The sequence below is a fragment of the Gallinula chloropus genome (genome assembly GCF_964237585.1).
Source record: "Gallinula chloropus genome assembly, chromosome: 6".
NCBI classification, from domain to species: Eukaryota; Metazoa; Chordata; class Aves; order Gruiformes; family Rallidae; genus Gallinula; species Gallinula chloropus.
Genome location: NC_140091.1, coordinates 10,772,631 through 10,833,578, shown reverse-complemented (window position 1 = coordinate 10,833,578; position 60,948 = coordinate 10,772,631). Strand labels below are relative to the sequence as shown.

Below are 60,948 nucleotides of genomic sequence, written 5' to 3'. Positions count from 1 at the left end.
CCCCCGTCACCCTGCGGCGGGCGCTTTAAGGGCAGAGCGGGGCCGCCCGGGGGCGGGGCTCCGGCGGTGACGTCAGCGCGCCCATTGATAAAGCCGGCGGGATTCCCGGGGCGGCAGCGCGCGGCGGCGGGGCCACGTGTGTGTCGGGGCCCGGTGGCGGAGCAGCATCATCAGCCCCGCGGAGCCTCCTCTTCCTCTCGCATCAGCCATGGAGCCCGCCGGCCTCTTCCCCCCCTTCCCCGCCGCCTGCCTCCCCGCACAGCCCGCGCCCGCCCCGGCGCCCCCGCCCCGCGCGGCCGAGACCACCCGCATCATCACCGACCCCGTCTCCGGCCGCTCCTACTGCAAGGGGCGTCTGCTGGGAAAGGTACCGGGGGACGGGGAGGGGAGAGGCCACCCGCCGCGGGGGGTACCGGCCGGGGCGTCACGGGTGGAGGGAGGTTGGGAGCCGCCGCGCGATGAGGAGGGATGGGGTGGGGGGGGGCTCTGGGCCTCCTCGGCTTCCCTCCGCCCGGTTCAGCCGGGTTTGAGCGCGCCCCCTCGGCTGTCGCACGCCACCCCCACTCCCCCGCCCCGCCTCTCCCGGCGGGTCCGCAGCAGCGCTGGAAGCAGTGAATCACCCGGGCTGGCTGCGTGCCTCGCCGGTTATCGGGAGTCGCATCGGTTTCGGGGCGCCCCGCGGGGTGTGCGTGGGCCGGCGGGTGCCCCGGTTCCCAGGGGTGCCAGCCCGCGCCGCTCTGTCACACGCAACTTCTCCCGCTGCCAGCGGTGTGTGTGGGAGGCGGTGCCGGTTCCCAGCCCGGCCCGGGCGGGCTCGGCAGCTGAGTGTGCAGATTGGAGGCTGACATCACGGCAGGAAAAACCTGTCTCCGTGGGGCTGCTTTTTGGTGGCCTTGCCGGTCCTTGGCCTCAGTGCCCTGTGCAGGACTTTCCAGGCTGATCTGTCATGTGGAAAGCTGCAGAGTCCGGCCCGTGGTGGGAGGAAAAATGCCCTGGAGGTTTTACAGGAACTGGGTGAAGAAAATCCCTGGTTGAGAGCATCATAGTTCAGATCTTAGTGGGCGACGCAGCAGGAGGGAGCGTGTGACGCTTTGCCGGGCTGTGCTGCAAGGGAACGGAGGAGGAGGAGGAGGAGGCGGTGGCTTGTAAGCAGGCATGGGAGAAGAGCTGTCTCTCACCCATCCATAACCATCTCTTCTCTTGCAGGGTGGGTTTGCACGATGCTATGAAATGACAGACCTCTCCAGCAACAAAACCTATGCCGTGAAGGTCATTCCTCACAGCCGGGTGGCTAAGCCCCACCAGAGGGAGAAGGTGGGTGCCATGGGGCTGGTGGGTGCTGGGCTGGTAGGGTGCAGTAGGGACCTTGTGCTTACCTGGGACCGCTTTGCCCTGTTAGATCACCAACGAGATCGAGCTGCACCGGGACTTGCACCATAAACATATCGTTAAGTTCTCCCACTACTTTGAGGATACAGAGAGTATCTACATCTTCCTGGAGCACTGCAGTAGGAAGGTGAGTGCTGGTGTGTGGCCTCCTTGTCGAAAGATCTCCTAAACAGAGCTGTGGCTGGATGGAGCAGGCCTTATCTGAGGTGCTTTGTTAGCATTCTCCTTTCCTGGGCTGCCCTGCTGCCTGGTCTGTCACACCCTCTGAGCTCAGATGTAACCTGCATGGTTTTGTACAGCACTGGAGATACCACCAGTTGCTTGTCCCACTTGGGTTGCCTGCTCATGTTGGCAGCCTGTAGCTCCTGATGGGACCACCATAAATCCAGTGGCTCCTCTGGCTGTGCTGAGCAACCTCAACCTCATGTGGGGAGTGTGCTGAGGTAATAGCTGTGGAAGATGTATTTGTGGATGTGTAACTTCTGGAAGAACTGGCTTTGACCCTGTCTGCCCCTTGCCTAGTCAGCAGGGCTGCTTGTTCTCCCTGACTGCCATCACCAAGCTGCCTTGTCTTCCTCTGCAGTCCCTTGCCCACATATGGAAGGCCCGCCATACTCTGCTGGAACCCGAAGTGCGCTATTACCTCAAACAGATCATCTCAGGCTTGAAATACCTTCACCTCAAGGGCATCCTGCACAGAGACCTCAAGCTTGGTGAGTGCTGTGGTCAGGGCAGGGTGTTATGTGGGGAACAAGCTGCCCCAGAGGGACTTGTGGTGACGCATCGTCCTTGACTTGCAGGCAACTTCTTCATCAATGAAAACATGGAGCTGAAAGTGGGGGACTTTGGGCTAGCTGCTTGCCACGATATCTCTGACCAAAAGAAAAAGTAAGTTTGAGGCTTCCCTGTTCCAGAGCCGTCTGAGGTTTCACTCTTCCTCCTCCAACTTCCTTGGAGGGTGGAGGGGTGAGTGGTCCCTCTTGGCCTAGGGAGGAGAAAGAAGCCTTAGGGCCCTTTCCTGGGGTGAGGGAGCAATTCCTGCCCCAGCTGCCGGCGAGGCGAGGGGGCTGGGGGCTTTGTGGCTCCTTCAGGAGCGAGCTTGAAGCACATCAGGGAGAACAATGTGCTGACTATCGGTATTGTGCCTGTCTGGCTGCCCCGCCGGCTGCACCGGCTGGGACACAAAGGCTCTGTTCCTCCCCAGCTCTAGGACAAACCCTTCCCAACAGCTCCCTGGGAGCAGCTGCTCCTGACCCCTGGGAGCTGAAGACAGGGAGTCTGTATGGAGCTCCTTATAGATGTGGGTGAGGGGGGACGGGAGGTTTTGGACCACAAAGAGAAAAATGGAGGCAGGGAGTGGGGGGGGGGAAGGCAGCCTGCAAGCTAAATCCCGGGGCTTGGAGGGGTGGAGGCTGTCTGCAGGGGCATGCAGAGTGTGTGCTGACCTGGCGCTTTGCCGGCAGGACGATATGTGGCACCCCCAACTACCTGGCCCCAGAAGTGCTGCTGAGGCAGGGCCATGGGCCCGAGTCAGATGTGTGGTCCCTGGGCTGTGTCATGTAAGTCAGCGCTGCTGGGTGGGGAGGGGGTGTCTGGGCAGCCCTTCCTGCGCCGGTTCGGGGGGAGCTGGGCTGTGGAGCACCCCGATGAGGAAGTCCCCTTGCGCTTTGCCTCGTGGCTCTGCAGTGGCTGCTGAAAGGCAGACGGGGGGGAGGGGAGCAAGCAGCTGGATCCTGCCCGGCTCTGCTTTGGAGTGGGTGCCTGCAGCCATGCCAGGATGCTGCTCAGGGGCTGGGCAAGCGGGAGCTGCAAAGGGCCAGGCACTCTCGTGCCGTGTTTGGCTCCGGCTCAGAGCAGACCTCCCCGCCCCCGGAACCCCGCTGATAAACAACGGAAAGTCTCGGTGGCTGCGGCAGTCGCCGCTGAGCTTGTATGGGGAGCGATCGCCGTGCGGCTTCTGCACATCCAGCCTGGCCGCTGCCCGCAAGCTTCCTGCCCTGCTCCTCACCCTGTCAGCTGCGCAGGGGGTGGGAGCAGCAGGGCTGCCTTCTGCCAGCCCTTTCCTCTTCCTTAGGGCTCCTTGTGTGTTGTCCAAAACAGTTGCTAGGAGGAAGCGCGGCCGGATGTGAGCACAGCCGCCTGGGCTGGAAGCAGTGCTCCCAGCCAGGTGTGGCCGGCCAAATGCCAATAACATCCTTGCACTAAGTGCTGCTGAGTCATGAGCCTGGCGGGGATGTGACGGTGGCATGTGTATCCCCCTCCCAGGTACACCCTGCTCTGTGGGAACCCTCCCTTTGAGACCTCCGACCTCAAGGAGACCTACAGGTGTATCAAGCAGGTGGAGTACACTCTCCCTGTTTTCCTCTCCCTGCCTGCCAAGCACCTCATTGCCGGCATTCTCAGGCGCAACCCCCAAGACCGCCTCACCCTCGAAGAGATCTTGGATCATGAGTTCTTCAAGGTGAGCGGGTGGGATTCTGGTCTTTGCTCCCCTTCTGGGAGGGTTGAGGCTTTCTGTGCTGTGTCCGTAGAGCTCAAGTCTCGGTCCTTCAGACCACTGCCCTGCCCAAATGCCTGTCAGGGGACTGAGGGATCTGGTGTGCTACTGCTGCCTTGTTCCTGTAGCACGGGCCGTGCTCCGTACTGGTGCTAGTTGGGGGGCCAAGGCTTGATGGAAATGCAAGCTGGCTGTCAGGAGGGTTGCAAGTGACTGCGGTCAGACCAGGGCAGCTGCTCTGCCTGGAGCACGTGGGCTGTGGAAACCAAACCTCTGCCTTGACCTCTCTGCAGGGCTACACGCCTGAGAAGCTCCCTCCCAGCAGCTGTGTGATGGCTCCAGAGCTGAGTCCTCCCAACCCAGCAAAGAGTCTGTTTGCTAAAGTCACTAAGACGCTCTTTGGGAAGAAGAGGCCCAAGGGTGAGTCCGTGTGCTTGCACAGGAGTCTGTGGGTGACCCTTCCTCTAGGGACAAAGTGGGTTCAGTCTCCCCAAGAGACCTCCTGACGGGTCTCTGTGGATCCCCTGCCCTCCTAGTGCTGGTGGCCTGGCATGGGTGTGCACCTGGAGAGCGGATGCTATGCTGCAACCCATGGGGGCAGTTCTTCCTGGAAAGGCCTGTGTTGCATGAGAACTGGGAAGTGAAAGTGGAAGGCAGCTTCCTGATGCCATCTTCACCACCACTGTGGGCATGGGAGTAGATGAAGGAGAGCTGAGCTACTGGGAGGGGTGGCCCAGATGTCCCCATTTCCTGTGCTCAGCGGTGTGCTCATTGCTTGCTCTCTCCTCAGCCAAGAAAGGCTCTTTAGAGGACAAGGATGACATCTCCAAGCTGGTCACTGGGCTAATGAAGACCTCGATCTGCCGGCAGATAAGCTACAAAACTGTGGAAGGGAACGAGGTGAGAACACCCCCAAGACACTGCGCACCCCTCTTCAGGGGGAGTGGGCGGGACAGTGGTAAAGCCAGTTCTCTCCACAGGCCACCCCTGTGTCGTGCCGCAGTGCCAGCTCTAGCCCTGTGGAGACAGTGGTAGAGGAGACATCCCGCAAGTCCGTGTCCCCCTCCATCCGGGCGATGACAGCCAGCAGCTGTGAGGGTGAGCAATACTTGCCCAGGCCACTCCAGCCTGCTCCAAGCTTCCTGTCCTGCCCTGGCCGATAGTGGGGCCGTCTGACTCAGCCTGTCATCTTCTCTCTGCAGCCTTTGAAGACTGCATCACTGCCGCTGCCATCATTGAGTCAGCTGTCCGGCTCCTGCGGACCTGCCTCTCCTCCATGCCCCCAGGTAAACCGGTTGGATTGCTCTGGACCCAGCAGGGTGCTGTGCATCCTCTTCCCCATGAGCTGCTATGTGGCTTACCTTAAATGCTGCCAGAGCCTGCTGGGGGGAGGGGTCTGCTCCCTCCTGGGGAGGTGATATGGGTGCAGGCTGTGTGCTCTGCTCACCCTCTTTCTTCTCCACCAGCGGAGAAAAACCCAGCTTCCCTGGCCCGCCATGAGCACTTTGTCTGGGTGAGCAAGTGGGTAGATTACTCCAACAAGTATGGCTTTGGCTACCAGCTCTCCAACCGCAGCATCGGGGTCCTCTTCAACAATGGCACGCACATGATGCTTTCCCCCAACCACAGGTAAGCAGTGGGGAAGGGGTTGGTCTCTGGAGACGCCCCTCGGGTGGGAAGGGGCATGGGGAGACTCTGCCAAAAGTGGGTTTGGTGCTGGGTGGCCCTGAAGCTCATGGTCTGCTCCCTCCCAGGACTGTGCATTACAATCCAACCAACAGCAAACACCTTGTGTTCTCTGTGACCGCCATCCCCGAGCAGCTGCAGGGACAGATGAGTGTCTTGCGCTACTTTGCGTCCTACATGGAGCAGCATCTCATGAAGGTGGGTGCTGGGGCCCTGGGCTGGGCTGACATCATGGGTGGGCAGGTTGAGTCATGGCTTGACCATGCTGCTTGGGGGTTGTGTGGGACACCTTGCTCACAGGCTGTGGCCAGGTGGACACCCAGGGAGCTGTGTCCTGGTGTGGGGACTCTGCTGGGGGTGTGCCGAGCTTTGGGAATGTGTATGGTGGTGACAGTGTTCCTGTGTGTGGGACCAGTGGCTTACACAGACCTCTCTCTCCAAGGGAGGTGACTTGCCCAGCATAGATGACCTCGGGCAGCCAGCCCTGCTCCTTCTGCAGTGGGTGAAGACTGACCAAGCCTTGCTCATGCTCTTCAGCAATGGCACCCTCCAGGTATGTGTAGGGTGTAGTGGAGATGATTGGGGGGATTAAGAGGTGGCCACCTTGGGACTCCTGGCCTCTGTTAGGTCTTGTCTGCCCCAGTCCATATGCAAGGCCCAGCTATGACAACAGCTGTGGGTTCAGGATTCTGCCACAGTGCCCAGAGTTGCTGGTTGCAGCTTGCCCAGCTTATGGGGTACACACAATGCTTCAGCTAGCTGCCCCAGTCTGCCCTAGTGCTGGGGCTGGTGTGTTTCTACCATGGAACATTGAGCAGCTGTGCTCCTGGGCAGGTTGGGGAGGAGGAACGGGTTGAGGCAGGAAGTGTCCCTGGCTCCCGACATACCGAGAGATGTGTGGGTTAAACCAAGCTCAACCTGTCTCCCAGGTGAACTTCTACAATGACCACACCAAGGTGATCATTAGCAAGCCTGACCACTCCTGCCTTGTTACCTACATCAACCGGGAGCGCAACTCCTACACCTACAAGCTGTGCAGCATCCAGGAGCTGGGCTGCTCTCCTGAGCTTCACCACCGCCTCAGATACATCCTTAAGCTCCTCCAAGAACGGGCTGAGGCCTAGCTTGGGACCTTGGGGGGATCCTCTCTGGACATAGGGGTCTCCCCCTGCCCCTCCCATGGAATGGGAGGTATGTTGTGGTGCTGGCTGCCCACCTGGGCACCTTGTATCTTGGTGCTCAGCTGGACTTTGGACTAAGACATGTGGATGTGGTTACAGCAGCAGATCTGGACACTGACATTTTTTGCTGCTCCCTGGCTCTTGGGCAATCATCCTCCCACTGGCAGCTCCTGCTCTGGTTGTGCTGGTCATGGTGGAGTAGACTAGAGTGACACAGGGAGGTGGTGGGCGAGTGTCCAGCAGCTGGGTTTGGGGCTGGCTGTGCCTCATTTGTGGCCTGGTGCTCCAGCCTGCCCTGGCTGGCAGCTGTCTGCAGTGGGGACTCGGGCTGTCCTGCCCAAGGTGGTGCACTAGTTGTACAGACCCTCTCCATGGCTTGGAGAGGACTACCACAGCCTTGACCTCAAGGCTTGGCTGCTGGGGGGTTAAAGTTCCTTTCCAGGGGCTGACAGGGATGAAGAAGGATGCTGTCTGCCCTGCCAGGGGCTGTGTGGGCTGGTGTGTGCCACTCCACCACTGCTACACTAAGGAGGGGACTGTGCTGGGCCCCACCCTGTCCTGTCTGCTGCCAAATTGTGAATTGTCTGGTACAACTTGAGGTTTGATAAAGGTTTGGGGGGGTGGGATCTGAGGACTTGCCTGGGAAAGCTCTTGTCTTGCTTGTACCCAGGGAGGTTTCTTGTTTCAAGGCAGTCTTTGCCATGTGGGACTATTTATGTACCTTATTTATATGGAATTATTTATTTTCTTGTTGGCCTGTCCATGTGCAGCCCCCCTGTCCTTGACTCACCTCAATAAAAACTCATTTGTGTAAAGGCAAACAGTCTGCTTTGCTTGGAGCTGGGGTCGCAGAAGGGGCTTCTGCTCCCCCTTTGTCCTTGCTCTAGGGCTGCCTAACACTGCTGCTTGCTGGGGCCCAAGGGCAGGAAAGCAGGATGGGGGTGAGGACCCCCATGTGATACCTCCACTGCCTTTCCTGTGGAGCCCTGGAGCTGCTCCAGCTGCTCCTCACTGCTGCTGAACTCATTCCCAAGTGTCTCTGCCCTTGGACCAAACTCAGCTGCTCTCATGCTGATGCTGAGCTGCAGAAGGCAGGGGCTGTGGCCCCAGGGTGGTGGGTTGTTGGGGTCCTTGTACTGTGACACCAGGAATCAGGGGCTAGGACTTAAGCCAGGAAAGAGGAGGGACTTAGCTTGCTTTGAAGGTGATCTGTCACCTGCTGCACCAGTGCTGCTGTAATCAATCTGCCTGTGAGCAGGTTGCGCTGGGGGAAGCAACCTGGGTCAGGGTGCTGCTGCCTTTTGAGGTGTGTTTGCTGCAGCTTGGGTTGTCTTCCCAACTGAGGCATAAGAGCTACAGCCTGGGTGTGAGTGTGGGCGAGGGGCTGTAGCGAGCATCTCTGCTACCTTGCTGCTCTGGCCAAGGACTGCAGGTATGAGCCACAGCTGGAGAAAGCCTCTTTATTTTCAGCTGCTCTCCCCCTGCAGCTCTGCAAAGCTGGGGAGGGCAGGGAGAGGCAGGTGCTACTCAAAGTACACCCCATGCACTGTGGCCACAGCGAAGAGGGAGGTGTTGGAGAAGGTGGCGGAGGCGAAGCTGTCAGTCTCAGGGTCCCACAGTGCCCGGCTGGCCACCAGCAGGCTCTGCTGGCCCTGCTGCCCCAGCAGCACCTGGCAGACCAGCTTGTAGCGAGGTGGTGCCATCTCTTTCACCTGGCTCTGCAGCAGCTCGGCCAGGCTCTGGATGAGCTGGGCACTGCCCTGGGGACTGTAGACCATGGCCCCCAGGGCCCTGGACAGGGCCCCCTCCAGCACCCGCTGCACCTGCCCTGCATCAAACTTGCAGCCTTCATCTGGCTGCATCTTGTAAGTGTTTTCGAGGCGGGTCTTGAGGATGGGCTGGAAAAGAGGGAGCCCAGAGAAGCTCACCCGGCTGTGGAGCATCCAGGGGCCGATGGAAGGGCGCCTGCTCCCTGGGGCCAACCCCAGTGAGCTGCGGCGACTGGCCAGGGGTGCTGGGAGGGTGCTGAGGATGGAGCTGCGGCGGGAGGGTAAGAGAGGGGGTTTGCTTTCCTCAGGGCCCCGTGCCAGGGCTGGGGGCTGGGAGCCACGGCGGGTGGCCCGGAGTGGAGGGGCTTCAGTGTTGTCTGCAGCTGTCACCTGGGCTGGCAGGGCCATCTCTGGGGGCAGCTGTTCAGCCATATGGGTGGCCTGGAAAGAAGACATGGCTCTGAGTGTTAGGGGGAGGTGAGTTGTACCCCAGCCTATCTATCCTACTGCCTCTCTGCTTTGGTTCTCCCTGTGCCCTGCAAATCCCACACCTCCTGGCATATGAGTCCCTGTGGGATCCAGAGGGGCCAGGGAGGCTGTGGCAGCCACCCTTGCTCCCAGTGCCTCTGTACCCAGCAGCCTTAGCCATCTGAGGCTGGTCCATCTCAGTCACACACAGTCCCTCCAGCCCCTTGCTCCCCGATCTCTGTCCCCCCCAGCATGGGTGAGCAGCTTCTGCCCCTCCAGTCTCCTCAACCCTCTTGCCTGCATTTTGTCCCACACTTACCCCTAGCACCACTCCTGCCCTGCTGGGGTAACCCCAGGGGATGCTGTGCCGGTTGACGTGCCCACTGGCTGCCCAAGACCAGCCTTGGTCCCGCAGGTCACGGTGAGTGTGGGAAGAGACTGTTGTGCTCCTGGAGCATGGAGTGTTGCTACGTGACACTGCAGCTCTCCAGGGCCACTCTGGGGCACGGCTCCTGTAACTCCTTGTTTCCTGGTCCCTGAAGAGCCTCACCCCCTTTCACCTCTGCTCTCTTCATATTTCCAGCTGTGGTTGGGACTGCAGCCAGCGTGGAGACATGGCACCGTGCATGTGCCCTCCAATCTCAGCCACTCCTTCTTGGCAACCCCAAAAAAGCACTCAGGGGTATCAAATGCGCAAAGGAAGAACAAGGGGTAGAGAAAAGTCACTGCGATCTCCCCTTTGCACCCCAACTCTGGGCTGTACCACGACTTGGACCCTCAAGGGCTTCATTTCTACCCTTGGGGTGCTCACCCCCCCCCATCACCTCTTCCCAGTGCAAAGGGAGACGGGGGCAGGTGGGTGGGCACTCATCACTGAGCCCTGCCATGTCCCGAGGATGCCCTGACCAGGTTTGCTGGGGGCTCCTAGCCTGGAACAGGGTTTCTCTCTGCAGTTGGAGCCCAGCCCAGCTGGTACGCGGTGGCTGCCCTGTCAATGTGCCTTTGTCTGGCCCTGCTGCTGCTGAGCTATTTGAGGAAAGTGGAGACGGCTTTTGTGTTTCTATCTCCCATCAGAGGTATTTATAGCCTGCCACTGACTAGTGCTGCCAAGCACGCTGGCAGCTGGACCCCGCTCCCTCGGGTGCTGCCGCGGATGCAGGCCCTCCTCCTCCTCCTCCTCTCTCTCTCTCTCCCATCACCTCTGGCAACCAAAGGTGGTCCCTCTGTGGGCACCCTCCCGCATCCCCACCCTGGACTGCTTGGGAACAGCCAGGCTCCAGAGAAAGGGGACAGGCCATCCCTAGGCACAGCATTTGATTTGGGCTTGGGTGAGGCTGGTTATGCTTTTTACCTCTTGCATTCGCTTGTGTCCTAAGCAGACACAAGAGCTGCAGGGCTTCAGCCCAGAGCATCAGCAGGAGAGATGGCTTCTGCCATTTCAGAGGGTGAATCTCTCTGCAGGACTCGAGTCTTCTCTGCTGCTGGTGTCAGGGACTCAGCCACGTCCAGCAGCTTTCTGGGGTTGTGCATGTGGGGGGGGGCGGGGGGGGGGGGATGTGGGGCGCGATCTTTGCACGTTTAACCTGTGCACGTGTCGCCTGCCTCCCTCCCTCCCTCCACCCCCACGATTCCCATCTGCTGGCTTCTCTGCAGCAAAGCTGTCAGCCGGGAGCAGGTCCCAGCGCCGGCGCCATGCCGTGAGCTGCGGCAGAGGAATGCCGCTCCGACTGAGGCACAGGCCTGCTTTCCGGCTCCAATCCCACCCGGCAAACATCCAGAGGGAGCCACCTCGGCAGCAAGGGTGGGCTTCCCCGCTCGCCTTCACTCACTCTCCTCCTGGCCCCGGCCCTGGCCCTGCCTGCCAGGTTTCTCTAGCAATGAGCCATGTCGAACGTCGCAGCGGCCTCCTCCCCATGGCCTCCCCAGGCTGGCCTGCCTCCCGCCTGCCTCCCGCCCGCCCGCGCCGCCTTCCTCCGCCGCCCTCCCCGAGGCAGCCCATGGCCGAACCCTGCTCGGCGCGGCTGCAGGGTGAAGCGGCTGCCTTCACCACCGCCCTCCGCACCCTGGTCAACAACCCCCAGTTCAGGTGAGGGGCTGGGGGGCTGCCACCCCCCCCCAGCCATGCTGACCCCCCCGGCACCCACTCTGCGCTACTTTCCCATGGCCTCATGTCCTGCTGGGGTGTTTCTGGCCCCCAGGCAGTGCAGGGACCCCCGGGCAGCTGGTGGGAAAGGCATGGCTTCTGCACACCCCAGGGCATCCCGCACGGCTTTTGCAGTGCTCCCCCCTCGGAGCCCAAGACTGCCTGAATGCAACCTGCCCTGGGACAGCCACCACCTCTCTGGAGGAGAGAAGGTCCCTGGGTGTTCCCAGACCCCCCTCTGACCCTGGGCATGGTGCCAACAGGGCAAAGCAGCATCCCTGCCTAAACCCCATGCTGGAGGTCCTGCCCGTGCTGGGAGTGAGGGTTCTGCACCCACCCCACGAAGCAGTCACCTGCGCTCAGCTCCATTCCCAGTTCCCACCTCGACTTTACGGGTGCTTTCCTTTGACATCTCCACTTCCCTGCACCTCAGAGGGCACGGCAGCGCCTCACAGTGCCTGGCATCCCTGCTGTCTCCTACTGGAGCATGATGCAGAGATGGGGAGTCACTGCCTCTGCTGCCTGCCACCTACACTGCCTCTTGCCTGGCAGCTGGCGAGCTGTGTGGTCTTCTTTGCCCAGTTCGTGCTAAGGCCTGGCACGAATGCCGATGCTATCTGAGGAAATCCCCATCCCTACTGAAATTTTGGCCACCCAGAAGAGAAATTCCAGTGAAAAATCCCCAACCACATCGGGCACTGGGGAAGCAGCTGATAGTGCCTGGCCATCCCCAGCCCACGTTGTGCTGCTCATGTCTTGCATCCCGCACCTGGCATCCTGCATTCTTCATTCTATGTCCTACAACTCTGCATCCACCAACCTTCATCCTGCATCCTTCCTCCTGCAGCCTGCATGATACAGCCTTCATTGTGTATCTGGCACCCCACATCCTGTATCCTTTGTTCTGCATCCTACACCCCTCAATCTTCATCCTTCACCCATCCTGTGTCCTGCACCCCAGACCTTGCATCCCATAATAGCAGCCTGCACCTCACATCTCACCGCCCATCCTGCAGCCTACACCTTGCTTGCCCCACTTGCCCTCTGGACCATAGTCATGGAACAGTTTGTTTTGGTCTCCCTTGCAGTACACAGAGGAGCCACTGGGCTCTGCTCACACCACCCAGCTCACCCCAGCTGTGTACATCCCCATACACATGCGGGATGACCCAGGTGTCCTCCTCTCTGGTGGGCACATCATCTCCAGGAGACCACGAGGGTTGGGTGGTGTGTTTGTGCACAGCTTTGTGGTGGGTAGAGTTTGGGTGGCATGTCTTCTTCTTACTGCTGTGCTTTGACAGGGGGACGGGTGGATGGACCATGGCCACGTGTTGCACACAGACTGGAGACTCCCTGCCTTTTTGCCTGCTCCCTTTCTCCCAATCTTGCCTCCACAGAGCTGGCAAACCGTACTGGGGGTCTATGGGGGACCAGTGCAGTGGAATCCCACACCCCAGTGTGTAGTGTGGGCTGCCCTGTCCTGCAGACACAGGGAGGGACAAGGCCAGCTTCCCCAAGCAATGATACTGGAAGCTCTGCGTCCCTGAGCGCATGAGTCAGTGCCCATGAGTCAGGGACATCAAGCCCAGTGGCAGCTGCACTTTCCCCAGCTTTGCTGTGCTGAAAGAGAAAGCCACTTTCTCCTGCTGTCCTGGGCCTTTCTTTGTCCTGGCTGTCCCATCACCCATGGCTGGCTGTGCCTTCCAGGGGACCCATCTTGCTCACCCCACCTGTATCATTCACACAGCTGCAGGGAGCCACCAGCAAGGACCACTGTCTGCCCTGGATTAAAACTAAAGGGTGCTGCTCTACTGGGAGAGGCACCCAGCTGGTACCCCTGCCCTTCCCCAGCGCATCCTGTGCTACAGTTTCCCAAGACACCCCATCCCTCATGGACCCCTCTCCCCCACAGTGACGTGACATTCGTGGTGGGCCGGGAGCAGCAGAAGGTGTTCGCACACCGCTGTGTGCTGGCCTGCCGCTGCCAGGCTTTCCAGGGGATGCTCAGCCAGGAGCCGGTGGGCAGTGAGGGCTCCCCCAGCAGCATCCCACCCCAGGGTCCCTTCATCCTGGGCAACGTGCAGCCTGAGGTCTTCTTGGCCGTCATCGAGTTCCTCTACACCAACAGTGTCACCCTCAACAGCCACATCGTGAGTATGGGCCATGGACGTGGGAGGGACAAGGTGGGGATGAAGGGGTAGAGGGTGCTTTGCAGCTCCTGGGGTGCCAAAGGTGGAGGGAGATGCTCTGCATGCTTTCTGGCTGGCTAACAGTGCAATGGGTGTGTGTGGACTCAGTCAAGCACAGCGGGGTGTCCAGCACACCCTGTTCCACAAGTGTCTGTCCCAGCCTTGGGACAGCTTGGGTGTGCACACCTTTTGGTGCTGGGAATGGGTAACACCAGGGCAGAGCACATTCATATGCCCTCATGTGAATACCTTGTGAGCACCAGCATGCAGGGCCACAGATGGGCATGGCAACCATGTGGCCAAGGGCATGTGTCCTTCCCCTCCACTCCCCCCCACCCCACTGGGGGCAGAAGGACACATGCCCTTGGCCCCATGGTTGCCGTGCCCATCCGTGGCCCTGCACGCTGGTGCTCACCAGGTCTCTCTTGCCCGCAGGCGCTGGAGGTGCTGACCTCATCGGTGGAGTACGGTCTGCAGGACCTGTGCAAGGTACGGCTCTGATTATATTGGGGTGGTGGTCCCCGAGTGCCCCCATGCTGAGAGCTCCCCATGATGCGTGGCTGGTGGCTGAAGGTGGCTCTGAGGACGGCACTGTGGTGCCTCACCCAGGTCCATCGCAGGCTCAGCCCCCTCTTTCTCAACTCTGGAAGGTCTGTCCGGTGCTTTCCCCTTTGGGGGGGTGCAGTTCTGTCCCGAAGCTCTGCAGGGGCTGGGGAATCCCAAGGAAGGACATGGGGTCTCGTGTCTCCAGCGCGGGAAAGGGCAGCAGGAAAGCCCCAGTGCCATGGCCCAGGGGTACCCTCTGGTCATGTGGCAGGATGCTACCGTAGGGAAAGCCCCGGCCCCGGGGAGCACTTGGCACCCCGGCCGTGGTGCAGCCAAGGGGTTGCTGTTTTGGGCAGAAAGGTTTTGGGAAAGCGGCAGCAGTAAAAGGAGGGGTGGGAGCCAGAGGAGGAGGAGGGGGCGGGGAGCTGGAGCAGCTCGGCACTGGGGAAGGCGGCCGGGCCACGTCATCAGAGCGATTCCTGAACTACAGCCAGGCGGATCGCGTGACCCACCATGTCACGCCCGGACTTCCCCTCCCTTCCCACCGCGCCGGGGAAGGACCGAGCCGAGGAGCTGAGGAGGAGCCACGGGCTGCTGTGCGCCCGGGTGGCGGGGCAGGACCTTCCCCATCACCCAGTGGGGACAAGCTCAGCCCGACCCCAGATATAGCACAGGGCTGTCAAGCTGGGCACGGAAGGGACATTAAGGGTTGTTGTAAGAAAGAGGGACCCAGTGCTCCAGCCACACAAGCCTCACCCCACCATCCAGCAAATGCATCCTTGGGGGATGAATGCAGTGGGGAGACCCACGGAGCAGGGCGTGGGGCTGACCAAGGACAGCAGGGGAAGCCCATAGCTGTGTCCCCAGCTGCAGGGTGACCTCATGTCCATCCCACCAGTGACTCAGAGTCCTTCTGCTCCAGCTGACAGCTCCTCCCTGCATGTCATATCCCCTTGGATTTCGCAGGGGCTTTGAACCCTTTGCGTGGGAGGCAGCTGAGATGGGTGGCAGGGTGGTCTTGCTCCCTGATACATGTGGCTGGCTGGCTGCATCCCGCCTGCATCGCCCACGTGTGGGCTGCAGCCGGAGATGCGGGTCCCGCAACAGTCACAGGCAGAGAGCAGCTGGCAGGCAGGGCTGGGCAAATCTGGGGTCACCCAGTACACTGCAATCAGCACTAGGGCCATCCCCTGTGACAGGACACAGCTAGTGACCATGGCCAGGGTTAGGTGACACACCCGGGGCTGTGAGATCAGCTGGGGTTTGGTCACATCAAGCTTGGTCCCTGGCTGAACCAGTCCCCAGACTGGATACCCACAGTGAAGCCCTGTGGGGCTGGAGGTGCCTGTGTCCCATGTCCTGGGGGCTCAGGGAGTGCTGAGAGTCATGGGGGGGGAGGGGTTGGCAACGCTGGGACCCAACTCTGCCCATCCTCTCTCCATCTGCCTTCCAGCTCTGCGTCAAGTTCATCAAGGACACACTGAGCGTGGAGCAGGTCTGTGAGGCTCTGCAGGTAAGCATGACCCCAGTAGTGCAGGATTTCCTGCCCACCCTGGCTCAGTAGTTGCCCTGACAGCTCCTGGGCACATAGTACCAGGGATGCTAGGGACACCAGGGACACCACAGCCTGGAGAGGTATGTCCCCAAGGTCACACAGCTCTGAGCAGGGGTAGTTAGAGCTTCCCAGTGCCAGAACCTCACCATCATTTGCATGAGACTGGGAAGCACTGGTTTTCTGGGAGCTCTCCTGGTTTTGAGGCCAGTCCCAAAACCTCTTATGAAATCGGGGGCACCTAAAAATAGCCTGGGGGGGTGGGGAGTGGGGGGTCCTGATGACTGTGCCATGCTGCATGTGTGCATGTGTGCTCACCAAAGAAGGGGGATTTGTTTTCTCCCCATGGGCTGAAGTGATACTCTCAGGGTGAGATGCTGGCCCCAGAGCACAAAAGCTCCTGCCAGATGTGGTGCCAGACCACTGCGGCGTAAACAGAGCTAAAACTGGCCCGGAGGAAACAAACAGAAAACCCCAAAACCCCAGAACAAAACAAACCTGAAAAAAACATCCCGCCTTCCCTCCCTGCTTGCGTCACCACTCGTCCCCTGCTGTGCTGGAGGGGGAGGCGATGCTCACCCTGCCTGTGCTGGTCCCCTGCTGTGCTGGAGGGGGAGGCGATGCTCACCCTGCCTGTGCTGGTCCTGAGTAATCTACATGCAGGGGCTGTCACCGTGGGGGCACAGCGACGTGTCCTCTTGGTACCCAGATGGGCAGTGCCAGCCCTGGGATGAGCATGGCTTGGTAGGGCTGGAGGAGGAGGACAGCACCCCAAATTCCTGCTATAGTGGGGGGGTGGAAGCCATAGGACGGGTTGGTGCTGGCATCAGGGTATGGGGCACATGTGGGGGGGCTCTAAGCTGACCCTGTGCCCATGCAAGAAGCACTGAAGCGGGGGGGTGGGGGTGGCCCCATGTCCCCGCAGTGTGGCTTGTGAGACTCTCTCCTCGCCCACCCGGGGCTGGGTGACGTCCCCAAGCAGTGATGGAAAAACACGTGCTTCCTGCTGACGGCAGGGGCTGACGGGGGGCTGGGTGAGGTACTGGGTGGCAGAACTACCAAACCCTTTGCTGTGGGGCACGTCAGGGAAGGGGGAGACCTTTGTACCCCTTCCCCACAACACCCACACTGTGACACCCACACACAGGCGCCATCACCTTAGCCGGGTCCCTGAGAGTGCCTGTGTCTCTGTAGGGCTTCAGTGGGAAGGTTGGGGTCTTTCCTGACCTGGACCCCCCCCCCTCACAGTTGTGCATGTTGTCCCACAGGCTGCAGTGACCTACGGGCAGGCTGACCTCCAGCAGCACTGCCTGGCCTTCATTGAGGGCTGCACCATGGTAAGGCTGCAGGTTGGGGGGGGCATGGCACAGGGTGCCCCAGGGCATGGAGAGCACTGTGGGTGCATGGCATGGGGAACACAGCATGAGGCAGGGGACTGGGGCCCCTAAGAATTGGGTAGATGGAGGCTGGGCAGGGGAGGAGAGGAAGCAAATGATGTCTGAGATGAAGATGCTGGGTGTTGGGTGAGGCTGGTTGGGGGACTGGGGTGCAAGGGCTGGGAGATATAGGTGAGGGGAGGGTGCTGGGGTGTCAGGCAGGGATGGTGCCAGGATGGGTCCTGGTACCAATGCCTCAGTACTGTGGTGTGCTGGCAGGCAGTGGTGCGGACTCAGGGCTTCCAGGAGCTCTCTGACGTGGTGCTGGCACGGGTGCTGCGCAGTGACCGCCTGGCCATGGACGAGCTGGACCTGGTGCAGGCTGTGCGGGAGTGGGCGCACGTCAGCTCAGTGAGTGGAACACAGCAGTGCATGGGGAGGGGGGGTGGGTGGGGAGGGTGATGGGGGGGTGGGGGTGTCCTGGCAGGCCTCCAACAGGCAGAGCCACCCAGGGGTGCCTGGACCCAGGTGCCCTGTCCCTGGATGTGGGGCTGTGTGATGGGCACAGAGGCTGGTTCAACCCACCTCCAAACACCCCCCTCCCCCCGGTGCCCAGGGCACCGCCAGCCCCACCGATCGCACCCCCCGCCACAGGCCGTCCTGGAACGCCCGGTGCCCGAGGTGGCCGCCCTGCCCGTGCGGGAGCTGCGCCTGCCCTTGCTGTCACCCAGCGAGCTGGTGACGCTGGAGAGCCAGAACCAGCAGGATCTGCTCATCCCGGTGAGCTGCCGCCTCCTCTCGGGGTGCCCTGCCCCACCTCGGGGGCCGGAGGGTGCTGCAGGGACGGGTTTGGGAGGGAGTGGGGTGGGAGGTGTGCCATGCTGATGCCCCATCCCCACAGGTGGAGAGCATCGCGGCAGCCTGGCGGTCCCACGCACTGAGGAGGGGCAGTGGGGTGCCCTCCCGCCTCTGCCGGCCCCGCAGCGGGACGCGGCCCCGCGACCACCACCGTCACCTGGACCCTCACACCAAGTAGGGGTCGGGCTCAGAGCGCCCCCCGCCCCCTCCACCCCCCCAGCCTGACCCAGGGGCTCGGGCAGCAGCAGTGCCCCCCAGGATGCCCTGCAGTGGGGCCGGCTGTGGGGCTGGGCACTGCCAGCGGTGCTGCCGTGGCCAAGAGCATCAATAAACCATCTTGCCCCACGGCTTTGGGGTCAGGGCAGGATGCCCGGGTCGCCCCAAGAAGTAGTATGTGTGTGTGGGGGGGGTGATGATGCGGGGGGGGGGGGGGTGTGTTGGTGCTGCCCACGGGGGTGGGTGCAGGTGTCCCCAAGTGTGGCGGGGCTGCAAGGGTCCCTTTGTGGCATGGGGACACAACGTGAGCCACCCGTTCCCAGCCCCACTGCTGCCCCCACCCGCCTCCCAGCCGGGCCCTGTGCCGGCCCCTTCCCCAGGGCCGTGCTGCCCTCCTCCGGCAGCGGGGCCGAGCTGCAGCAGGCACCGGGCGCTGGCAGGGACGCGACGCGACTCTCCGCGGGGTGGGGACCCTGGGGCTTAAGGAGAGGTAAGTGGCGGGGGCGTCTCTGCACCCACCCAGCACAATTGCATCAGTACCACCTCCCGACCCCCACCCCAAGCCCTGCCAGCAGTCCCCAGCCCTTCATAGTCCTGGGGTACACACCCCTCTTTGCAGTGTGCACACACCCCCCACCCCACCCCCCCCACACTTTGCACACCCCACTGTGTGTGCACACAGCTGGGTCTGTGTCAAGCCCCCACCCCCCCACACTCGCCCCAAGTTCAGCTCCCAGGAGAAAAGGCCAGACACGGCAGGTAATTTATATATAATATATATATTTACTCTTTAAAAATAAACCTTCAGTCCCCACTACCGCCTGTACAAACTACAAAAATAAACCTTTGCTCTCTTTGATATAAATAACTTAGATGGCGTGTTGGGGGGGGAGGGGAGGGGGGGAGCTGCCCAACGTGCCCACGCCTGGCACGGGGATGGGGGTCCCCAGGGCCACCCCAGCTCAGCGGCAGTGACAGGGGGCTGGGCAGGCCACTGGGGCCACGGGCACAGCAAACACCCCTGGAGTTAAAGTGCTGGGTAATGGCACAGACGGTGCCCAGGATGGGGATGGGGATGGGGATGGGGACAGGGCTGGCCTCTGGGCCTTGGCAAGACAGATGCTTTCCCAGGGACGTTTGCCCGGTGGCACCACGTGCGCCCACATGCATGTGCACTCCCCTGTGTCTGCACCATCGTGTGCTGTCACTAGGGCAAAGCACATGTGTGGCATGAGGGGCCATGACCATGGGATAGCTCAGGGCCTCGACACAGCCTGGACCACCCCAAGGACCCAACCCCCCCACAAAAAAAACCCAACCCAAACCACCCCTGCCCATGCAGTGGGAGCAACAGGCTCCCTGGATCTGCCACGGCATGTCCCCGATCTCCAGCCCTTCTGTGCTTGGCGGTGTGGAAATGGGCACCAAGCAGCGTGTCAGAGGGGTGAGCTGCCCGTGGCCACCCAGCACCCTATGGAACTGGGAGGGGGGGCATGAACCAGGTCCGTATCCCCCCTTCTCGGGCTTCTGCTGCCTGTGGTGGGCAGCCCTGCACTGGCAAAGGGTCCACCCCCTCCCTGCCTGCACCCTGGGCAGCTGGGCCAGGCCATAGGCTGAGAAATAAATCTTTTAAAATAAGCTTAAAAATATATATCTCTCTATAGATAGTTTCCCTTTGCAATAAATAAAGGTGGGGGTGCCTGCCCCAGGCCTTGCCCATGGCACCCCAGGGCACAGCTGGCTCTGGGGCTGTCCCCGTATTGGGATGGGGGGCATCAGGGTACCCCATTGGGGCACCCCAGCTCATGGCCCGGGTAGGGGGAGGTCCCAGGAGGAGGTGGCAGGGAGCAGGCAGTGACCCCACGGGGAGGGGAGCTGGCAGGGCACCAAGCCTGCCTTGCCAGCAGCTCCAGAAACAGAGGGGAGGGGTTAGTGCTTCCATTTCTGGGGGGGGGGGGGAATCAAGCCCAGGGCAGCCGGAACCCTGGATGAGGGGACACGGCACCATAGGCACAGCCCCGGGTGGGGGACACGCGGGCATGGCGTGGCCTGCACACAGCTTGCATAGAAGTGCCAGCCTGCCCTGCTGAGCCCCTTTGTGTGGGGGGTGCAGGGGAGCCGGTCCTCCTTGGCCGAAACCGGGGGGCATCGCCGCTCCGGCAGTTAGCAGCACGACGCGGGTGAGCCCGCTCTGCACCCTCCTGTGCCCACTGGGCGCTGGGGAGATGCTCTGCCCAGGGGCCAGCAACCTGCAGGGGAGAGAGAATGGAGGAGGGGGGTCAGCTGGGTCTTTCCAAACCCTCCCTGCACCCTCACCCCACTACACATGAGCCCCAGAGCAGGGTGCTCACATCCCCAAGCTCACCTAGCGCCGGTCGCAGCGTCCCATGCTCTGCATCTCGAAGGTGTCGGGCACAGTGGTGCCACCAGCGCCGGGCACGCCAGGCTCCTCCAGGCAGTCCCGCTCACCACTGGCGAAGCCCTCGGGGCCGAAGTTGGGGTAGGAACCGGGCAGTGTGGGGTGCAGGGCCACTGTCACCGAAGCAGTGGCCGTGACAGTGGTGTAGCTGCCGACAGGACCCTGCAGGTGGGTGCTGTAGGCTGGCAGGGCTGCAGAGGGGGCTGGCCGGGGGCCCGGTGGGCAGGGCTGCGGGTAATCTCGGGGTGGCACAGGGCACGGCTCCCCAAAGGACAGGGGGGGTGCGGGCTGTGGGCCAGAAGCTTCTTTCTTCCCCTGGACCTCTGGGCTGTCCTTGTAAGGCTTCAACACCTGGGAGAGGGGGGGTTAAACAGCACGTGAGTGGCCCCAACCATACTAAGAACCCCCCCTGGCACCCCAGCACGGTCACAGGGGACCCACAAGCCCCAGTCTCCTGCTCTATCCGTGACCCTCTCCCAGGTGATGCTGGGAGCCGGTGGTGCCACGGCAGGCAGACACTCACGGTGATGCGGGGGAAGCTGGGGTCCTTCCCAGCCTCCAGCAGGATGTGTGCTGGGGCAGGGGGCACAATGAAGGGTCCCCGGGGGCTGCCCTGCTCCACGCCCTCTGCATAGTGCTCCATGTCTGAGGTGTCAGGGAAAGTGGCTGGCCAGGCTGGGGCACGACGGACATACAGCCCCCCGGGGCCCAGGCACAGGGGCACCGGCTCCGGAGCGGGCAGGCGGGAGCTGTTATCCACCGGGGATGCCTGGGGAGAGAGGGGATGGTGTCAAAGGGGTTGTGTACGTGCAGGTATGGAGGAGCAGGGGGTGGCAGAGGTGTGTGGGGTGAAGGAGATAGGGGATGAAGCAGAAAGGGGGTGAAAGGGGTCAGGGTGGCAGGGTAGGAAGAGTGCTGGGTGAGGCAGGTATGGGGTAAAGTGGGGATGGTACTGGGCAAGGGATGGGCTGAGGCAGGTACAGTGTGAGGTTGGGACTGGGCAAGGCATGGATGGGTATAGAGTGAGGTGGGGACAGGGAGAAGAGCAATGGGGGATGAAGAGAGGAGAGGACAGGGGAAGTGCAAGGAGGGAGAAGCAGAAGAGGGATCTCATACCTCAGGGGGTGGCCCAATGACAGAGAGCAGGACGGGCAGCAGCACCAGCCCGTTGAGCAGCCCCAGAAGCGTCAGGATGGTGAGCACGGCAAAGAAGTACCTGGGGGGGCACAGGCAGAGGGAATAAGCAGGCCTGGTCCCCCATGAACCCCATCCCACTCCAAACATGGCTTTCCACACCACACACCCCAGCCTCTCATGTCCCCCCAGCCTCCATCCAAGATGGGGTGGGTGCCCCCTGCAGAACACTTCCTCGCCAGCTGCCCCACATCCTCACTGCTAGCCAGGGGGGCTCCCATGCTCACCAGCCCATCGCCAAAGATTTTTGGTGGCAGGAAGCAGCTGTTTTACCTCCCTCCAAGGCTCACCTCATGATGAAGTCAAACTCGGAGCCAGCCAGCATGAGGACTCCCAGGAGGGTGGAGATGGCGCCATCCATCACAGGGGCAAAGGTGTGCTCCAGTGCCACAGCCGAGCGCACGTTCCTGCTCCCCGCAGCAGTCAGGAAGCCCTGCATGGGATGGGGTTGTCATGCAGGACTCATCCCCATGTGCCACCCATGATGTGGCAAAGGGGCGGAGGGTGCTAGGGAGTGGGAGATAGGGTGCCCCACAGCTGGGCAAGGGTCTGCCTGTGCTTACCAGGGCCACATGGACAGTGAACTCCACACCAATGCCCACCGAGGCGATGAGGATGACAACAGGGATGGCGCTTAGCTTGATGCCCATCAGCCCCATGATGCCAAATAGCTCCACTGCCATCATGGCCAGGATGGAGACCTGCGGGGGCAGTGGAGTCAGTAAGGGGTGTCTCTGATCAGCTGTCCCCTCTGCCTGGGCAGATCCTACCCCATGTCCGATCCTACCCCTCCATACAGGGCAGCCTCACCCCACTGCCCCTTTTCCCTGTCCCACCTACTGGGAGAGGCTCTCATCCTCCTCTGTATGGATGTCCCTAAATGCCTACATGCATTTCCTTCATAAGGCACATTCCTGATCCCTCTGTATGGGTGCCTCACTCACTCTCACCTCCATATGGATGTCCCCAGACTCCTTTCCATATATTCCCTTTAAAAGTGATGCCCTTGATCCATCCATACGTGTGTTCCCTACCCACTGCCACCTCCATATGGGTGTCCCTTCCACTCAGGGTGTCCCTGGCCACCCCATCACCCCATCCCCATGAAGCAGGTACCCTGGGCCACCCAGCCGGGTGGGAATAGCAGTGGATGTCCCTGTCCCCACCCACCAGGAGGTCACCACCCCAGTCCCCACGCATCGCGGTGCGTACTCACGATGATGCCGGCTGTCCAGGGGTTGAGCAGCAGCAAGGCGCAGACAAGGAAGGTGCAGGCCAGCAGGATGCTGATGGCCAGCAGGAACCAGTGGCGCAGGCCGATGTACTGCTCCCAGAAGAGAAAGGGGTATCCACTGGGGTAGCTCAGCACCCCGTGGCGCTGGGCAGCCTCCCGGCAGATGGCCCGCACGCTCTCGATCGCCTCCACGAAGTCAGCCGTGCGACGCAGCCCGCTCAGGTAGAAGGGGAACTGGGCAAACTCCAACGGCTGGGCTGCTGGGACTGGGGAGGAAAGCACAGGTAGTATGGGGGTACGGGCAGCATGGGAGCGTGAGCAGCATGGGGGCACCCCAGCCACCTCACCAGTGTGAGGGCAGTCTGATGCAGGCATCAAGGTGGCACAGGGCATGGCTAGGTACCACAGGGCTGGTGGAAAGGAGGAGGGGTTTTCTTTGCCCACAGGATGGTTGTGGGTAGGTGGTCATGGGGAGCAGGGGAATACTTGTCAGGCTGAGGAGGAACAGAGTGGATGGGGCTTCTTTGTGGGAATATGCTCGTGAGCTGGAGCAGAAAGGGGGTTGCTGCAGCATAAGTGTGATGGGCAGGGGGAGTGGGCAGTGGGGTGCTCAGGGTGCGAGGTGCAGTGGGATGAGCATAGGGCACGGGGAAGCAGGGCAGTTTCTCTACCGGAGGATGCCAACAGGACAAGGGATGTGTGGGGGGTTCTTTTCAGGGGGGACGCTTGTGGGGCAGGAAAGGTGCAGGGAGTAAGGGCCTCTCCAGGGGGATTCTGGGGGGGGGGGGGTGGGGGGAAGGGGCCCACAGGGAGCCCACCACGCTCACTCACTTCGCAGGTTCTCGCCCGTGGTGTCGTACTTGTCATGGATCCACTCGGGCGGTGGCGGGTAGAAGTTGGCCTGGGAGGCAGCGAAGCCCAGGGGGTCGTTGCTGGCCCACACCGTCAGGCAGATGTAGAAGGTGTCAGGGGGGATGATGCCATTCTCGTCCACCAGCCGCCGCGTGGTCAGCTGTGAGGAGAGCGCAGGAGTGGGCATGAGCAGGGCAGCGGGCACAGCGTCATCCCCAGCCCAGCTACTCCAGCCCCATCCCCACACACCTGATTGAAGTTGAAGGGCTCCTTCTTGTTGCCAGTCTGGATCAGGAGCTTGTATGCCAGCGCCCCGTCCTCAGAGCCATTGCGGTAGCTGTCATGGGTGATGCGACCAGCTTGCCAGTCCCTGTCGAAGGTGGCCTGGAGCCCTGAGGATTCAGGATAAGGGGTGAGCATCCCTTGGGACACAGCACCCTACATGACATCCCCCATGCACCCCTTGAAGCACCCTGCCAGCAGGACAGCCATGCAGAAACCCTGGTGCTCAGCTTAGCATTGCTGGGCACCTTGGGACCACCCTACTCAGGGTGCCACACACCAGAAAAGACATTCCTAGGCCAGCGGGCAGTGTGCAGGCTTGGGAAGGCACAGAGATGAGGAACATCCCTCACCTCGCAGCCAGTCCTGGAAGTAGTGGAGCCACATCTTGGGCAGGTCGTGGTTGCCCTCCCGCACCACGTACTTGACGGTGCTGAAGGCCTGGTGCAGGCTGAGCAGGGCGGCTTGGGCACCCGGGTAGTGGAAGCCACCCTTGGTGACGATGAACATGTTGTAGAAGGAGAAGTACTTGAACTGGGCCGAGATGAAGGCGTGCGCCTTGGTGTCCCGTGGCACGATGTCCGTCAGATAGAGCCCGTCGTGCACCATGGTGGTGCCGTAGAGGCTCAGCCCCAGCAGCGCCAGGAACAGCACCGCCACCACGGCCTGCAGGGACAGTGAGGGGTCAGGCAGGGTCTGTGCCACCCACCACCCCCCCTCGGGTGGCACCACCACAGCTGTCCCCATCTCACCTTGCTCCGGGTCCGCAGGAGGAGCGGCGCGTACTTCTCCCGGGCAAAGTCAGCCAGGCTCCAGCGGCAGAAGGGCAGGGGGACACATTCCCGCCCACCCTTGGCCTCGTCCAGCTGGGCCAGCAGGTCCCGGGTGGAGCTGGATGGGGCAAAGACCTGGGAGCCCAGCGGGTCGGTGGGGGGCAGGAGGACAGCGGGCGAGGTGCACACTTGGGAGGTGGGTGGCAGGACAGTGACGACGTGGTGGCCTGAGGGGTCGCACCGGGTGAAGGCTTGCACGGTGGTGGTGATCTGGGTGCTGGTGGCCATGCCGGGGTGCCCGTAAGGGGAAGGGTGGCAGGCATGGTTGTCATTGGCGTCAGCAAGCTCCTGGGGTTGGATCTGGATGACCCGTGAGGAGCACGGGCTGCAGGGATAGAGGAAAAGAAAGAGAAGGATGAGATGTTGAGGGAGAGAAGAGCCACCCTGTGCTCCCGAGGGGGTTACCCATGGGTTCAGCCCCATGCCAGCCGGCCCAGTGCCGGTACCTGTAGAAGCAGCAGAGGATGTCGAGCCGGTGTTTCTCCCGGCGGTGCAGGTCCAGGCTCAGGATGGCAGGGAAGACAAATAGCACCATGGCAAAGTTGAACACCACGACCACCGCAGCCTGTGGGCAGGAGACACATCAGACCTGTGTCTAGTCACCCCTTCCCACACCCCCTGGAGAGGGACCCCAGCCGAACCTGGAGGGAGAAGGCGCGTAGGGCAGGGATGGGGACCAGGGCTGCCATGAAGAAGGCAATCATGTTGCTGACGGAAGTGAGAGCCACGCTGGTCCCTGTGCGCTTCAGGCACTCACCTGTCCGCTCCTGTGGGGACAGAGACAGGATATGATGAGAGGGGACATGGGGATGTGGGAGGGGGCCAGGGAGCCCCCAGGCAGGGCTCAGTGCTCACCTTGAAGGGGATGTGCTGGCTGGTCTCGGTGAAGGCGTGAGCCAAGAGGAACATGTCATCCACACCGATGCCAAGGGCCAAGAAGGGAAGGACCTACCAGGAAGCAGCTAGTGTCAGCGGGGGGGACATGGCCACCACCTGGGAGGGGACCCAGCCACCTTGCAGGCCCCAAAGTCCCCAACAGCCCTACAGTACCTGGGTCTTGCCCCAGCACATACCTGGGTGGTGGCTGCGTTGAAGGAGATGCCCAGCAGTGAGCAAAGCCCTAGCCCAGAGGCCACGGAGAGAGCCACAAGGAGGACCCCAATCAGGCCCACAGCCCCTTGGGACTTGGAGCAGTCCCACCGCAGCATGGTGACACAGGCATAGGCCAGCTGGAAGAGCACAATGGGTTAGTGGGGACAGGGGTGAGGGAGGGACAGTGGGGAACAAAGCAGGAGGGGGGCACACACACCATGAGGAGGTAGCCCCCAGCCACCCGGATGGCACTGATGTCAGAGAAGGACTTCATGATGTCGTTGAGCGTGGTGGTGGAGAAAGCATGGACGTTCTGCGTGGCGTTGGGTGGGATGGAGTCCTGCGCCAGCTGCCAGAGGAACACCCCATTAGAGGAGTCTGGACACCCACTCCCCAGGACATTTACCCCAGAGCCACCCAGGGTGTCAGCATCACCACTGAGGGTCCCTAGGGACCAGTCAGGCCACAGGAGAGCGGTGCCAGGACCAGTGGCCACAGGGGGATGCCACTCAGGCTCACCCCTACCCAGCTCCACATGTGGGTTGTTCCCGGTGCCCACCTCCACGAATTTCCTCTGCCAGGCCTCCAGGATGGTGTTTGCCTTCTCCTCGCTCCAGCTGATGTCATGGATCTCGTAGTCGTCCTTGAAGTGCTCAAAGAGCTGCCGCGGGCTCATGAGGAGGAACATGGTCTGCAGGGCCTCGGCACTGGAGGACAGGCAGGCACCTCGCTGGGACCGGCTGCAGCGCCCCAGGATGCAGGAATGGGTCCGTCCCCCACCCCACAGCTCCCAGCCCCACTGCGTACAACCAGGAGAGGACCCAGGCATACTGCTCACTCCATCCCCTGCCTTGCTCTGAAGCCCTACCCCACTCACTGGCTCCACACACTCACCATCTTCACACACTCGCCCAGACACCCCCCACAGCCCCTCTTGCAGCCAGAGTGGGTTCCCACAGGTACCAGATGAGGATAAAGAACTGTGCCCCAAACTGTCCCGGGGGTGAGTGCTGTGCCTGGGGACACCTGCACCGCAGCGGCTCTTACCGTAGCAGCTTGCCCTGGGAGTCTTTGGTTGTGCCACCTAAAATCAGCTCCTCCTGCCAGTGCATGAACTTCCTGGAGAAGCCATGGCAGCCCCCAGAGAGCTCAGCTGGGATGTCGGGGCTCTGTGGGTAGAGGGGAGGTGTCAGGGATGCAGGACCATAGGGCATGCAGGAGAGCAGCACCCATCCTGGTCCCCATGGGCTGTGACCCACCTGCTGGCTCTGCTTGTTGGGGGCACTGGGGGGGCACTGAGGGTCCCGGGGGTCCAGGCAGGGCCGCTCCATGTAAGCCTGCCCCACCTCTGCCTTATCCAGCAGCTCTTTGAAGCCTTCCAGGGACGTGAACTGCCCCAGCTCCTCCATCAGCTGCAGAGGGTCCAGGTTGCTCCACTGGATGTCTGGGCGGCCCCTGAGGAGAGAGGAGCACCGGGGTGATGGGGGATGCAGAAATCCACATGCACTACCAGCACCACCTCTGCCACCCAAACCTACACGTGGGGCTGTGCCCGTGGGCCCCACGGGTGCCCTCGAAAGTGAGTTAAGAGGACGCAGAGGCGCAGCATCAATCCTTAGCGCATCTCCTACCCCCTCCCGGGGCTGTCTGCAGCATCCCCCGTGCCCCGCACGGCGCAGCAGGGCCATGCCCCAAGTCAAGTAGCGTGCCTGATCCTGTTAGACTGGGACAAAGCAGGGGGAGCCGGCCCCCGCCGCCTGGCCCCGCTTTGTGCGAGCAGTCAGGCCGATTACTGCCCGCGGGCTAACATCTTGATAGAGGGGAGCAGGCAGGCAAGGGCTCCCAGCATCTCCTCCAGCCCTTCCGGCTATGTCCCCACAAGCTCCAGGTTTTGGGGCTCGGCAGAGGTTCCAGGGGCTCAGGATGGTGCTGAGAGCTGAGCGTAGGTCCTTGGAGGTCCAGCGGGACCCCACGGGACTCGGGTACTTGGGAAAAGGGGCTTTTGCGTTGCCTGTGGATGCTCTGCTCCCTCCATCCCAGCCCGGGGTGTCGGGGGCCAGCTCCCAGCCTCACTCGGCTTCCATTTTTAAGACAGAAAGGACACACAAAAAAGCCAATAACCCAGCCCAGCGCTCCAAAGAGGGGAAGAAAAAGCCCCGAGCGAGTGTGGGCTCTGGGGAGAAACGCAGCCTAATAATTCATGAAGGCTGGCTGGGCCGGAGCCGGCCGCTCGAGATTCCCACATACCAACCGGGGCTGCTGCTGCTTCCAAAGAGAGCCCCTTTTATCTGCTTTCGCTTGCTTCACTGAGCCAGGGCAAATCCTTTTGTCTTTCCATAGATTGCTGCTCTTTGTTCTCCCAGCTCCCGCCCCCCTCACCCCTCCGCGTTAAAAAGGGGGACAAGTCCCCATGGGCCGGCCGGGGCTCAGCCGGGGTACCCACCCGGGCACCCACTCACCCGGCTGCGAGGAGAGATGGGTCCCACCACTGCTGCGGGTGCCATCCTGCCTGCCACGTCCCCTCCCCGGCACCAGGATGCTGCCCACCCCGGCGGACGATGCCACCAACATGCCACTCAGCACGGCGACCTCAGCCCCATTCGCCTCTGCTCCCAGCTGCTCCCCAGGCTGGGACGGGGAGAAACCTGAAGTTTTGGGGGTCCAAAGCCTGTCCCCCAGTCCTGGCTGGGGATGTTGCGGCCCCTTCCCCCTCCTCCTGTCCGGCAGCAGCCTGAATAAGGCCACTATTTCATCTGTTTGGCAAGGGGCAGCTTTCAGAGCAGCATTAGCATGAGAAAGCGCGGGGCTGCGTTTGCTGACAATGCACAAGCCGCCCCGGCTCTCCCGGACAAACACACGCGTAAACAGAAGGAATGTTGGGGGGGGGGGGGGAAGGACGGCTCCCTCCGCCCAGTTCGGGGTCCCCAGCCCCACCACCGCGGCGCAGGGAGCTAGCCAGGAGTCACCCGCCACCCACCCCGGAGAGCCTGTGTCTTCTGTGTCCTCAGGCACAGCTCAGGAGTGTGGGTGCCTACTTGCCACCGCAGCACCCACAAAGTGATGGAGGGGGGAGCAGCTCCCAGGGAGATGCCTGGGACACAGCCTCTGCCCCCATGTCCCTATCACCCCTGGCTGGTGTGAGGGCATGGCATGGCATGGCATGGCATGGCACGGCAGGCACGGATAGCCCATGGGCTGCAGCAGCCACAAGCTCACCCACTGCCACTGAGGTGAGGTGGACAAGGACAGGGACCTGTTCCCAGGGTGCTGACCCAAGGAGGGTCGAATATAACAAGCAGCAACACCAAGGGATCAAGGCACCAGGACCAGGCTGAGAGGAGGACAAGAACAGCCCCACGGCAGCCCCCCTGCCCAGCCCCAGCTCCCACCCACAGCCCCACAGCACCCATGCCAGCCCCCACACTCACGGGAGGTAGGCTGAGCCTCCCTGCAGCTTGGCACCTTCCCAGAAGCAATCCAGCGGTGTCAGGATCACGCAGGGGAACAGCTTTTCTATCATCTGTGGAAGAAGGAGATGTGAGGGGTCAGCAGGGATGGATCAGGCTGCAGGCTCCCCTCCCCTGCTCCAGCCCTGCTAAGCTGCCCCAACCTGCACCCTTCTGTGTGGAGCTGGTGGTGCCTTTGCAGAACCCAAGGCTGGCAAGTCCCATCCCTGCCCATTTCTTTGGGGCAGTGATCCCTGGGGGGATGGGCATCCCATGGACCACACCGTGCCCAGCACTCACCCTCTCAATCATGCCATTCTCAATGATGGGGACGCCTGACTTGTAGCAGATCTTGTTCAAATCCCACGATCTGGAAAGACAGAAGGAGGAGTTAAAGACGGGCATCAAACCCTCAGGGGATACAGCAAGGTGGGGCGGGGGAGGGGACACGCAGGACATGGTGGGGGTCTCCTTTCCCACCCATCCAGAGCCAGACTCACTTTCCGTAGAGCGAGACTTGGACTTTGCTGGCGGCCAGGGCCGCCTCGAGGTGGAGCTGCAGGGCCTCCTGCGTCAGGATGTTCTCCCCATCCCGCTTCGGGGTCTGGATCAACATCTGGGAGGTGTAGATGGACTCCTCGCCCAGCTTCTCCTTGGTGTAGCGTAGCTCCTGGCTCACCCGGCTGCCCGCTGCGAAGGGGACCACGATGTGCGCTGTCAGTGCCCATCCCCACCCGCTGCATCTTCTGGGTGCTCACACTCAGGGGTCCCGGGAAGGCAGCACCCCAGCCTGTGCTGGGCCAGGCATCCCCCTTCTCACCGACGCAAAGCAGCTCATTAGCTTTGTTTTCCCCGGAAACTCCCAACGGGCAGACAGCTGGCAAAGCCGATGGGATGTATTCTGACCACTCTCACCCGTGCACTGCAGTGGGTGCTACAGGTACCCAACACAACCAGTCCCCAACACAGCAAGCAAAACCAGGGACACCCCACCACCCTGCCCAGCGGCTCCCTAGCACCTTAAGGTGGACAGGCAGCATTTCAGGGTTTGGTGTAGGGATAGGTGAGGAGCAACAAATCCCTGCAGGTGCAGGCTACTCTGGGAGCAGTTTGGGGATAGGGGAGAGATACGGTGCTAGGGAGCTCCTCAGAACCCCTTCTCCCCAGCTCCTGTGGCTCCAGAATCCATCCCCAGTGGCAGTGAGAGAGCATGAGCACGATGGGACCAAGGTGTCCAGGAGAAGCCTCCGATTTCACTTGCAGCCCCCTCAGCACAGAAACCACTCACACACACACGTACGTGGCTGGGACTGAAGTCGAATCCGCACCAGGGACAGCCATCCCCATCCCCATCAAACCAGGGGCTCCCATCCCTCCTGGCACAGTGAAGGAGCAACAACACAGCCCAGAGCAGGCTGGGAAGCTGTTCCTGAGACAACTCCCCCCACCCCCAAGCACAACACCCAGCCACCCTACTCCCACCCCCTGCCTGAGGGTGGGTCGGGGAAAGATGCTGTGTGTAGCCCCTGCCCCAGTGCCCTTCACCAGGGATGCCCCAGGGTGTCCAGTGGCAGGGTGCATCCCGAGGCAGCACGGCTGGCATGGGGGGCCCGGCTCCTACCCAGCCCTGGTTGCCGGGGAAGGGGTGTGTGGGGGTGTCAGGATTCATCCGTGCTGGGACGCTCCCTCAGCAAGAGGCGGGGCCCCGGCGGGCCTGGCCTCCTGCCAGCACCAAGGAGGCCGGAGCGAGACCGCAAATAAGGAGCAGAATCTTCTCTTTTAATGACTTATTATATGGGTTGGTGTTTTTTGGGTTGGTTTGTTGGTTGGGGTTTTTTTTCCCCCCCCTCTTGCTTTTTGGGAACGGGGAGGGAGAAGCGTCTTTATTGTTCCTGGCTGGGCCGGGGAGCAGCTGGTGTCCATCAGATGCCAGTTGGGATGGAGGTTGTGCCAGGGCAGGGGAGGGGAGCGGGGACACACACACATACACACACACACACACACACACGGCCGCGGCCTTTGTGTGTGTGTCGGCAGCGGGGCGGCAGTGCCCGGGGCGAGGGGACGAGGACGCAGGGACGGTGGGTGGGTGTCACGGGGGGGAGCAGGGGGGGGAACGGGACACCCGTCCCCTTCCCGGCAGGCTGGGAGGTCGGGCAGGAGGTGCGCCGAGCTGCTCTGATCTCAGCCGCGCCACCCACGCCGAACCCGGGCGGGTGGTGGGACACGGCCATGGGGAAGGAAGGAGGGGGGAGAGCGGGGCGGTGGCGGGGGGCGGGGGGTGCCCAGCGTCGCCTCCGCTCCCGGGGGACGTGTCCTGCTGCGCCCCGCGGGCATCTCCGCCCAGCGCGGCCGCGGGAGGAGCCGCACATCTGCAAGAGCGGAATGGCGCGGGAGGGGGGGTTGCTATTCGGGGGGTGGAGTGGGGGGGGGGATACGGGGCAGCCCCCCAAAAAATTAAAGGGGGGGGGAGAAATAAAGATAAAATAAAAGCCGTCCCTTGTAATTAGTGTTAATTTGGAACAGGGCACTGAGAGCCGTCAGCGAGCTTCAAAGGCCGTGAGGAAGCCTCAAATTCCAACACCCTAATTAACCAAAGAGCAACATGAAAAGACAAGGCAGCGCGCGGGGCTGCCAAGGACACTTCAAACGGGCGCGCGCCCGCCGGCCGGCCCGGACCCGGAGCGGAGCCAGACGCCCCACGCAGCCCCCCGGGCCGGGGGGGCCGGGGGTGCCCCACGCCAACAATGAGCACGTTAATGAGGGACTGTATGTAAATGCTTTTTCTTCTTCTTCTTCTTCTTTTTTTTTAATTCCAATTAACAAAGGGAGCCCTTGGCTCTTTCATGCACAGGGCCCTCTGGTTCCAATCAGGCGCCCCGGTCCTGCTTATTAACAGCCCGCTCTGCTCCCTGGCAGGGGTTGGCTTCACAAACACACACACACACACGGACCCCCAGGCTGAGCAAAGTGACCCCCTCCCTACCCCCACCCCCCCTAAGAACTCCACAGTGGAGCCTGGGGGCAGGATGCGCCCCGGAGGCAGCTGTGCTTCATGCGAGCATCCTCCCTGGGCACCACTTCTGGGTACCACTGGCTGGGGCTTTCACGCTGGGGGTGGGTGTCATGGGGTGCAGGCACAGAGCAGGGCGAGCTCCCCATGCCCACCCACACCCCCAACACCCGGGGTACAGCACAGCATCCCTCTGTGCTCAAGTGGGGAGGGCATGGGTGCCAGGGAGGGGATGGGGTCCCCAGCAATGAGGGTGGCTGCGTGTGCAGCTGCCTCCCGCCCGCGGGCCAGGCCGGGGGAGCCCTCCCCATAATTACAGCATCCGCCACAAAATTACAGAGCAGGGTGGGAGCCTCCCTGCCCCTTTCCCGGCCACCCTGCCTGAGCTGCCCCACCAACACCGTTCCCCAAACCCTTCTGGCACAGGACCATAGCCACGGGGATGCAGTCGACTCACCCTTGCCCAGTGGGACCAGCTTGTGCCCTCAGCTGCTGAGGTAGGTGCCAGCCCCCCACTACATCCTCCAGCCACGGGCAGTCCTAGGCTGGTGGGGGTAAGAGGGGTTGCTCCCGCTCCCAGCCAGGACAGAGCCCCAACCCCTGCATTACCCCTCTGCCCTTAGAAGGGGTCTGACTCAAGCTCACCCCTCATCTCCCAGGGGCTGCTGGCATCCCCAGACTCAGCTCCAGGTTTGGAGTCAGAGGAGTCCATGCCAGGTCCTGCTGCTCCAGCACATCTGCAAGCCCCCCCAGCCCACCCCACATGTCATGACAGCAAGGGGACATCCTGCTATGCTTACTCAGGGGAGGTGGTGGGCAAAGCCCCTAGAAGCCCTGACCCCAAGCACCCATAGGTGAGGGCAGTGGGCTCAGAGTGCCAGGGCAGCATGCCCAGGTGGCACCAGGAGGGCAGTGGGTTGGGGCACGCTGCCAGCCCCACACCAAGGCCTCCCTGCCTGGCAAAGCTGGTGGAGGCAAGGGAGGTACATGGGAGGTGCTGGGGGCTATGGAGATGTACTGATTACCCTCCCCACCCATCCCCCAGAAGTATGCTGCTGCAAGGACCACTCTGTGTATCCCCAGGGCAGGCATAGGCTGTGGTCAACAGCAGCACCACTGCTCTGCAGATGGGACCTGGGCACTGGCACTGCTTGGGTGACCCCCAAGTGGGGCAGGGAGGGAACATCACTGGGTACACATCCTTGCTTAGCCACCTCCCCCCCCTTCCCCCTAAAAAAAACCCCACCAAAGTGTATATAGTATATGGTATAGCAGGGCTGTGTGATGTGGTGACAAATGTGATGAGTCCCAGATTCAGCTGGTGCACAGGGGATGCTGCAGCCCTGTCCCAGGGCCAGGTCAGCCCTGCCCCCAGCTGCAGCTGTGCCTCCCACAGAGCAAAGACCTGGGGGCAGCAAGGGGGAGATCCTCTGGGGACCAGACCCCTTTCCACAGCACAACATCCCAACGCCAAGGCTAGAAACCCCTGTCCACGTCCACAGCTGGAGGGGGGCGGGTTGCAAAGTCATGCTGGGAAAAGCCATCCTCATATGGACCCCCCTCCACAGCATATCCCCTTCCCCCCTTGCTGCAATAAGGGGCACCCATGGGGGCAAACACTGGACTGTCGAGCCATCCCATGACCCAGACCGAGCACAAGCCGCCACCAGATATGCCCACCCTTGGGTGATTAAAGCCGCTCGGGACTTCGGGGACACGTCAGCACCCTCCTGCATCCCACGGCACCATCCCAAGGCACCGCCCCGAGCATCCCTCGGCCGGCCGCTTCCCCGTGCCGAGCAGCGCGCAAGCCGGAGGCCACCTTCAAAGTGTTGTGGGGCGGATTAGCTGGATTAGGGAGGCAGTGAAAGGACCCATGCTGCTCCGGAGGAAGTCTCGCCCAGGGCACGCTGAAAGAGCCATTTTTACCTGTCCCGGCCGCTACCGCCGGCCTCGCCAAAAGCCCCGCGGCCCCGTCCTGTCAAAACATGTCCTCCCGGCCCCATTCACCCCACGGTGCGGCCGGCCCTGGGGAAAGGGGGGGTTAGTTGGGTGGCAGATGGGTGTCCCTAGTAGCGCCGAGGGATGAACAGGGGGCTCGCTGCCGCCGTGGCACCTCTAACCAAACGCAGCCCCACCAAAGGGGCTCCCAGCGCCCGGGTAAGTGAAGAGGGGAGGCAGAATAGGGGGATGCCTTCAAAAAAAGCCAGCACCGGAGGGGCTGAAAGGGCCCGTTTGGGGCCAGTTCCCCAGCCGTCGGCCCCGGCCAAACCCTTTTGTTTAACGGCGAAGCTAAATTAATGTCTTTATTACCCCAAATCGTGGGGCTGCGGTTCCCAGCGTGGGGGTGGGTCAGCTGGGAGCTCACACCGCCCCGGCCGGCACCGAGCGGACAGCGCGACCCCCGAAAAAGAGGGGAGAGGTGGGGGGGGGGAAAAAAAGGGGGGAGAGGGGATTCAGTTGGGAACTATTCACGGCTAAGACTCCTGTCAGCATTGACATAAATTTCCACTGGTGTTGGCATTTAGGCATTTGCCATTTCCATATGTATAGGGCTGCCTGTACTAATTATGCTAATCACCCCCTCTGTTGGCTGCTGTGAAAAATGGCCACATTAGGCACTCCACTGCTTGCTAATGTCACTTAATGTGTGGTTGAAACATACATTCATCCCCCTCTGAATGGTGAAATTTTTCCACATTGCTGGCTTCATTCAGGCAAGAAATGAATTTTTTGAACTCAGACCACTTTTCCAGGCCTGAGGGAGAGGCAGATAATAAAACCCTCTTCTCGGGCCCTGGCGCTGCCCCCTCCCAGTCGCCAAATAACATTTAAAACTCAAAGAAGAGCCCCCTCCCTAAGTCCGTGGATATGTCTAAGTTTAAAAAAAAAAAAAAAAAAACACCACCCCAAACCCACCCCACCACCAAAACACACCACTTTCTAGGAAATAATAATAATAAAAAAATATACAGAAGTTGAAAAGCAAAGCAAAATGGATAGGGGCAGATAAGCCACAGCCATCTGTAAAGAGTCACCCAATCTTTTTGGGTTAATTAGCAAAATTTTCCAGCCAAAAAAAAAGCTGACCAAGCTGTCAAGGAAGGGAAAAGGAAAAGCAAGTGGTTTCACGCTTGCCTCCCAAAGATAAATAAAGGTGAACTGCATGAGCCCCATCTTCGGGTGTGCAGGGGCTGCTGGGTGAGCCTCCCCCCCAGCCCCCCTGCCCCGGGAAGAAAGGTCCTTTCAGAGCCAGCTGGGAGAAGGCACACTGAGAAAGGGCAGAGCCAGGCAGGTTTGGGGATAAACGGGACTGCAGGACCCATGGCAGCAACACCCAGCTGCACCTCACTTCTCCAGGCCCCTGAGGATGGGGGCACGGGGTCCCTGAGGATGTCCAGACTCTGCAAACACAGGACAGCAGGGTCCCAAAGGAAAAATCCCACCAGGATGAGCAGGAGGGTCCTCAGGACAGCACTGTGGACCCCGGGCTGCCTCTTCCCTCCTTGCAGGGCAATACTTGTGTCGCTGCACCCCAAGAAGAGCAGGGACCTTGTCCCTGCAGGATGCTGGCGTGGGGACAGCGCAGGGACGTGGCAGCCCTGGAGCTGCCCTTCAGTCTGGCTCAGGCCAGATCCCGTCAGGCGCCTCACTGCCCCAGCCGCAGGGACGAGCTGCCATCAGAGCCCCCCATGCTGTCAGCACCAGCCCCACGCAGCCCCCGCCCCCAGCCCTGCACCCCAGACTTCACCCGCTCCTTTCTCAGATCCTGCGCCAACATCTCACCCCACAAAACCCACCTGCTGACAGCACTGAGACCACCCACCTCTCCCTGTGCCCACCCAGGAAGGGCCACAGCACCCCGTTGCCCACCACGGCTGCTGCCCTGCACCTCTCTGTGGGTCCCACTGCACACGGTGGGGACAGGGGCTGGAAGAGGAGCCACACAGAATTTTCCCAGGGCAGAGGCAGGGCTGGGAGCACATTCAAGCCCCATCCTTGGCTTTCCCTTCTTTCTGCAAATTCAGACCCAGGCAGGGTCTCCTCTCCCACTTGCCTCCGCCACAGGGAACGCCGGGACGCACCCCAGCCCTGACCTGGGTGCCGGGAAGGGGACACTTTTGCCCAGCCCTGTCACAGAGGACAAGGAAGGACAGAAGCTATTGCCAAGGGGGTCGGGGGTGTCTTGGCTTCATGCCCCAACCTGGCAACAAGGCTGTAAGTCACCCTCACCCCCATAGCACACATCCCATTTCATCCCACTGGCACAAGTGGGGTGCCCCTGACCCCTCCAGAAAAGGGACAGGGTCTTCTCCGGGGAGACTTGGCAGCTCTTTGAGAGCACGATGGCTGCGCGGGGCGCTCGGCTGTTCCAGTTAGAAATTAACCCGGCCTTCCTTTGAACCAGCCCTTGGCGCTATAAATCAGGCAGACCCATTCACCACCCAGGGCTCTGCCTGCCCGGAGCTCACCGCCCCGGCCCCTTGGCCCTACAGACGCCCTGGGAGAGCCGGGAACAGCTGCCAGGTGTCTGGAGGTAACTCAACACTCGCCGCTAGCCAGGATTTCAAAGCCTTCGAGTGGCTAATTGCTTCAGAGGAGCCTAATTGAACGTTTCCACAGTCGAGTCCAATTTATGGGGTGACACTGCCTCTTTCCATCTCCTAAACAGGGATGCAGGTCAGGAATAACCCCAGAACACCACAAGTGCACACACACAGAGCCCACGGGGCTGAGGGCACCTCCTGAACTGGGACAGGGGACCCCACACTTTCCCACAGTGGCCAGGGACTTGCTGTCAGCACGGCCCCTGCGCTGACCCCAGCCGTGGGGCCAGATCAGGGCTACCCATCCTATTCCTCTGGAAGGGGGTGGGGGAAAGACAGACGGCAGCACAGTGTCCCCACGGGAAGCAGCTCCCTTCCCCACAGGCTCCCAGAGGGCTGAGCTCAGCCCACAGCAGGGATGGCCTGGCACAGGGCCACACTCCACTCCTGTGGGGTTGGGACCTCATCTAAGTGAGGTGGCTTGGATCAGAGCATCACCAACCCACACCTCCCAGCTTGCCTAGGCAGAGGTAGGTAATTGGGTACAGACCAGCTTCACGGAGTGAACCGTGACTTCCCAGAACCCTCAGCCACCCCTGTCCTGAGCTGGAGGAATCAACCAGGACCCACCAGTATAGGACTACGGGATCAGGACTCCCTACACACATTACCTTCCCCTTAAACACCCCACAGCTCTGCCTCAGGGCTGGGATGGACCACACTCCTGCAAATATCTCCCCATACATATGCAGAGAGAGCGGGACCCAGGGTCCTCCCAACACCCTGGGAATCCCAAGGCTTTGAAACCAGGCTGGTGGGAGCACCCATGTTTGCGGGTTGCAGCGCCCTGACCTGGCACGGCAGTACCACAGCTTGCCGCAGAGGGACACACACACTAGCCACCCTGTCACTCACACAGGAACAGGAGAAAGTGGTGGCTTAGAGAATCCAAAAGCAGCTTAAAGTGCTCAGGATCCAACCACAGCCTGGGAAACCGCATGCATCCTCTTCCCCAGGGGCAGCCCGGGCCCTTCCATCTCCCAGCAATACACATCCCCACACCAGGATGGGGTCCAGAGATTGGGAAGGGCTAGGTACACCCAGGGACATGAGGAAATGCTTTGGAATCAACAGAAAGCGCAGGAGCGGAGGCCAGTGGAAAGGCAGGGATGGTTACAGGGAAAGGGGGCAGCCCCACAGACAATAAACAGAATTGAAAGAGACGCTGCAAATGCTCCACATCCTGATGTGTGTTTCAGTCAGGAACCTGCAGGACTGAAGCTACACACCAGCCACATCATCCTTGGTGGTCAAAGGTAGTTCCAGCGCCTGCAGACAGCCTTCCTGAGCCCCCCTGGGGCTGTGCCACCCAGGAGCAAAGCACAGAGGGGGCTGCCCCAAGCACCTACTCTCAGGGAGGAGAAAGGGGGGGTCCATGCAGCACCCCGAGCACTGAACACCATCCCCACCCCAGAGCAGGGGCTGTGTGCAGACCCATCACACAGGAAGGGACAGGACACCCCGGGTCAGCTGTGCTTCACCATGGGGTTAAATAAAAAAAAACCCAAACTCAAACCAACAAAAATCCAGCTCCCAGCACCACCAGCAACACCTTGGCCATGAGAGAGATCCTGGTCCTCAGAGAGACCCCCCCCAGCACCCACACTACAGACACGGCACAGTGTGGGGGAAATACCCTTCAGCAGCAGCCCCTCCCAGCCATACGCATGGAAGTGGGAAGCACGGAGAGGTGCAGAGTGTGTGTACATAAAAAACCACACACAGAGGTTCCTGGGCATTTCCAGCCACCCCCAGGCTCACCCCCTCCCCACCCCGATGTGCCACAAGTCCTGCTCCCCTGCAACAGGAACCACCACAGCCTCTTCCCCGACTCCAGACATGGCTGCACGAAACACCAACTCCTTTTAACCCAAAGCACAATAAGAGTCCCAGGGAGCTGGAGCCGTGACCCAGAGCGAGGGAACCACGACGGGAGTGTGTCCCTCCTCTGCCAGCCCCTGCTTGGGTACCGACCGGGCCAGGAGGTATCACTGGATCTCTCTGCTACGTGTTGCAGAGGAAACGGGTGATGGAGACGAGATCTGGGGGGGACGACACACCAGACACAAACACCCCTCGGATGTGGGGAGCAGGTGGGAGACCCAGGCATTCCTGGGCAGGGGTGAGTGCGTGCATCTGTGTGCGAGCAGCGAGGGAGCACAGGGCCCTTTTTTTTTTTTTTAAATAAAAAAAAAAAGGGGGTGGGAGAGCAAAGTTGCTTCTATTGTTGAACCAAATCCAAGAGTAGCTGAGGACCACACAGGGAGCGGGGCGTGGGGGAGGAGGCAGCGCTCCCGCACAAAGATGGCTGACACCCCTCCGCTGAGCAACATCTGCCCCTGCACAGCACCCCGCCGGGGACCCCAGGCTGGGAGACACCCCCCCCCTCCTCCCCGGCTAGGGCCTGGGAGGGAAGGGGGGTGCGATGCGGGGTGCTGCCCCACCCCCCTCACCCCGGGACCCCCAAGCGGAAGGGAGATGCAAGGAAAGCAAATCCCAGCACCGGGGAGCTGAGCTGCGGGGAGAGGGGAGAGGGAAAAATCCACGCCGGAGTTATTAATAACAAAGGAGGGGAGGGGGATCAGCCGCTTCCACTCGGAAACGGGGATTTGCTCCTGCCTGACCCTGCCCGCTCCTCCGGCCCCTTCGGGCAGGGGTCCGGAGCCGGGACTGGCAGCCCCGCGGCGCCGGCTCTGCCCCAGTACGGGGCTGCGACTGTCCCCGGGGGCTCTCCCCGCGGGGAAAGGGCCCGGCGGCGGGAGAGCGGCGCGGCGGGACCGGGGTGCCCACGCGTGGGCAGACACCATCCCCTCCTGCGGGGACGCGGCCGCACGGCAGCACCGGGCCCCGCGCCGGAACACGCGGGGAGGGGGTGGGGGGTGTCCCCTTCGCAAATCAGCACCGCGGACCCCGCGCAAGACACAGCCCGAGCGGCCGCGCAGACGGGACCTCCGCTCGCGGGCACCCACGGCCCCGTCCTCCGCCGCCCCGCACGCAGGAATCCCGGCGGCATCTTCCTCCCGCCTCGCTCCCGCGCTGTCACCTGCCTCCGGGCCAGCCCCGCACCTCCCGCGCCCCGCGGGGGGAAACAAAGCCGCGGCCGCGACCGTTCCCACGGGCGGCTGAACGCGCGGGGCCGCGCTTACCTTCCACCCAGAGGTGCTCGATGTCGGTCTCGATGGAGGCCACCCGCAGCCCCACGGCCAACGCCCCGAACACCAGCAGCCCCACGAAGAGCACCTTCCCGCAGTGCCGCTGGATCCGGCAGCCCAAGGCGAAGAGCAGCGCCTGAAAGCGGGCCCGCAACCACAGCGGGGCCCTTTGGCCCACGGCCCTGCCCTGGAGAGAGGGCGAGGATCAGGCTGGGAGCGGGTAAGGGGAGCCCCTGCCCGGGTGAGGGGACCCCACAGCAGCGCGGGATGCCCGCAGCGGCCACGATCCGCGGGGCCGGGAACTCTCCGGTACCCGCGATGCCGGCGGTCTCCAGCCGCGGAGAGCGCGGGTCCCCGAGCCGAGGGACGCGGAGGTACCCGCTCCACGGCACTCCTCCCCCGCTGCCCCCGGGCTCCTCCGCCCTCCCTCCGCGCAGCCCGAGCCTCCCCCCCAACACACACACACACACACCTCCCTTCCCCCCGGCCCGGAGTCCCCCGCGGGATCGGGCGATGCTCGCCCCTTACCTCGGGCAGCGGCTTGCGGTGGGCGGCGCGGAGCGGCGGCGGCGCGGAGCGGGGGGGCTCGGCCGGCATGGCGGGGCGACTGGCGGGGCTGGGCACCCCCCGTTATGTGGGGCCGAGCGCGGCGGCCCCCATGCGCGCGGCGGGGCCGGTGGTGCCGGTAGCGGGGCCGGTGCGGAGAGCTGTGTGCCGCCGGCCGCCCGCCGCGCCTCTAAAGGGGAGGCGGGGGCGGGGGGCGCCGGGGCCGCGCCGCCGCCGCCGCTCCCATTGGCCGCCGCCGCCGCGGCAGCGCCCATCGCCGCTGCTAGGCAACGGCGCGCCCGCCGCCGGCGGCCACACACGGCGGCTTCCCCCCCCGCCCACCCCCCCGCACCGCACGGCCCGGCCCGGCCCCGCCGCGGGGGGGAGCGCGGCGGCGGCGGCACCGGGGGCGGCCCGGTCCGGCCCGCCCCGCCCGCGGGCAACGGCACCCCCTCCCCAACACACACACCGCCTTCCCCGCGCCTGGGGCTGCTCCCCGCTTCCCCCCCTCACCCCGGGACCGGGACCGAGAGTTCCACACACACACACAGAGACACCCCCGGGGATGGGCGGGTCGCCCTCCCCAGCGGCACAGCAGGGATGGGCACCCCCCACTGTCACTCCCGGGGGGTGGATATTCCCCACATCAAACCCCAAGGGGTGGACACCCCCCTCCACAGCAAAGCAGGACATCCCTCCACAGCCACCCACAAGGATGGGCATCCCCCTATAAACATCCCTCCCAAAGGTGGGCACCCCCACCCCCCCAGCTATTGCTCAAAGATGAGCATCCAACATGGAGGGCACCCCCCTCCAAAACCACCCCCGGGAACGGACACCCTTCTCCACAGCTACACTGCAAGGGTTGGCAGCCTCTGGAACTGCCCCAAGGGATGGGCACCCCTCCCAAGCACATCCTGAGGGCGGGGGTGGTGGTCCCCACAGCCTCTCCCCGAGCACTGGGTATCCCCCATCTCTCAGTATCTCCATCTTCCTTGGAACAGGCGTTCCTCCCATGCCCCCCACAGTGCGGGGTAGACATCCCCACAGCCACCCAGGGCCAGGCATCTCTCCATACCGTTTCCCAAGGGATAGGCAGCTCTCCTAAAGGATGGATAACCTCCTATGCCAAATCCCCAAGGGCTGGGGCTGAGTACCACCCCTACACACACACACCACCCCAAGGGATGGGCATCCCCCCTTTGGGGGCCTGATGTTATCCACCAAAGGACAGGAATCCCTGTGATGCCTTTTCTTGAGAACAAACCCTCCCTCACACCAAGAGCAGGGTACCCCTCCAGCTTCGGTGGGGGTTGCCCTCCCCAAGGGCCAGATATACCTCCAGGCCTATGGTGGAGGGCAAGATGACACCCCACTGTTTGGGTATTCCCAGGAGTGCTGCCCAATCCCCTGCCATGGGGAGCCGAGCTCCACTCCCCCAGGCCAGGGGGCACAGAATCCCAAGGCAGGGGCTGGCAAAAGGGCCAAGGATAAACACCACCAATAATTTGTGGGGTAATTTTTTTACCAGCTTGTTTTACACCCTTCTTGGGTCTTTATTGGACACACCTGGTGCTGCTCCCACTGGGAATGGTGCTGCTCCCACTGGGAATGGTGCCCCAAGGTGCTGCCAAGGGCACCTGGGGGGGTTCTATAAACTCATGCCTACGCCACATGTATCCCCATCCCACTGCCCATCCCAGTGCCCAGAGCAGCCATGGTGATGGTCATCCTGGTATCTCCTTACTGGCCAGAAATGGGGGAATCCCCACAAAACAGAATGAGTTCCTGGGGTGCTTCCTCTGCAGCCCCCTGGCAGCCTGACTCACTAACACCGAGTTCTCCCAGGCCTTAGCGGCACGTAAAGGGTTTCTCCCTCGTCCGGCGATAGGCCTGTAGCATCTGGCGTGTCCCCAAATACAGAAGGGAAACGGCTATTCAGCACTTCTGCTGCCTGATTGCTATTAACAGCTCCACCATTCCTCCTCCTCGGTGGACCCGCACTACCGCTGGGCAGCCGCTGCTTTTTATAAACTTAAATTTAAAAACCTACGTTCTCCTCCTCTCCAGCGCCGCCGGTTCCCGCAGTTCTCTATCTGCTTCCTACATCTCACCATTGGTTTCCACCTGGGGCTCTCCCACCGGTACTCTGCAGGCAGGGAAATGGCACCAAGGTCCTTGGGGAAGTTGTGGGATGGTCAATCAAGACCCACTTGGTGTCTGCCAGGGCCTGGGGCTGAGCTGGATGTGCCCCATCCCACTGCACCCGAGGTTCCCCTGGGACCTGGGACCCTGGTGATGTGGGATCAGCTTCCCTGACTCCATCCTGGCTCACCCATGCCGGCACCAGCTCCTGTGCTGCACAAGCATGACACAGGACTGGCTGTGACAGGGTCATCCTTGCACCCCTTCCTGCTCTGCACCATGCACCCCTGTCCCGCTGTGTCTGCAGTCCCCAGGGACCAGCTGCCCCCCAGAACCTGCTTGCCCCAGCAGTGGTTGGCACCATCACAGTGTGGTGACTTGCACCCCAAGTGAGAAGGCGTAGGGCTCAGCATGATGGCGGCTGGTTCAGGGACCCCAGACTTTGCAGGGAAGGATGACAACTCCAGCGACAGGGCCAGATCCTGCCATGCCAACAGGGATTGAAATCCCAACTGAAAAACGCCTGTGGGCAGAACGGGCTCAGCCTGCCCTTGCCCTGATGCTGCAGTGATGGCCTCCCGGACAGGGTGTCTGTTCTGAGCTGGGGGTTTCGGGTCTCCCTGCAGGACCCTTATTTCTCCTTGGAGCCATCCAGGAGGGGACTTAGAGCCCTGCGGGCCACGGGCCTTGGAAGGGGGAACGGGATGGGGAGCAGGGCATCAGCTCGCGCGCAGGGAGACTTCGCTTGCCGCTTCTCGCTGACCGGCTGTTTTATATCAAGGCGGGAGTTGGGGGGGGTTGCTGTTCGAGATGGTATTTTAATGGGCAGGCAGGCAGCTGGAGCCTGGGAGAAGCCTGCTTTACATTGTTTGGGGTTGTAACAAATAAATTCAATTAAAGGCAAATGGCTCCGCGCAGCCCCCACCCTGCGCAGTGTCTCTGCGGCACCGGGGGCTGCGAGAGCCGCGGGGGCGAGGCGGGAGCCCGGGGCTTTGCCCCCGCATCGGGGCCACCCTCGCCCCTGCCGCGGGGAGACGCCGGGGTGGGCCGGAGGGATGCGGTGGGAGCCGTCAAGGGCAGGGCACCGTACCCACCGAGCGCCCGCAGAGGGGCTGGGATGGCGTGGTCGGGGAACCCACCCCGTCCCCAGTCCCCGCACTGTGCGTCCCACCCCGTCGAGCAAAGGGGATGGGAAAATCCCCGCGGGCAGGAGCCGCGCCGCAGCGGGCACTCCCTGGGGACGGGCAGCCCGGGACAACGGCCTCGGCGGGCAGCAGCATCCTCCGGGCAAGCGGAGGCCGGACAGGGGCCGGGGTGTGGAGCCGGGCTTTGCACGGCCGCGGCGCAGCCCCAGAGCCTAGCGGCTGGGGGATGGAGGGAGGGTGTTGGGGAGGGGGGGAAAGCAGAGGGGACTTGGCAGGGACGTGCCAGAGCCTCGGCACGCTGTAAACAGCCGCCGCCGCAGCAGCAGCAACTCCTCTGCCGGGAGCCAGCGCCGGGCGTTTGTTAGTTGGAAACCAGATGGTGCTCTCCCCAGCACCGGCACAGCCCGCCCGGCCGCGGACCCGAGCCAGCCGCAGGCTCCCAGGGACCCCGGGGCTATGCAGCGCCCAGCGCTGGGACCTTGCTGGGGTGTTCGGGGAGCTGGGGGTGCAGGGAGGGCTCTCCGGATGGACGGCAGTGTCTCCCTGTCCCCCGCCCTGCTGTTTCCCCCAGCCAGTACCGGCCCAAGGGATGCTGTGTCCCAGAGGGATGCTGCGCCCCGAGGGACGGAAGAAGGAGGCAGCATCCACCAGAGGGGATTAGAGACAGGACATTAACATCCCCTAAAGCCCCCGCGCATCCCTGTGTGCCGCACAGCGTCCCAGTTTCCCTGCGCCTCCCCAGCCGCAGGAGTCTGATGGTGGGGGGAGAGAGGGGCTGGTCCCCAAGTCAGAGTTCACCTGGTCCCCCCAGATAGGGCTTAGACAGAGAGAAAGGTAAAGGAAACCGTGCTTTCCCGAGCCAGGGAAAGCCCCGGTGAGGCAGCAGAGAGGTCCCTGCCACGTCCCACCTGGGGTAGTTCTCTGTGGGGCACGGCACAGGGGACACGGCCAGCGAGCCCCTGTCCCAGCATCGCCAGCAGCACCCGGGTGTTCGGGCTCTTCCCCAGCTCCCGGCGGTCCTGGGAGCAGGTGCACCAAGGGGGGCAAGAACGGACCTATCCCAGCCCTGGGATTTTTTTTTTGGGGGGTGGGGGGGTGGGGGGGGGGTGTCTGCAGCAAGCAGACAAACCGACAGGGCTGGGCAGGGGATGTAGGGGGAGGACGGCGTCCCTGGCAGCCTTGGGGGGGTCCCGCGGTGTTTACAGAGCTTAAAAACCGCCTAAGCCCCGCAAGGCCACGGCGCACAATAGCGTGTGGACGTGGTGACACCGGCCGTCCCCACACCACCTTGGAAGACAGAGGGCCCTGCCACCCACCGCCAGCACCGGGATTAATTATGATAATGTAGTTCTTTCCCCCTTTGTCACCCTAATGAATGGGCCCCTTTAGGATTTTAAGGCCTTTGTTTGGTGCCTCTTTACTGCGGTATTGTAGGATGGGGACTAGCAGGTGGCAGGTCCCCAAACAGCCCCTTTTGTCTCCTTTGGGGGCTGTTTTGTGGTGGGGTTGGGGAGGGGGATGCAAAGATGCGGCGGGGGTGGGGGTGGGGGGCTGCAAGGGGGCTCCTGGACAGAACTGTCGCCTTCGCCCCATCGCTGCGGGGCCGCGGTGCCTCACGCCGTGCATCATGGCATCGGGGACCGCTGGCCTCGGCCGTGCCCCGAGCCGCCCGCACCCCGGACCGCTCGGTGGGCAGGTGCCGGGAGCCACCGTCTGAGCCCCCGCCTTGATCTTTTACTGCCTGGGCAAATCAATTACCCGGCAGAAAAGTCCCTAAATCCCACCATAAAACCCGTTTAGCAGCCGCCGTGGCGCTCGCCGGGCCCTGGGCAAACCTCGCCCGCCGCAGGCACGAAGCCGGGAGCGATTTGCTGCGGGGCGGGTGGGTAAAGGCCGCCGGGAAAGGTCGGGCTGAGCCCGTACGGCGTCTTCCCGGTCCCAGGCTGCGGGTGGGAGCTTCCCGGGGGTCCCGGCTGGTCTCAGACCCTCCAGAAACCCCCATAACACTCTGCCTCTCTGCACCGGCCCGTCCCCACCCGCATCCCCCGGGCACGGGAGCAGCTGAGGATGCGCCAGCGTTGGGGACCGCCCTGGGGACCGGGGGCGGACAGCTTGAAGGGGCTCAGGGGCTCGGAGAGCAGGGACAAGGCAGCGCACGGAGGCACCCGGGGCAGCGGCAGCGCCGTTGGCTGTGCTCAGAAGCAAGCCCTGTGCCGCTATGGGTGATGATGGAGCCTTGCTCCCTCCCATACAGCCTCACCGGAGCGTCTTTAATACCACAGGGACAATGCCGGCACAGGGACAACACCACCGTGGGGCAAAGGGACCTGGCAGTGGTTGACCAGGGTGCCCAGGAACATCGGAGGCACGGGATGGTTCTGCCTGGGAGCATGGCCAGGTGCTGGGCACCGGTGATCCCTCTGTCCCACGGTACCTTCCCACGGCACCGGGGAACCCCACCACCCCGTGATCTCCCCCCCGCTGCTCAGGGCAGAGGGGCTCCACGGGGAGGGGGCAGATCCTGGCCGGGCACCGCCGGGAGCTGCGAACCGGTGAGCAGCGGGGTGGTAAAACGGTGACAAGTAATTGGTGTCCCGGCCGGTCCTTTCATGCCGATGCCGTTTTATGGGTGAGGAAATTGCTTGTGAGTCAGGAACACAGGAGACAAATTTAGGAAGTGCTCTCTGAATGTGCCGGGGTCAGGCGCCGAGGCCGAGCGCTTGAAACCTGGGTGGCCTCGGCGCTCGCCCCAAGCCCCCCCTCTCTCCGCCCCCCCACCCCCCTCTTCGCCTCCTTTCTCCCCCCCCGGGCTCCTCGGCATGGGAAAGCAGACCTTTTATCTTATCACTGCTCTTCCGCCGCCCCGGCCTCCCCGGCACAGCCGCTCGCTCCGCAGACACAATGCTCGGCGGCGACCAGACCCACTCCCGCATCCCTCCGGGAGCGCCCGGCACGGGGGGCTGCTCCCACCCTCCTGCCAAGGTGGTCGGGGTCTTCCTTATCGTTCCGCGTCCTTCTCGCCCCACGGCGCCTTGTTGGCCGGAGGGACCGCACTGCGGCCGACAAGGCGCCGTGGGGCGAGGGGGACGCGGGGTTCCCCCCGTCTCCCCCCGGGGATCAGCCCTGGCCCGACCTGCTGTGGCCTCAGGGATGCGGCGATGGGAAAACGCTGGTGCGAAGGCGTCCGTACGCCGTGGGGCAGCGCGGTGCCCGCCATCGGTGCCTGTCCCCCTCCGCCGGGATGGGCAAGAGCCCCGTATCTTTAGGGCTGCACCTTACGCTTCCTTCCCCCTCACCCCGCGTCCCGTCGCACATCCTCTCGCGCGCCGGGGAGCAAGGTTCTCTCCTTTGTTCGTTTGCTACGGTTTTAATTGGGAGGAAAGGCCGCGGCCCCATTAAAACTCGCCCCGAGTGCAACCAAACGTCTACCTTGAGCGCGCAGCCCCCCCATCCCCGGCCGCCGCATCGGGTGGTTTGGATGTATTTGTCTTGATCGCTGGCCAAGCGCTCTCTCCTGCAAAGCAGCATGTTTCTCATTTTCTGTAGGTTTAACTCCAAATTAATTTGTAAGTGATCTAGGTTTCTTGTTCCCCGAAAGATACCTAATAGCGGCGCGGGGGGGGGGGGGGGGGGGGGGGAGGGGGGGGCGCTCTGGGAAGGGGGGTTGGGGGGAAGGAAGAGCTCCTGCCAACCGAAACGTCTCAGCGGGGTAAGGGAAAAGGCAGGAAAAAGAAACCCGGGAACTGTGACCCCTGGTGGGTATTTAACAAGGTGTCAGGGAGAGGGATTTTTCGGAGCCGGTTAAGTGGATGTGACACCGGCCCCGCGGGTCGGGCCGGGGCGCGGGGATGCTCCTGCTGCGGCGGCGGCTGCCACTGCCAGGTCTCATCCTGCCCCCGGGGGTACTGGGAGCGGGGAGGGATGCTCAGTACCCCTCCCTCATCCTGCGCCGGCGGGTGCTGTGAGCCCCGAGGTGCGAAGAGGAGAGAGATGCTCGGGGATGGGGTGAGCCATCCCCAGCCTGACCCGCCGGAGGTGCCCTCGCCGCGGGACAAAGGGCAGCGTGTTGGCACCCGGAGAAGGTCGCCTTAGCGCCGGCGCCTACAGGGAGGCAGGGGACGTCCCGTGGGGTAGGGGGGTCCCCCGGGGCTTGCTGGGCTGCAGGAGGGGGCCGGCGAGTCCGCCGGGCGCCCCTGCCGCATGGGAAGCGGGCACGGTTTAATTGGGCGGGCGGCCGCTCGGCGGGGCCGGCTGCTGGCAGGCGGACACAAGCTCTTTTGTCTCCGCTCTCGCTCCCGGCACCGGCTGGGGCTGGCAGGGCCCGGAGCGGTTCAGCCACCGAGAGCCGAGCTCGCCACGGGGGCAAGCAGCCAAACCCACCCCGGCTCCTCGGGCTGTCACAGGCCTTCGCAGCGAGCGAGGAAGCACCCAGGTGGCCAGCGAGGATTCCCGGCTGGATGTGGGTTAGGAAAGTTGTGGCAATCCCCAGCAAAGAGTCCCGCAGCCCTCCCTGTGCCCCTTCTTGCCAGGAGACCTGGTGGGAGCAGGCGAGACTCCTGCCCTTCCCTATGACTGGGGCTCCCCAGGGCTCTGGGACAGGTGGATGCATGGCCAGGGTCCCGGGGCAGAAAAGCACCCCCAAAGTGGGACCTGCAAGGAGATGCCAAGGAGGGACCTGCAGCAAAAGCAGCCACCACTTTCAGATTCTGGTTCCTCTTGCTTTCCCCATCCCTCAGCTCTGTTCAGATTTCCTGTTCAGATTCCCTGTTCAGATTTGCGGCTTGGGTTCACTGGCTGGTGGCTCTCCAACCCCTTGAGTGACATCTGTGAGGGGGCATAGTGACTGGGTTGGTGCTGGCTGGGAAAGAAGGGGCTGACCCTCACCCACCGCATGTATTCTCTGTGTGCCTGGTCTCCCGGGGACTGAATGATAAGGAGCCTAGGATCTCCTTTCCTAGACCTCCCTCACCATGGGGGGAACAGGGGCTACAAAGATGGGGAGGGAGCAGGAGCCATCCCCAGGTGATGGGGGAGATGGCCTGGCCACCACCCAGAGGGATCTGTCCTTCCTTGCAGAGCAGCCCCAGCCCCTCACGCAGGGTGAGCAGAGCTGGGGCCGCCGGGTGCGTTGACGCCAACTGCGGATCAGCAGTGGCTGCGAGCACAGCATGGCCAAATCCCTTCTTCCCGACATCCGGCACCAACCACCCCCTTTGCAGAAAGGCCCAAGCAGGGAGGAGACGCCGCTGTTGCTCAACAGGTCCCAGCTCCTTCCTGGAACTGCTGGGAATGGCTGGGAGATGCAGCTGAGTACTGCCAACCTGAGGAGTGGGCAGGGGCAAGGGGTCTCTCACAGGCAGCACAGCCTGTCCAGGCTCAGCTCCCCAGGTCTCCAGACCCATCACCGGGGGATTCCTGCCTGTCCTGGCCTGGGAGCCTAGCAGAATGCTTTGGGGGAAACCTAGTTCTGGGGTCAAAATCGGGGGAAGGGGCTGCGGGACTTTTAGCTGCTGGCCATCTCAAATGTGCCCGTCACTGCCAGTGCCATCGTTGGTTGGTTGTTCCTCACCGTCCCTTCCAGCTCTCCCAGTGCCAGTCCCAGCACAGGTGTTAGCACAGGGGATGGCAGCCTGTGGTCCCAGGGGACAGTGGTCATGCCTGCCCTGCCTGGGGCAACCCACATCCCGCCATGGGGTTAAAATCCCCAAGGAAAGGAGGGAGGAAGATAGGAAAAACAATCACAAGAATTTGTTTCATGCTGGCTGGATCCCTCCCTGCACGCAGCAGTGTTTTTGGACGGCCAATTTATAATCAGCAGTGTGGAATGTTGTAAATTAAATATTTTTAAACAACTTTGCTCTCTCTCTAGTTAAACATTTCAGAGATCGCTCTTTCTTGTCTGTCTCTTGCTGGGTGGTCCCTCCATTCGCCCGTACATCTTCCTCAAACACAATTAACCATTTAGATGTTGCACAAAGGAATAGCTTATGCATACAACACCAGTCGCTTGCTGCTCCGGCGCTGGGGGAGGGAGGCAAATAAGAAGGCAGCTTCTTTTATTTTCTACTAAAAACAAAAACAAGAAAATCCCTTTTTCCTTCCCAAACTATCCCATTTTTCCTTGAATTGTAAAGGCACCGATCCAAGCCCATCAGCTGTCTTGGTGCTCAGTCCAACAATCCCCTTGCGTCCCCCCTCCCCTGAAATTCAACATTAGCATTTTAAAAGCCTTAAACATACAAGTTTATTTAGACTTAAGCTCTCCCAAGCTCTTGCTTTCCATATTTATATACACACGCATTTTAACGTATATAAAATGTCTGTCTATAGGGCCTGGAAGGAAGTTCTCGTCTGCCGGCCCGTCTGGGAGGCACAGGCGCGGCTGTGGACCTTGGCTCCCGGGAGATGGAGTGAAAACCGACAGGATCCAGAAATCATCCGCCTGGCTGAGAGCGAGGGAGCCTCTGCGAGGCTGCTGCAGGGTGCTGGGGGGGCTTCGCTGGGTGCTGGACCCTGGCAAGGGACCCTCCGTGTCTGAGAATTAACCCTGCAGGTTGCCCCGTGAGAAGGGCCCTGTGCTCCTCCCACAGCACCGGTGCGGGGGGGGGCTGGGATGGGGCATGGTGGGCAGTCTGTAATGCCAAGGGAACCAGCTCCCAGTCGCCCACTGCGATGTTCAGTCCTTTAAATCAGGTGACCAAAGGCCACAGGGATGGCCCCGTGTGACAGGAGGGTGGCACTGACTGCCACTGCGGTGTCCCAGGACCAGTGCTACCCGGGGAGTGGGTTACACTGTGGGCTGAGCAGCGTGCTGCTGTTGCACCGTTGCTGCCAGTGCAGGGGTTCCTCTGCAAGACCTGTCCCGCAGCCAGACACCAGGGCAGGGACCTCACTGTGGATTTTGGGCAGCGTGGAGGCCCCTCCTGAGAACACAGGACCTCCCCAGACCTGCAGGGTTTTGTAAGGAAAATTCTGGTCTCCTGGGATAAGAAGGTCCCACCAGCAAAGTCCAAAGGATAGGCAGGGAATGGTGAAAACTGCCAGGCATCCAGAGGGAGGGAAGCAGAGTGGAGAAGCCAGCAGGAGCAAGGCAGCTGTGCATGGTAAACCTTGGGAGACCGGAGCCAGTAACAGACTGGTGAGTCCTTGTGATGCCCAGCTCCAAGTGTTTCAGAAGAGCCCTAGCGTCCCAAAAGTGAGATCAAAGCCTGGTGCAAAGGTTTTGTGCCCTTTGGACACCGCCTTGGTGGGAAGCCCATGCTGGCTGCTCAGCAGCAGTGTGGCTCTGGCTCCAAGGCTGCCCGGAAGATGGGAGCCATCCACTTTGGTTTGACTGCAGAAGGGATCAGACAAGCTGCTGCTTCCTGATAGATCACAACAGTCACCTACAAAACCAGACTCGAAGGGCTGAGGGCTGAGTGCCAGGGCTCCAACCATTGTTAACCACACAATAAAAGTTCTTCCCAAATCCATGTCTTGCAAATGGTTTTGGCTGCAAACATCCTGGGCAAGAGCTCACTGCAGAGCTGCTCACAGGAGCTAGGGCAAGGGGGCAGAGCTTTGGGTGCCCCTATCTCAGTGTGCTAGGGGTGTGGGACCTACAGGAAGATAGATGTATGGGGCAGGTGTGTGCACACAATGTCTCTGGGCTCTGCACCCATGCCAACCTGCTGCCCTGGCCACAGGAAAAGCCTTTCAGGAGCTCGGTGAAACCCAGGAGCTGCTGGCTGGGGACCGTGCTGGCCATCACGGCAAGCCTCTGCTCTACTGCGTGCTGATACAGCACTGCAAGAACCTTCTCACATCAACCCCAGCTGCACACCTGCCAAGGCAGTGTTCAGGACAAGCCTGTCCACAAAGCGCCAGCACTGACAGAGCTGGGAAGTTCCATCTTTTCCCAGAAATGTTGCCTACAAAGCACCATGATGGGCACAGGCTGTGACACTCTGCTGCCTGGGTGTGACAGAGCAGCGAAGGGAGGAGACTTACTTGCTAGCTGAGAGGTTCTGACCTTCCTGTTCCTCGAAGCTGGTGAACAGCCTGTACCACTAACACCTTCCCGAAAGCCCGTACGACCGCAGGTCAGGCTGTCACATCCAAAACTACCTGGGGACAGAACTTCATTTCCTGGGTTGCCTCCCAAATTTTCTTGAAGATCCTAACGTTTATCACTTGGTTTGTGAAGTTGCCTGACTCAACCCATCATCTGCTCACCTGATGATGACAGCGGCGTGGAGACCAGGTTAGATGAGGAAGGGTTAACCTCTTGGTGCCTGCCTTGGGATTCCTGAAGGCCCTATTATCCCGAATTATTTTTCATAATTACTGCCACACACGTAGACTACATCAAGCGTGAATCTTCACTTTGATAATTTGTGCTGTGAAATCTCACTTTGGGATCTACTTTTATCTCACACCAAACACCTGCAGGTCGTAAAAGGCAAAAAAGGCAAAGAAAATGCTTCAAATCCCAGCCAGGTTTTCAAGTGTCAGAGAACACTAAATTAATGCTAAATTCTAACCGACACAGTAAAGAGCCCCCCACCCTCTTCTTAAATTAGCTAAACAAAAGGACTGAGACTTCAACATATAATTAAGGCACAAGGAGGTAAAGCTGTAGCTATTAAGTAAGAGGATGCGGACTTTTCAGAAGTTAAGATGTATCCTAAAAACAGGGAGGGAGAAGGAGGCTTTGTGTTTCAGCAAAAGGACTGGGAGTTAAAGTCCCTGTGGACCTCTCTGGGCTTTGCCACAGCCTTCTGGTAAAATGCAAAGGCAGGTAATTACACTCCACTCCGCTTCTGTTTTCTACACACCCAAAATGGATGCCTCGCTCCCTTGCCACACACAGAGACAAGAACTCTCTTTAATTAACCTTTGTAAAGCCTCTGCGATCCTCGGATGAAAAAGGCTGCTCCGTACCTTGGGAACATGTTGGCGCACATACGCAGGGCAGGACATCTAGCACAAAGCCGGGGCTGAGCTGCAGCGCGTTTCTTCTCCCCGCAGCTTTCAAAGGCCTTGGAGCTCATCCTTACCCATACTTTCCATTCCAATCCGGCCCTTCAGAGGATGGATTTTGTTTATGAAACTCGGGGAACGTCTGGATTATAATCTCTCTCCTGTCAAATTAGCTAGGAAACGGTAATTTTCCTCGGGGGACGCTGGTGCCCGTGGAGCACACATTTAGCATTTATCACTCCAGTTAATGAAATACCATCCCAGCCAGTTGCTGTAAGCACCTCTGGATGTCGAGCTGCCAGGCGCAGATAAACGTCCCCTTGAATCCTCCTAGATTCTAATAAACAACTTTTAGGTAGGAACTTGTGTCCAATTTATAAACGTTAAAGAACAGCTTGTGTTTCAAACCCATCCAGGTGCTTTACAATCCTGGCACAACCCCCGACCACAAGGCTGTTACGTTTCACGTTAGCAGGCTCGACTCATCTCCCAGACGGAGGAATAGTCATCCACTGATCAGCTAGATGGGGGGAGGGACCTCTCGTTTGGGATTAGGAACAGCGGACCAACACACCCAAGAACCATCAGAATAAAGCAGAGAGCACCCACTGCTTACCCTTGCTCCCCCATCCCTCCAGCCCCCTCACACACTTGCTCTTGGGCAGGGTTTCAAAGTAACAGACCAACCTCAGCCCTGAGGGAAGCGGGTGCCAAACTCCTCGGCTGCATTACACAAGAGGAGAGGCGCAGTTTAAACACTTCTGTGCTGTGGGGCGGCATCACGAGAGAGAGGGAGACAGGAGGAGGAGGCGGCTGGTGAAGCTGCCGGGCTGCAAAGAGCAGCCCGCGTTACCGCTGCTTCACTGCCCGCCCGCTGCGCTGATGAGATGCACAAGCAGCATCCTGAGCTGTTTCTCCCAGGCTCGGGGACGGTAGCGCAGGGCTGCAGGGACGTGGTTTACATCGCAGGGAGGGCGGCGGAGTCATTCTTTGGAGTGGGCACTGTCTGTGTGGTCCCCGCTCTCCCTTCTGCTGGAAAAGTACAGTGCGTTCGCCAGGCGCGCAGGGACGATATTCCCCGGCACAAACCCGCGTGCATCCCAATGAGGGGGGAGGGGCCCAGGGACACACCGCTCTGTAAATACTTCTTTATTAAGACATAAATATAACGCTGAACAGGAAAGGAGCAATGACAGGGTAAACCGTGCCAGTACTGATCTGTACGGATGATCTTACAACACTTGAACATCTGGTTCTGCTGCTGGCTTCCATAAAATCATCTTTAAAACCTACTCGGGTTATATCTCCATCAGCTGTTCGGTGCCCACAATGACTTCATTAACATGTTTGGCTGAAAAGACAGAGGGAGGAAAAGAAGAGGAATTGAGTTTTGCAGCAGGGCTTCAGACCTTGCATTTTTCAAAGCTGCAACTTCAAAACAAAATGAGAAAAGCAGATTCTGGGGAACTCCAAGAGGGATTCGCTGCCTTTCTTTCACTCCAGCATCTCTCCGACAGTATCCCACACACATGACAAAAGCCTAAACAACTGACTAAACATCAGGAGGTTTCTCTAATGAGAGTGCTCACGTGTCACTGCTAAACAAGAGAGGCCCGAGGGAAGTCACAGCTGCTGCTGACAGGTGCACACCTGGGCTGAGGCAAGGAACCATCAAGATCCAACACGGAGATCCCACATACAATTAAAGAGCAGTAAGCTGCCCTGGCCCTAAAGAGCACTGTGTGCCCTCAAAGTGCATGGAGGTTGGGGCTGCTCAGCATCGGGGAGCCACTACCGAGGCAGCCTGAGGACTCAGCAATCCCAACCCAACCCTGGCTGCCTAAAAGAGAGGGCTGCTCTTTTTTCTTTTTAATAAATTTAAACTGACTTTAAATTGACTTCTCCTTCCTGGATTGAGCTCTGGATGGAGCCTGACCAAAATTATCTGTGCAAAGCAAGGTCTCTGAGCAGTTACAATCTCTGAGGATAAAGGTGGACAGCCCACCTCAGGATCCAAATTTGTTGCTCCACCTCCTCCAAATCTGTTGGGGAAGCAGTTTCTATGAGGCTGCTCCATTGCCTGTTCCCAGGAGCTCTGCACAGACCCCGTGGACATATTAATGTGCCTGTACCTGCCCCAGCACTGGTCATGCACTGTACTGAAAGAGCATTCCCTTTAAAAAGCAAAAGCAGCTTGTCAGGGAAGGACTACAAATAAGGGATCTAAACCCAGACTACTAAAGGCAGCAGAAAGCCCAGTGCCTAAAACCCCTGAGCTAGTGGCCTCAGAGCTGACACAATACCTCAAGGTACTGTGGGAGAGGAGGTGAACCTAAATAACTCTCTGGGAGCTGGAAACCCATTCCGGTGGAGCTCAGGTGGGTTGGCCCATGCCCCTAGGCTATCCATCCTGCACATCAGGAATAACAATTGGCTCTGGAGCTTAGGATAAAGCATGAAGGCCTTCCATGTGCTGGGAGGCACTGGTAGAGGCTGTGTTGTCTCCAGCACCTTACAGAGCAGTGGGGTTGGATAGCCAAGGATGATGGAAAGAATGAGTTCTGCTTTATTTACCTACCTATAACTCCTCCCCTCGGGGGAGTGGATTTTGCAAGACTGCTGCAAAACAACAAACATGCCACACTGGCCAAATTAAGAAATTTCTGGCAATCCCCAAACTGGCCAAGCCAACAGGATGCTTCTCTGGGTTTAAAATTCAAGACATTAGCTTTGCACCATGCAAACCATTGCTCCAGAAAAGTTTTGTTCTATAAGCTTCAAGGAACTCTGGACTTTGGCAAGACAATTTCCCACTACAACCTTGATCCCACAATCATATGGATCCTGCTGTCTCCTCAGCCTGGATGACAGAGCTGTGTTAGCCTCATGACTGACTTTAAGAGATGCTTCATGAAGGTACAAATAAGGAGATGGAGAAGCTGCTTCTCACCTTCACATCAGATTGAGTCATTCAGTTCTTTGCTTGGGGCACTTAGCGACAACCAGTAATTAATCCCGGAGCCTCAGGCTAACATCTCTCAGCTTAACATTGGAATGGGCAGCACTTTGGGGAGGACAAGCAGAGGTGGATGCAGTGCTCAGGAAAATGAGGGGCTGACTGTACACATGCCAGGTGCAAGTGTGGTGTAGGTAGCACCACACAACCTCTCCAGCACAGCTCTGCCAATAGCCCCAAGTCCAGCCTTCAGCACCTCTCTCCTCCCGTCCTGGACCCCACACAGCTTTGCCAAGGTACCTCAAATCCATCCTGCAGCACTTCTTGCTCTAACATTCCTCACCCCCAACAACTTTCCCAATATATCTCAAACAGGCCCTGTAGCAACTCCTCTGACTCCATTCCTGAACCTCCTCCAAGCAGACTACCTATCACGTTGATTTCTGTGATGTGAATAAGACTCTGGCTACCATCCAGTGAGAGTAATTACGTTATGCCTCTGCAGATTAAACATGCCTTCATCTAGGTTTATAAAGAGCCCTGTCAATTTACGGTTCTATATATAGGTTATCTGTAGCAATACTTTTTAATAAGGAACGTCTTGCTTCATTTCAGACAGCATCCTGCACTGTCCTAAACATGCAGAGCTGGGATGGGTCCCGTCACATACTTTGCTGCAGAGGTGTACCAGCTATTTGTATTTTGCACTGACATGCTTGTAGCTGCCTTACGGTCTCTTGCATTTTACACCTGATGAGTTCCAAATGCTTTTCAAGAGCGGGCACAGAAGAGCGCGCCGATTTTGCAGATGGGAAACTGATGCGGCAGGGGATTTGGGGAGTTTAGGAAGCCAAAGCCACACAGGAAATCAGAGCACCACATTCCCTTATCTCTCACCCCTCTGCCTGTTTCGTCCCCTCCTTGATCTGTGTGGCCCAGATTCCCTGAAGCGGGCACACAGCCTGCTCGGGATGTCGCTGCTACCTCAGAGACTCGCGTGAAAGCACCAAGCTCATTTCTCCTTGTACAGGCTAAAAGAAAACACATGAATGTGCCTGCCTCAAACCCAGGAGAAAGTTTTAAAGCGATAAAGAGAATGGTTTTGCTAGAAACAAAGCTTGATTCCGCACCCCTAGGGGATGCGATAGGCAGATAAGGATTCACCCCGGTTCCCTCTTCCCTTCTCAAAGCCCTCCTTGCAGTGGGGAAAGGAACTCAGACTCCACCGTGTGTGCCAGAGAGCCGAGCTGTGGATAGCGTTTCATTATCAGCAGTGGCTGCCAGTTGCCAGTGGCTCTGGCTGGTACCAGCAAGCTCAGTTCATGCAGAAACTCTGCCTGAAACTCTGGGGGAGGAGGGAGAAGTACCTCACATGCTTAGCTGTTCGCCTCCCTTCTCCTTCCCCGGCTCCCCATTAGGGATTTCTTACCAGGCTGCCTTTCATCTGACACTGGCAGGGTTACAGATGCATTCAGCCCACAGAGAAAGAAGAGGGATTAGAGAAAGGACTTTCAGAAAGCCTTAGAGTTGGACTCTGCAACCTTAAATCATGTACAACTAGATCTTCTCAGATTGGGAGCATCTGGTACTAAGCAAATCCAGAGCTGATCAACACATTCAACCTCCTGATTAGCACTTTGCTTCAACTTGCTGACGCAGCCCAGCCTGAAGTCAGCCTGGGTGCTTGAACCGAGCGTCCACGGAGATTTTACTGAGCGTAAATCAAAAACCTGTCACTCGTTATATATGTGTTCCTGCTTTGGAAGACATTTGTTTACACATACTGTACACGAGCCCCTTAAAAACATACGCACAAGGCAAGGAGAGCTAGAGGGCTGGGGAGCAGGGCAGCTTTTGGTGCTTGGCTAAAAACAAATTGTAATGCAAATAAACAGAGGGGCGGAAATGACTGCGCAGCCCAGCACAAACCCCACCAGCAGGCTGGGGGCCGGGGACCCAGCGCTCCCCAGCCTTCCTGGCAGGTTCCTGCCAAGCTGCTTACAGAAAGGGGATGCCGGAGCATTCCTTTAAAAGCCATGTGAAAGCATCTCCTTGTTGTTTGCTCAATTAGCCCCAGACAGATTGCTGCTGCTGCTGCTGGTGGCAACGCTGGGTTGTAAAGGAGGAGGGGAAGGAGGGGAAAGGGAGGGAAAAAAAAAAAAAGAGAGAGGGAAAAAAAAAAAGGTTAGGGCCTAGGCCCAGGACCACCACGAAGTTCCAGCCCTCAGGGGCTCCAGAAAACGTTCAGTTTACTCACTCAATTACATACACTGTTTTATAAACCCTTTAAAATAAAATAGAAAACAGTCCCTGGCACAGAATTACTGCTCTATTATACAGCAGTGATGAAAGCCACTGCTGTGTATTTGCTCTCTTTAAAGCAAGAGATAGTTTAACTTAAAAAACTAGGCGGGGGGGAGGGGTGGCTGCAGAAACGCATGCACGAAAACACGCTGTGGGTGGTTCCTACCACATTCACCCAGGACAGAAAGGATCAGAGAGTGGGAGAGAAGAGCAACTTGTCTCTGCAGTGATGGTTGGCCCTGGAAAAGCAGCCAGGTTGGGGAGGGGGTGGGGAGGAGAGGAACTAAAGGGGCTTAAGGGGATGGGAAGCAGCTGAAGCTTGACTTTGGGAGGCTGGAGGGTGTTTTAAATTACATGTAGAGATAAAGAAGGGAAGCAGGTGATGGGGGCTGATTTGTTTGTGTTTACAGAGCAGTGGGGCTTTCCAGTCAAGGCCTGCTCTCTCCCTAGCCATGCTTTACTTACGTGATCGCTGGAGATCAGGGGTGACCGTGCTGTGGCCCCAAAGGCCAGGAGCGTCTCACACATCTCTCCTAAGTGCTGCATGGGCTGAGTCTGAGGCTGTCCAGGAGCGATGCTCCTGGTGAGCAGGGTGTCCTGGCCCAGAGGTGGGATGTGCACCCCACTGGTGAAGGGGGTTGGTGACAGCTTCAGGCAGATCAGTTCTGTCCCACATCTGGGGCCACCAGCCCACAAAACAGGTAGTAGAGATCTCACTCTGCCAGTGCAGAGTGGTGGTGCTCACCTGCTTCAGCTGAGGCTTTTCTCACAGTTCAACCAGTAGTAACCCCTTTGCCTTCAAACTCATCTGGGGAATAGATGTGTCTTGGGAGTGTAAAGGTAAAGGCCACATTGAATTCAGAGAGATTAAAATACTGGGACTTGGAGCAGATGGATAGGGGAGTGATGGAACTGGAGAGAGAGGTGTATGGGAAAGGGATCAGGCAGAGACTTAAGATAAAGGTCAGCCAAGGCAAAAGGAGACCAGGAGGTGGGGATGTACCTAAGATAGCAAGCTCCTTAGGGAGGGAGACAAACTTGGAGTCCTAGTATTGGTGCAGAGACCCATCCAAGTGTTTAAGAAAGGGACTGGATTGTACGGATTGATGTGCTCCTATGGGGTATCACCACCCCAAGGCAAATGCATGCCAGGATCTCAGAAGCATCAGCCTGAAAGACTCTGTCCACACTTCCTGCTAAAATAGCAGAGATACCATATTTGTCTGGACACTGCTGCCTGCTGCGTGGGATGCAAGTAGAGTTCCCTTTCTTTTCTCAGCATCCATTGGGGTGTTCTTCCTGGCTCTTTCATGTGGCTGAGCTCTAGCAGAGCACAAGTGGTTATTTTCTCTGCGTGGAGCATGTAAAAATATTTCCACAAGGTTACGAACTGCTGCCTTATGGGTTGACTTCACAATCAACATGCTGCGAAAGTGGCAGCTCGTTTAACCCACTCACTCAGGGAGCCTGAACTTCCCCGGCCAGGAATGACAGTGTGCACAAGTGTGACAGTGCCCAGCGGCAGAGGGGAGGACAAAGCCCTGCTGGATGGATGTTCTAGGGAAGTTTTATGCCCCTGCTAAGGCCAGAACTCATAAACCATTTTTATACAGCTTGGAAAAGAGGATTATTAGGATCAGTTAGAAATGTAGTCCCTGCGTAGTCACTGAAGCAAAAATGACAACTATTTGAGATGCCTGTTTCAGTTGCCAACTGCTATCTTTGTCAGGGACACTCAGTAGTTAAACTACTTCAGGGAAAAACATCATATGGACCTCTCAGTTTTGTTATGAATTTACATCATACCTACATCATCTCCAGCTCATCTTGCGCCCGAGTGCACAGTATACATGTGTGCACTGTTTAGTCTGTGTCTTGTTCACAAGCTTTCCCAACTCCCATCTGCGCTGCAGCATGCCTTCTGATCCCGACCTTGCGTCGTGCTGAGTGTTTTCAGTTCCTGAAGACTTCACCAGGAGGTACTCAGCATCTTGCAAGAGTAGATGCTCACCCCTACTTGAATTCAGCGAGAGTATCACAAAGCCCCTCAGTTCTTTCCTGTCCTTATCCTGCCAAATCCTGGCCGGGCTGGAGCTTTCTTACAAGCAGTTGACCATTTGTATGTGGAGGTTTCATTAACCGTACCTGCCTTCAGAGGATGACATTAGAGAAAAATGTGCTCTTTGGCCCTCATTAAAATAAAACAATCTTACTCTGTTTCATTGAGAAGTCCTAGGACTCCAAGCTTGGAACAAGACTTGGAAAATGATCGGAAACGGGAGCCAGTCCTTACTGGATATGTGCCTTTTTCTGTTCTTGTGAGAAACCACACGGTTTTGGCTACGTGATAAGCCTCTGGAAAAAAAACAATCTTAGTTTGCACATGTTCTCAGGAGGGCAGCTAAAAGCTCCAGAGACTCTGTCTGCAGCGTGCACTCTCGACCATGGAAGTGCAGGAGGAAGGCAGGGATTCCCCCCTGCTTGTATCCCTGCCCTTTGGAGCAGCGGAGCACTCCGCACAGACCTGCCTCCCTCCTGTGCCCAGAGTGATCATGCCCGGGCACAGTGGCAGTACAGGAAGGGATACAGTCGGACTCAGGCAGTCAGGGGGCAAGTGCCAGATGGGAAACAGAGCGTGGACTAGGCAAGGAGACTGGAAATATCAGCTATGGTCAGACCAGAGGAAGAGTCAGGTGAGTGTCATGTCTGGGAGTAGCCAAGGAAGAGAGAAAAGTAAGAATCTTCACGGTAGAAAGACTCCATGAAAAACCATAGAGAATGGGATGAGACTGGTCCTGAGGCAGAGCTGTAGCAGGAGCTGGGAAGCAGGAGTCAGGATCAGGCGGGACGCAAGTTGTGGCCCTGCAGCTGATGCTGAGGGCAAGATCAGTAAAGTC

The 60,948-nt window shown here is 60.2% G+C and overlaps 5 protein-coding genes across 5 annotated transcripts in view; 2 read left to right on the top strand and 3 right to left on the bottom strand.

Moving 5' to 3' along the window:
• Positions 1 to 208: 208 nt before the first annotated feature.
• On the top strand, positions 209 to 6,696 carry PLK3 (polo like kinase 3; the record flags this gene model as incomplete). The annotated part of the gene is made up of 15 exons (XM_084265822.1): positions 209 to 367; positions 1,207 to 1,314; positions 1,400 to 1,516; positions 1,973 to 2,102; positions 2,190 to 2,277; positions 2,853 to 2,948; positions 3,655 to 3,850; positions 4,180 to 4,306; positions 4,677 to 4,786; positions 4,867 to 4,984; positions 5,089 to 5,172; positions 5,353 to 5,515; positions 5,641 to 5,770; positions 6,015 to 6,125; positions 6,502 to 6,696. 15 exons carry the CDS (start codon positions 209 to 211, stop codon positions 6,694 to 6,696), a joined length of 1,932 nt encoding a protein of 643 aa, XP_084121948.1.
• A 1,580-nt stretch (positions 6,697 to 8,276) lies between these two features.
• Positions 8,277 to 8,954, bottom strand: DYNLT4 (dynein light chain Tctex-type 4; the record flags this gene model as incomplete). Its single annotated transcript, XM_084266100.1, has 1 exon — positions 8,277 to 8,954. The coding sequence occupies one exon, from the start codon at positions 8,952 to 8,954 to the stop codon at positions 8,277 to 8,279; it is 678 nt and encodes a 225-aa protein (XP_084122226.1).
• Positions 8,955 to 10,972: 2,018 nt separating this feature from the next.
• On the top strand, positions 10,973 to 17,832 carry BTBD19 (BTB domain containing 19; the record flags this gene model as incomplete). Its single annotated transcript, XM_084266217.1, has 8 exons — positions 10,973 to 11,076; positions 13,046 to 13,283; positions 13,758 to 13,811; positions 15,322 to 15,381; positions 16,689 to 16,757; positions 17,076 to 17,207; positions 17,451 to 17,576; positions 17,698 to 17,832. Exons 1-8 carry the CDS (start codon positions 10,988 to 10,990, stop codon positions 17,830 to 17,832), a joined length of 903 nt encoding a protein of 300 aa, XP_084122343.1. The 5' UTR covers positions 10,973 to 10,987.
• A 2,403-nt stretch (positions 17,833 to 20,235) lies between these two features.
• Positions 20,236 to 40,815, bottom strand: PTCH2 (patched 2; the record flags this gene model as incomplete). Its single annotated transcript, XM_084265872.1, is given in 26 exon segments — positions 20,236 to 20,640; positions 20,813 to 21,058; positions 21,406 to 21,505; positions 21,774 to 21,916; positions 22,047 to 22,184; positions 22,700 to 22,983; positions 23,549 to 23,729; positions 23,819 to 23,961; positions 24,205 to 24,517; positions 24,604 to 25,009; positions 25,131 to 25,249; positions 25,326 to 25,451; positions 25,540 to 25,632; positions 25,758 to 25,913; positions 25,994 to 26,125; positions 26,336 to 26,483; positions 26,824 to 26,945; positions 27,036 to 27,231; positions 29,205 to 29,296; positions 29,523 to 29,592; positions 29,723 to 29,912; positions 39,989 to 40,176; positions 40,461 to 40,621; positions 40,623 to 40,678; positions 40,681 to 40,743; positions 40,746 to 40,815. Coding segments are annotated over 26 exon segments (4,341 nt in total).
• Positions 40,816 to 53,925: 13,110 nt separating this feature from the next.
• The window catches only part of EIF2B3 (eukaryotic translation initiation factor 2B subunit gamma), a gene marked incomplete at its 3' end in the record, with an annotated part of 98,443 nt that continues 91,420 nt past the window's right edge, over positions 53,926 to 60,948 (bottom strand). Inside the window, exon 12 of the mRNA XM_084265927.1 lies at positions 53,926 to 54,142. Coding sequence (XP_084122053.1) covers positions 54,090 to 54,142 — 53 coding nt within the window. The remainder of the gene's footprint in view (positions 54,143 to 60,948) is intronic.